Source organism: Eumetopias jubatus, unplaced genomic scaffold (assembly GCF_037043125.1).
Source record: "Eumetopias jubatus isolate StellerSeaLion01/CBP00866 unplaced genomic scaffold, mEumJub1_p1.0 scaffold_11, whole genome shotgun sequence".
Lineage (NCBI taxonomy): Eukaryota > Metazoa > Chordata > Mammalia > Carnivora > Otariidae > Eumetopias > Eumetopias jubatus.
Window position 1 is genome coordinate 87,745,623 of NW_028274817.1, and position 72,089 is coordinate 87,817,711.

A 72,089-nucleotide genomic window follows, 5' to 3' on the forward strand; every position below is an offset into this window, starting at 1 on the left:
TGAATATGTCTGTGAAGTCCATTTGGTCCAGTGTGTCGTCTAAAGTCTTTATTTCCTTGTTGATCTTTTGCTTAGATGATCTGTCCATTTCAGTCAGGGGGGTGTTAAAGTCCCCCACTATTTTTGTATTGTTGTCAATGTGTTTCTTTGCTTTTGTTATTAATTGCCTTATATAATTCGCTGCTCCCATGTTAAGGGCATAGATATTTACAATTGTTAGATCTTCTTGTTGGAAAGACCCTTTAAGTAGGATATAGGGTCCTTCTCCATCTCTTATTACAGTTTTTGTTTTAAAATCTAATTTTTCTGATATAAGAATTGCCACCCCAGCTTTCTTTTGGTGTCCATTAGCGTGGTAAATGGTTTTCCACTCCCTCAGTTTCAATCTGGGGGTGTCTTTGGGTATAAAATGAGTCTCTTGCAGACAGCATATTGATGGGTCTTGTTTTTTAATCCAATCTGATAGCCTGTGTCTTTTGATTGGGGCATTTAGCCCATTTACTTTCAGGGTAACTATTGAAAGATATGAATTTAGTGCCATTGTATTGCCTGTAGGTGACTGTTACTGTATATTGTCTGTGTTCCTTTCTGGTCTATGCTGCTTTTAGGCTCTCTCTTTGCTTAGAGGACCCCTTTCAATGTTTCTTGGAGGGCTGGTTTCGTGTTTGCAAATTCCTTTAGTTTTTGTTTGTCCTGGAAGCTTTTTACCTCTCCTTCAATTTTCAATGACAGCCTAGCTGGATATAGTATTCTTGGCTGCATATTTTTCTTGTTTAGTGCTCTGAAGATATCATGCCAGTCCTTTCTGGCCTGCCGGGTCTCTGTGGATAGGTCTGTTGCCAATCTAATGTTTCTACCATTGTAGGTTACTTATCTCTTCTCCCGAGCTGCTTTCAAGATTTTCTCTTTGTCTCTGAGACTCGTAAGTTTTACTATTAGATGTCGGGGTGTTAACCTATTTTTATTGATTTTGAGAGGGGTTCTCTGTGCCTCCTCGATTTTGATGCCTGTTTCCTTCCCCATATTAGGGAAGTTCTCTGCTATAATTTGCTCCAGTATACCTTCTGCCCCCTCTCTCTTTCTTCTTCTTCTGGGATCCCAATTATTCTAATGTTGTTTTGTCTTATCGTATCGCTTATCTCTCAAATTCTGCCCTCGTGATCCAGTAGTTGTTTATCTCTCTTTTTCTCAGCCTCTCTATTTTCCATCATTTGGTCTTCTATATCGCTGATTTTCTCTTGTGCCTCATTTATCCTAGCAGTTAGTGCCCCCATTTTTTATTGCACTTCAGTAGTAGCCTCTTTGATTTCGATTTGGTTAGATTTTAGTTCTTTTATTTCTTCAGGAAGGGTTTCTCTAATAACTTGCACACTTCTTTCAAGCCCAGCTAGTATCTTTAAAATCATGATTCTGAACTCTAGGTCCGACATTGTACTAATGTCTGTATTGAGTAGGTCCCTGGCAGATGGTACTACCTCTTGTTCTTTTTGCTGAGGTGATATTTTTCGTCTTGTCATTTTGTCCAGAGGAGAATAGATGAATGAGAGAACAAAATGCTAACAGGTTAACAACGCCCCCAGCAAATATACTCTAAACAAATCAGAAGAGATCTGAGACCAGGGGAAAAGAAAGGGAAAGAAAGAAAAAAGAAAGAGAAAAGAAAAAAAGAGAAAAAGATAAAAACAAACAAAAACAGAACAAAACAAGAAAAAAACAATATGATCAAGTATGATCAGGCTAGTGCATAGATCAGTACCACACACTAAATTTTGGGTGTATTTTGGTCTGTTAGAAGAAAGTGCCTCCTAAAATTTTAAAGAAAGAAAGACTTATATATGTACAAAATAAGGGTTGATACAATGAAGGGATGGAAGATGACTGTAAAGATGAAAATTATAAAAGATTTTATAAAAGGACTTGATAAGATAAGAAGTTGTTTGAAAAAAGAAAGAAGAAGATTTTTAAAAAGAAAAAGAAAAAAAAAAGGAGAGAATGTGATCAGGCAGGAGACTAGAATAAAGGCATACACTAGTGATTTAGGGTATATTTTGATATGTTAGAAGAAAGTGTATCTCAAAATTTTAAAGAGAGAACAACTTATATATATATGCCAAAAATAAGGGTATGTACTATGGAGGGATAGGATATGACTCTAAAAATGAAAGATAAAAAAATTTTTTTTTTCAAAAAGGGACTGATAAGATGTTGGTTGAAAAAGGGAAAAAGAAAAATTAAAAAGAAACAGTTAAAAGAAATTAACTTTGAAAAACTAATGAATCATGGTAAAAAAGCCATGAATTCTATGTGCAGTATTCGCATAGCGCTGGAGTTCTCCCGTTCTCCTTGATCGGTAAACTTAGTCTTGGCTTGCTGGCTGTTCGTGCTGATCTTCTGGGGGCGGGGCCTGTTGCCGTGGTTCCCAAATGTCTTTGCCAGAGGTGGAATTGCCCTGCCCTTGTGAGTCTGGGCTAAGTAATCTGCCCGGGTTTGCTCTCGGGAGCTTTTGTTCCCTGCAAGCTTTCTGTACAGCTTTGGAGAACGAGAGTGAAAACGGTGGCCTCCCAATCTCTGCCTGGAGGAGCCGAGAACTCGGGGCCCCGTTCCTCAGTGCGCCCCCAGAGAAAAGCAGTCACTCCCGTGTCCCCGGTCTCCGGCCGCACTCCGTGCTCACCCGGCCTGTGACCGAGCGTTTGTATCTCTGGCTCCCGACCCCGTGTGGAGTCTCCAAACCCAGCAGATCCCTGCGGTGCGCTCCCGCGCCGCTCCTCCCGGGGGAGGAAGGGGAATCTCCTCGCTCTGCCACTTGTTGGGTCCCTGCTGGAGGAGCAGTGGCCTGACTGGGCCGCGGATCACAGTTTATGGCAACCCCGAGCTGAGAGCCCGCGCCTCGGCTCCGTCTCTGCAGCCGGCTTCCCCGCTCCGATCCCTGGGAGCTCTGCCGCACTCAGGCACCCCTGGTCTTTCTGTGACCCCGAGGGTCCTAAGACCACACTGTCCTTCGAGGGTTCCACCCCCCGCTTAGCCACTGGAGCGACGTCCCTCAGCGGAGCCCACTTCTCAAAGTTCCGAATTTGTGCTCCGTGGCTTTATCACTTGCCAGAAGCGGCCGACGGAGGCCCCCTCCCCCGCCGTCTATCCTCCCGAATATCGCCTCGCATTCACTTCTCCGCACGTCCTACCTTCCAGTAAGTGGTCGCTTTTCTGTTCAGAAAGTTGTTGCTATTCTTTTCTTCGATCTCCTGTTGAGTTCGTAGGTGTTCAGAATGGTTTGATCCCTATTCAGCTGAATTCCTGAGACCAGACGAAATCCAGGTCTCCTACTCCTCTGCCATCTTGCTCCGCCCCTGTGCCAAGACACAGTCTTCTTGAAAGGCTTCTTGAAAGATTATCCCTTGTACATAGTAATAAACCACTGTTAAAAAGCTATTTAATTTTATCTTAAAGAAAAAGCTAACATTAATATAGTGCTTACTATGTGTCAGAGGCTTAAAATTTTGTTTAAAGTGTTACATAAACACTTCCAGGTAGATTCTGTTATTGTCCCATCTTGTAGAGGTCCAGAGGAGTTAAGCAATTTGCCCAAGATCACGTAGCTAGTAAGTGTCAGAGCTGGGATATAAACACAGTGTCCATGTTTCTAACCACTGTGAAATATGTTTCTTGATAAAATACATTGGGCTTAGAGGAATGCCAATAATTTACACCCTTCTTTCCCATCTGAGCTTACAGGACTCAAAAGATGAGATAAAAATACTAGCTTTGTTATTGTTAAAGCTGTTTGGAGGATGAAACTTAGGTGGGTTATCTGCCTGTCACAGGCCTCTCCCATGGAAACTCAAAGCTCTCTGCAGGCAGATGCCAGGGGGAGGAAGGAACAGAGTTGCACCTGCCCAGTTTTTTCTCCCAATCTCACCCACCAGATAACTCTGAGTACAGGCTGGGCAGGAACCGGGAGTGTGACCACAGGCAATCAGGAGAGATGGGAAATAAGTACCCTGCCTCCAGCCAAACTGTAGACAATTTGTTCGCATGTAAACTAAAATGTCCTTTAAAAACAGTGAGGCATGGCATTTGGGAAGATTTCTTTACTTAAAATTGAAGCAATACAGTGAAAAGAACCCCGGGTTAAGCATCAGGAAACCCGGTGGCCCAACCCAGCTCTACCTGTGTGACTGTGGGCATTACATTTCAATCCTCTGAGCCAGGAATTAATTACTCCATCCAAAATTCTGCCTATAAAATATACTTCATGAGAACAGTTTAAAACAAAACAAAGCAGGGGCACCGGGATGGCCAGTTAGGCGTCCGACTCTTGACTTAAGCTCAGACCATGATTTCAGGGTCGTGAGATTGAGCCCTACATCCAGCTCCCTGCTGGGCGGGAAGTCTGCTTGAGATTCTCTCTCTTCCTCTCCCTCTCCCCCTCCCCCCCACTCTCACACACACTCTTTCTCAAATAAATAAATAAATAAATCTTAAAAAAAGAAAACAACCCAAAAACAAAATGAAACTCTCCACTTACAAAAATATTAAGAAAATTCTTTCTTAAGTGATTTCCTTCCTCTGGATTTATTTCTCTAAGCTTACCAACCTATGCCATTAATTTCTATTATCATATATTTTAAATGGAATTCATGGGGTCTTGGGTGTTTTTTCTTTCCTACTCCACTTCCTTTCTTACACCCTGTTATTCTTATTCCCATGCTTTCTACTTGAAGAAAATGTTCATGTTGTCTCTTAGGTTTACCTCATATTTATATATTCCAACCTCCTTCAACCTATACATTTTCCAGTAAAGCAACAAGGGGATGAGGAGGGGAGGAGAAGGGAGGAGGAAAGGAAGGAAGGAAGGAAGGAAGGAAGGAAGGAAGGAAGGAAGGAAGAAAGGAAGGAAAAAAGAAGAAAATAAAGATACTTTGCATTCCTTTTTTAAAAATGCTTTTTGTTCATTTTTAAGTAAAAAGTAAATTGCACTCATCATTTGTATATATTTATTTATTTGTCTAATTATTTATTCAAAGCCTCTCTCTTATCATCTAAGCTATAAACTCCATGAGGGCAAAAATTACAATGGTTTGTTCAATTTTGCATACATATGCCTTGCCTGGTGCTGAGCATGAAAATGAGTAGTTAAAAAAAAGTTCAATAATCATTTTAAAGAAACCCAAACTGTATGGATTTCTCACTATAAAAAAGTGAAGATCTTCGAGCACCTGAGTGGCTCAGTTGGTTAAGCAACCAACTCTTGGTTTCAGCTCAGGTCATGATCTCATGGGTCATGGGAGTGAGCCCCATGTTGGCCTCTGCCCTCGGTGGGGAGTCTGCTTGAGATTCTCTCCCTATGCTCCTCCCCCACTTGCTCTCTCTCACTCTCTCTCTCAAATAAATAAATAGATCTTTAAAAAAAGAATTGGGGAATTTTTTTAAAAAGTGATCTTCATCACTTGTGAGAATATGATAATTTTTCTCACATTTTCTTCTAGGTGAATGTGCAATCTCTTCCCTCTGGCCCTAATGTAGCAAATTGATTTAATCGATTCAGTAAAATAACCAAACAGACCAAAACGTGCAAAACCATTGTTTAAATGCATTGATCATTAAATTGATTGATCAGAATAGCAACTCAGTTCATCAATAGTGCCACGGAACACAGCACAGGGCTTAATGAAAATGCTTTACCCAAGCCCAGCCACACAACCAGGTCTAGTTACACATTGCCAGTGGATCTGTCTATTGAGGGGCCTCCATAGACATTTGGAACAGAAGGAGCTATTTGGATCATCTTAACCTGGCAAAGATGAAAAAGGTGCATCTGGTTGGTGTCCAGCTTTTTCAAGCCTTTAAAGTTTATTCCTCTGAGATGTTCAGCATTTGTTATACTTGAGAAAATTACAAAAGGTAATAGAAAAGCTAAACTCTGTCATTGCTTCCTTTTGCTCTCCATATATGTGCAAACTTCCCAAGAAGCTCTTGCATCAAAGAAGGCTTGATACACATTTTGGCAATTAACAACAGTAAGGGAACCTCTTTCTCCCCTAATTTTTGCTGGGGGCAAACAGCAGTACTCCCCTCTGGAACTTCCCCTCTGGAACTTCCCTAAAACTGACAGTTGCTATGGGCTGGGATTTTCAGTCTTGGCAGTATTTCCACATTCGTTCTATTTATAGGGCTGTTATTTTTTTAGTTGTTGTTCTTGATGTTTAGGAGAGAAGTTAAGTCTCTAACTTACAAAGAAATTCTCCCCCCAAACTTCTAGCGAATCCTTTGCATCATTTCTTCCCTTGCTGATCCTTCTTTTTGAAGTGTAAGCAATGCCTTACATAATGCTGCAAACATTTCATCCAAGCTGAGGAACCCTTAGTTGAGGCCACATTTCCATACCTGTGAGGATATTTCATAGCAAACCAATGCATCTCAAAGACTTCTGTAGGCATCAATAAATCCCTTTTCTGGTTTTTCACCAACAGGGAAGAAAATGGGTATGTGAGGAGGTGATAACAACTATGGTGGAAAGAAGAGGCAGAATGTGTGTGTGTGTGTGTGTGTGTGTACGTGTGTACATGCTTGTATATAGTTGGGTAGTAGGTGTTCAATAGGAATCTGTTCTTTTTCTTATTACTACCATCCTCATTATTATTATTTTATTAGTCGCATGTGAAACAATGTCTTCTTTCTAAAAGGATACAGTAAAGCTGAAAGCCTTGGATCACGCATGTCAAGGGTAATATTGGCCCTAGGCTACAGTGATCGATAGGTTAACTCCTTAATCCACCTCTTTTTTCTATGTCAATAACTAAGAATCTGCCAATATAATGGGGAAAATATGCAAGCAAATATGGTAAGTATTCCTCCTGACAGCTGAGGACATCTGGGTGCTCCATCAAAATTCGACCTCAAACTCTTGGAGTTTGACCTGAAAACAGAAAAATGCAAAGTTTAGATTAGATGAATAATTGTATACTTGTTTCTAAAAAGTCCCAGGCTTAACAAACAATTGTTGCAAACATAGTCTAATCACCGGATTCTGCTTTATTTGTTCCTCATACAAGAGAAAGATGCTTTGAGCAATAGTTTTTTAAAAAATGTTTTCTCATCCAAAAAGAAAGCCCAGAAATGGCTTATTTATTAGCTTTCAACCTACAGTGAAATCACAACTGAGGGGAGGAAAAAAAGCCAACTTTCTCTTCCATTAAAATGAGATTAAAAATAGTTAAGTGATGAATACTAAACTTGTTTATTTTTTAATTTTTCTCTTCTATTTTTATAACTGACTCATACTTAGTTCATTCCTATTTTAATCCCTAATTAAGTGAAATAATGTAATTTTTCGGTCATAATATAAATAGGTAAAGCAAGAATATAGGTAATTCATCTTTCCATGATGAGCTCTGTTACCAGATTAGAGTGGGTTTAAAGATACGTGTATTAACACTCGAATAATAATAATAATAGGAAATATAATCTCTTCTATCTAATAGTGTTAACTATAATGGAAGCCAAACTGGATTTCACATATTCTAGTCCTCCACATTGCACACAGCAGCTGAGGTGGTTCTTTTAAAATTTATAGTAATAAAATTCCATCCTCAAGTTAGCTGATCTTGCCCTGCATTTTGTGAGTGTTCTTGGATATGGAAAGAAGTGTGCTGTTAAATACGGAAGTCCAGCATTGAGATAGAAATTATATTCTCAAATTTTCATTTATTTTGAGAGCTTTGATGGTGCTGGGCTGGGCTATACCAGATTACAACAAAATGTTTCATTTAACTGTCTTCTTTCATTTATTTTTTAAAGAGGTATTATCCCCAAATATGTTGAGATTAAACAACATATGTCTAAATCACACATGGGTCAAAGAAACCCCAAGAGAAATTTTAAAATATTTTGGACTAAATAAAAATGAAAACACAACTTATCAAAATTTGTGGGATGTGGCGAAAGCAATGCTTCTTTTTTAATATATGTATATATCTAAAAAATCTATAATCAGTAATCTAAGTTTCCACCTTAGAAAACTAGAGAAAGGAGAGCAAATTAAATCCAAAGTAAGCAGAAGAAAGGAAATAATAAAAATTAGAGCAGAAATTAATAAAAATGAAAACAAGAAATCAATAGAAAAAAAATCAGTGAAATCCCCAGTTTCTTCTTTGAAAGCGTAAATAAAATTGGTAAGCCTCTAGCCAGGATAATTAAGGAAATAAAAGGACACAAATTACTAAACATCAGAAATGAAAGCACAGACGTCACTACAGAGTCTATAGACATAATAAAGATAATAAAGAAATGTTATGCATAACTCTCTGCCCTCAAGTGTGATAACCTAGATGACATGGACGAATTCTTTGAAAGATACAATTTGCCAAACCTCACACAAGAGGAAACAAACAATCTGAATAGGCCTATTAGACAATTGAATCAGTAATTAATAACCTTCCAAATCAGAAAACACTAAACCTAGATGGATTCACTGGTGAATTTGACCAAACATCTAAGGAAGAAATAATACCAATTCTCCATAATTTCTTTCAGAAAATATAAGCAAAGGGATATATCCTAACTCATTCTATGAGAGCTAAAAGGAGAAATAAATAGTAATACAGTAATATCTGGAGACTTTAATACCTCACTCTCAACAATAGATAGATTGTCCAGGCAGATAATAAGGAAAAAACAGATTGGAAAAACATTATAGACCAAAAAGACCTAACAGATATATACAAAACATTTTAGCCAACAATAGCAGAATATACATTCTTCCCAAGTGCACATGGAACATTTTATAGGTTAGACCATATGTTAGACCACAAAATAAATCTTAGGAAATTCAAGATTGAAATCATACCTAGTATCTTTTCTGAGCAACATGGCATGGAACTAGAAATCAAAAATAAGAGGAAAACTGGAAAATTCACAAACACATGGAAATTAAACAACACTCTCCTGAATAACCAATGGATCAAAGAAGAAATTAAAGTGGAAATAAAAAAGTTTCTTGAGACAAATGAAAATGGAAACACAACAAACTAGAACTTGTGGGATTCAGCAAAAGCAGTTCTAAGAGGGAATTTCATAGCAATAAATGCTTACATTAAGAAGAAAGAAAGATCCCAAATAAGTAACCTAACTCTATGCCTTAAGGAACTAGAAAAAGAACAAACTGAGCCCAAAGTTAGCAGAAGAAAGGAAATAATAAAGATTAGGGCAGAAATAAAATGAAATAGAGAACAGGAAAACAATAGAAAGGAATAACCAAACTAAAAGTTGGTTCTTTGAAAAGAAAAACAAAATTGACAAACCTTTAGTTAAACTGAGTAAGTATAAAAGAGAAAGACCCAAATCAACAAAAGTATAAATGAAAAAGGACACATTACAACTGATACCACAGAAATTCAAAGGATCATAAGAGGCTGCTATGAACAATTATACACCAAAAACTGGACAACCTAAAAGAAATGAAAATACCCTTAAAAACGTACAACTTACCAAGACTGAATTAGGAAGAAATAGAAAAATCTGAATAGACCAATTACTAATAAGGAGATTGAATCAGTAATCAAAAACCTTCCAGTGAAGAAAATCCTAGGACCAGATGGTGTTACTGGTGAATTTTGCCAAACATCTAAGAAGAATTAACACCAATTCTTCTCAAATTCTTCCAAAACATCAAAGAGAAGAGAATACTCCTAAATTCATTTTATGAGGCCAGCATTATTCTGATACCAAAACCAGAAAAGGACACTACTAGGAAAGAAAACTACAGGCCAATATCACTGATGAATAGAGATGCAAAAATTCTCAATAAAATACTAGCAAATTAAATTTAGCAGCACATTGAAAAGATCACATACCATGATCAAGTGAAATTTATCCCTGGGATGCAAAGATGGTTCAACATATGGAAATCAGTCAAAATGATACATCAGATAAATAGAATGAAAGAAAAGAATTATATGATCATCTGAATAGATGCAGAAAAAAATATTTGACAAAATTCAACATCCATTCATGATAAAAATTCTTAGCAACTTAGGCATAGAAGGAACATATCTCAAAACATAAAGGCCATATATGACAAGTCCACAACTAACAACATACTCAATGGTGAAAGGTTGAAAGCTTTTCCTCTAACAAGAGGAACAAGAAAAGAGTACCCACTCTCACCACTGTTATTCAATATAGTACTAGGAGTCCTAGCTAGAACAATTAGGCAAGAGAAAGAAAAGATACTAGAATTAGAAATGAAAAAGTAAAATTGTCTTTTTGCAGATGATGTGATTTGACATATAGAAAATCCTATTAGAAAACCATTAGATCTGCTCAATGAATTCAATAAATTTGCAAGATACAAAATCAACGTACAAAAATCAGTTGCATTTCTATACATTACCAACATATTACCTGAAAAAGAAATAAAGTAATCAGTCCCATTTATAATAGCTTCAAAAACATAAAATACTTAGGAATAAATTTAACTAAGGAGGTAGAAGATCTCTACTCTGAAAACTTCAAGACACTGATGAAAGAAATTGAAGAAGACACAAGTAAATGGAAGAACATCCCGTGTTCATGAATTGGAAGAGTTAATATTGTTGAAATGTTAATGCTACCAAAGACCATCTATAGATTCAACGCAATCCCTATCCAGATTCCAATGGCAGTTTTTACAGAAGCAGAAAAAAATTCCTAAAATTTATATGGAATCACAAAAGACCTTGAATATTCAAAGAAATACTGAGAAAGAACTGAACAGTAGGCACCACACTCTCTGATTTCAAGTTATACTGTAAAGCTATAATCAAAACAGTATGGTACTGGCATAAAAACAGACAAATGGACAAATGGAACAGAATAGAGAGGTCAGAAATAAGCCCAAGAATATACGGTCAACTAATATCTGACAAGGGAGCCAAGAATGGAGAAAAGATATTCTTTTCAACAAAAGGCGCTGGGATAATTGGATATCCCATGTAAAAGAATGAAACTGGACCCATATCTGACACCACTCTCAAAAAATAGCACAGGGCGCCTGGGTGGCTCAGTTGGTTAAGCGACTGCCTTCAGCTCAGGTCATGATCCTGGAGTCCCAGGATCGAGTCCCGCATCGGGCTCCCTGTTCAGTGGGGAGTCTGCTTCTCCCTCTGACCCTCCCCCCTCTTGTACTCTCTCTCTTTCATTCTCTCTCTCAAATAAATAAATAAAATCTTAAAAAAAGACTTGTTAAAAAAAAAGCACAAAATGGATTAAGTACTTAAATGTAAGACCCCAAACCATGAAACTCCTAGAAGAAAACATAGGAAAAAAATCTCCTTGACATGGGTCTTAGTAATGATTTTTTGGGTATGACACCTAAAGCACAAGCAATGTAAGCAAAAATAAGTAGGTGGGACAACGTCAAACTAAAAACTTCTACACAGCAAAAGAAACCATCAACAAAATGAAAAAGCCTACAAAATGGGAGAAGTATTTGCAAACCATATATCTGATAAGGAGTTAATACCCAAAATATATAAGAACTCTAAGTCATTGTGGTTTTGATTTGCACGTCCCTGATGATTGGTTATGTTGAGCATCTTTTCATGTGTCTGTTAGCCATCTGTGGGTCTTCTTTGTAAAAATGTCTATTCAGGTCCTCTGACTATTTTTAATTGGATTTTTTGTTTTTCTGGTGTTGAGTTGCATAAGTTCTTTATATGTTTTGGATATTAACCCCCTATCAGATATATCATTTGCAAACATTGTTTCCCATTCAGTAGATTGTCTTTTTTGTTTTGTTGATGGTTTCCTTCACTGTGCAAAAGCTTTTTATTCTGATGTAGTTCCAATTAGTTATTTTTGCTTTTGTTTCCCTTGCCTTAGGAGACATATCTGGAAAAATGTTGCTATAGATGATGTCAAAGATATTGCCTGTGCTCTGCTCTAGGAAATTTATGGTTTCAGGTCTCACATTTAGATCTTTAACCCATTTTGAGCTTATTTTTGTGTATGGTGTAAGAAAGCAGTTCAGTATCATTCTTTTGAATGTAACTTTGCAGTTTTCCTAGCACCATTTATTGAGAAGACTCATTGACCATTTACAGATTCATTGACCATATATGCATGGGTTTATCCCTGGCCCTCTATTCTGTTCCACTGATCTGTGTGTCTAGTTTATACAACTATGGATGGACCTAGAGGCTAAGTGAAATAAGTACAGACAGAGAAAGACAAACATATACAGTTTCACTTATATGTGGAATGTAAGAAACAACAAACAAATAAACAAACAAAAAGCTGAATCAGAGCTATAAATACAGAAAACAAACTGGTGATTACCACAGGGGAGGGAGAGGAGAGATAGGCAAGATGGATGAATGGGGAGTGGGAGATACAGGCTTCTAGTTATGGGATAAATGAGTCATGGGAATAAAAGGTACAGCATAGGGAATATAGACAGTGGTACTATAACAGTGTTGCATGGTGACAGATGGTAGCTACACTTGTGGGGAGCACAGCATAATGTATAGAGTTGCTGAAACATTATGTTGTATATCTGAAACTAATGTGACATTGTCAACTCAAATTAAAAAAAGAACTCGTGCAACTTGATGGCAAATAAAATAACAACAACAACAACAAAAACCCAATTAAAAAATGGGCAAAGTACCTAAATAGACAGTTATCCGAAGAAGATACATGAAAGACCAACAGGTATATGAAAAGGTGCTCAACATCACTAGTCATTAGGGAAATGCAAATTAAAACCATTAGAATGGCCATCATCAAAAAGATAAGAGATAACAAATGCTGGCATGGATGTGGAGAAAAGGGAACCCTTGTGAACTGTTTGTGGGAATGCAAATTGGTGCAGCCACTGTGGAAAACAGTATGGGAGATCATCAAAAAATTAAAAATAGAGCTACCAAATGATTCAGCAATTCTACTTCTGGGAATATACCCAAAGGAAATAAAAACACTAACTCAAAAAGGTATCTGCACCCTTATGTTCATCACAGCATTATTTACAATAGCCAAGACATGGAAACAATCTAAGTGTCCATGGATGCATAAAGGGATAAAGAAGTTGTTTTATATATATATATAAAACATTCCTATATATATATGTGTGTATATATATATATATATATATATAGGAATATTATTCAGCCATAACAATGAGAAAATCCTACCATGTGCAACAACATGGATGATGGACCAACAACACTTACGCTAAGTGAAACAAGTTAGAGAAAGACAAATACTATATGATTTCACTTATATGTGGAAAAAACAAAAACCCAAATGCATAGAAAAAGAGATCAGAATTATAGTTACCAGAGGCAGAGGGGAAGTGGAGGAAGGTTGTCAAAAGGTACAAACTTCCAGTTATAAGATAAACAAGTACTAGGGATGTAACATACAACATCATGACTATAGCTAACCCTACTGTGTGATATATAGGACAGTTGTTACAAGAGTAAATCCTAAGAGTTCTCATCACAAGGAGAAAATATTTTCCTTTTTATTGTATCAATATTAGAAGATGGATGTTAGCTGAAGCTATGATGGTAATCATTTCACAATATATATAAATCAAACCATTATGTTGTATGTCTTAACCTTATGCAGTATTGTTTGCCAATTCTTTCTCAATAAAACTGGAAAGAAAAGATACTTGTAATAAAATGTTTATAACAAGCTACTTACAAACTTCATTCAGAACAGTGTTATATCAGTGAATGGAAGAGATACATATTCTGTAATGCATGTAGAGAGGTGTCTAAAAACACTTGTAATAGAGATGTTTCTAACAAGCTATTTGAAAGCCGCCTTCAGAACAGTGTTATTTCAGAGAATGGAACCCACACCCATTCTTTAATGTATGTAGTGAAGTGTAAAAAAACTATTTTATTGAAGATTTTTAAATGAACATACTTTCAAACTGTGTTCAGCATAGTGTTATTTCAGTGAATAGAAGTGATGCCCACTCAGTAATGCATGTAGTGAAGTGTTAAAGAACACTTGGAATAAAGATGTTTTTAAGAAGCTAAAATAAATAAATAAATAAATAAATAAATTCTGCTCTGCAAAAGACAACGCCAAGAAAACGAGAAGACAAGCCACGTAGTAGGAGAAAATATTTTTAGAAAGACACTTCTGATAAAGGACTGTTATCTAAAATATACAATGATCTCTTAAAACTCAACAATAAAAAAACCCAATTAAAAATGGGTAAAAGATTTTTATAGACACCATCAAAAAGAATATGCAGGTGGCAAACAAGTATATGAAAATATACTCCACATCATATATCATCAGGGAAATGTAAATTAAAGCCGGAGTGGAGATACTACTACATACCTCTAAGAATGTAAAAAATGGGGAACACTGGTAACACTAAATGCTGGTGAGGATGTGGAGCAGCAGGAACACTTACTCATTGCTGATGAGAATGCAAAGTGGTACAGCCACTTCAGAAGACAGTTTGGTAGTTTCTTTAAAGATTTTTTTTATTTATTTGACAGAGAGAGACACAGCGAGAGAGGGAACACAAGCAGGGGGAGTGGGAGAGGGAGAAGCAGGCTCCCAGCTGAGCAGGGAGCCCAATGTGGGGCTCGATCCCAGGACCCTGGGATCATGACCTGAGCTAAAGGCAGATGCTTAACCGACAGCCACCCAGGCACCCAGTTTGGTAGTTTCTTATAAAACTAAATATTCTCTTAACTATATGATCCAGCAACTGCACTCCTTGGTACCTACCCAAAGGAGTTGAAAACTTACGTCCTCACAAAAACCTGCACACAGTTGTTTATAGCAGCTTTATTCATAATTGCCAAAATTTAGAAGCAACCAAGATGTCCTTTTGTCCCAAGGAGTATATCTTTAGTATTTCAAACTTAATATGTGGTGATAGTACTCCTTGAGCACTAACCATATGCTTTAGAAAAGGATAATGAGTTAATGTGTTTAGTCTTTCAGACAAACTCAATGCAAAATTATGTAACTTAATAGTCTTTTAAACAAACCTAATATAAAATGCATTGCATCTTGCTATGGACTGAATTGTGTACCCCAAATTCCTGTGTTGAAGCCCTCAACCCTCAGTGGGATGGTACTGGAGGTGGAGACTTTGGAAGGTAATTAGGTTTAGATGAGATCATGAGGGTAGGCCCCCATGATGGGATTAGTGCCCTTATAAGAAGAAACATCAAAGAGTTTGTTTCCTCTCTCTCCACCACGTGAAGACAAGCCAGCAAGCCAGGCAAGAAGGTAGTCGTCTATAAGCCAGGTAAAGGGCCCTCACTAGCATCTGAGCATGCTGGCACCTTGATCTTAATCTCTCAACCTCCAGAACTGTGAAAAAATAAGTTTTTATCATTTAAGCCACTCCAGCAATTGTATTGCATTATGGCAGCCTGAGGACACTAAAACTCATCAACTCTCCTTGACTACTGAGCCTCCCAATGCATTTTGCACCTCCTGAACCCTTTACTTAAGGAGATTTCACCACACCACATACCCTAGATCAGTTCCTGGTTGTCTGGGACTATTTGCCATACTCTGAAGTTCTGTCTAACAAACTCAGATTTATTACATTTTATTTCATCCATTCATCCTGTTATTCATTCATTTTAGGCCATTTATTGAGGGCTTGCCATGGGCTGGGCCCCAAGGTAAGTGGTGGTAAACAGAGGTGAAACAAATTTATGTGCTTCCTGCCTTTATGGAGCTCTCAGCCCCATCAGGAGACAGTAAATTAATAAACAGATATGTAATCATAAATCATGAAATAGGAAGAAGGAAACCAAGAAGGCCTCACTGTGCACTATGCAAACAGCCAGAGGAAAGCGTAACAGCTAGAAGGACAGTGGGAAAACTACTAAAATTAGAATAAGGCATGTAGTTCAGTTAATAGTATTGTACCAATGTGAATTTCTTGTTTTTTTTTTTTTAAAAAGATTTTCTTTATTTATTTGACAGAGAGAGACACAGCGAGAGAGGGAACACAAGCAGGGGGAGTGGGAGAGGGAGAAGCAGGCTTCCGGCAGAGCAGGGAGCCCGACGCGGGGCTCGATCCCAGGACCCTGGGATCATGACCTGAGCCGAAGGCAGATGCTTAATGACTGAGCCACCCAGTCGCCCCGAATTTCTTGGTTTTAATAAGTATGCTATGGTTATATAAGATGCTAACATCAGGGAAACCTGAGTGAAGGATGTAAGGGAATTCTTTTGTGCTATTTACACAAGTTTTCCATAAGCCTACAAAACAAATGTTATTTGGGCTGCTGTGTGGAGAATGGGTTGCAGGGAAAGCAAAAGTGAGAGAAGATAGACCAGTTAATAGAATATCATAATAGTAGTGATGACGAATGGCGGTGGTGGCTTTGACTACAGCAGAGGGGAATTTAAGGGGAAAAAAAGAAGTCAACCACATCAACCACACCTCATTTTTCTATGGCAGACTTCTAGTCTGGAGCAGGTATAAAGTGAGAGAGAAATACAGTTTAATGCTAAATCAAGTTTGGAGTTTTGACTCAAACTAGACTGAACAATCTAATTTCTTTCTTTTATGAAGAAAAATGTTAATTAATTAATTTGAGGGAGAGAGAGAGCATGAGCAGGGGCAGGGGGAAGGGGTAGAGGGAGAGAATCTCCTTTTGACTCCTCGCTGAGCACAGAGCCTGACGGGGCTCGATCACACAACCCTGAGGTCATGATCTGAACGGAAACCAAGGGTCAGACGTTTAACTGACTGAGCCACCCAGGTGCCCCTGAACAATCTAATTTCTGAATGAAGACTGTCCCATAAAGTATCTTGAGGTCTGTCCAGTCATGGTCAAGAGTCTTGGACTGCTGGGAGTTTTCAGGCTTAGGAAGTAGGGACAAGGCTGTCAAGGCAATTACATAAAAGTTTTAAATGGAGTGTATTATACATATAAAGGATATATTTAATGTACATATGTAGCTAAATGATAATTACAAAGTAAAATTCTGTTTACACACTACCTAGCTTAGGAGAACCTTGGCCCTCAAACCTTGCTATCTATCAGAATTAACTGGAGAGCTAATAGAGAAGAAAGAGGTTCAAGTTCATGGAAGTAGGATAAGACTCAGACTTTTACCAAGTTTTCCTCCTGATTTTGACACAGATCAAAATTTAAGAACTGCTGAACTAGAACATTACTGATATCTTTGAAGGCTTCTGTATACCTCTCCCTAGTCACACCCCACTCTTTCCAGAATAATCCTCATTATTCATTACAGTTTTTCATTTGTACCCATTCAAGTATCCCTAAAAAATATTTTGCTTAGTTTTGCCCATTTTCAAGGCTTATATAATTATTAACACAGTATATGTTTTTTTCTGTGACTTGTTTTTTATTTGTCACATTATATTCTTGAAATGCATCCATTTTGATACATGATACCATTCATTCATTTGTGGTCATTGGTGCATAGTATTCCATTGTATAAACATGTCACAATTAATTATCCATTGTACTGGTGTTGAATATTTAAATTGTGTTAAGTAACTACATATTGAGAACTTCCCTGGTTGCTTGGGAAGTGTTAGGACCTAATGAAGGGTAACATTTCTGCCCTCCATTACTCCCTTGCTGTCCTCTCCTCATCAACAGTTTTGGCCCCCAACTGCCACCAAGGAATGACAGGGAGCCCCTTTCACCCAAGGGCTAATGGAAGTTGAGTGGAGAACCTGAACTATCATCCCCACCCAACAGTAATAAGGTGACACTCTCACTCACTGGAATGGTGTCAGAAAATACATGTTTGTTTTCATTTGAGCACTTCCCTCTGATACTTAATTATGTATTTATCTCTTTTCTCTGTCCCCAACACTAGAATGTAAGCTCTATGAAAGTTAAGAACTTTATATTGTTTATTGCTGAATCCTTAGATCCTATAACTTGCCTGGCAAAAGTCACCCTACCTCTATATTTATTGAATGAATGAATGAATGAATGAACCGATGAATGAATAAGATGATATTTAATTTTTATTGGGTGTCTATAAGCCACTCATTATGCATAGAATATTATTCAAAAGGTCTTTAAATGCAAATGTAAGTTTTGCAAGTTATGGAATTGCCCAGATTTGGTATAATACAAATAGGAAACAGCTTTTCTTCTACTTTACTCTTCATTCTCCTCCCACCTGTGGCTCCTTTAAGGAAGGAATGGAGAAAAGAGAGCTTGAAGTTGGTGTTATGTTTCTCTTGACTGTTGAATACCCTCTTATCTTGGTAGGCATCCAAACCCTAAGTCTTCTATGAAGTGCATTGGTGGAAGCTACCTCACTATACCTCCCTTCAGATGTAAGCAATAAGCTTTCTGGCAGACCTCTTTTAATAATATCCCTTTATTTCCTGCTTCTAGGGGACTTCCCATAATCTCTATTCTTGTGGGGTCTTTTTGCCCCAGCAGGTAGCCTTTTTGGGTGGAGTCCTTTCAAGGATCCCCTTCGTGGCCAGGACTTGACCTTGCTCACCAAGAGGTGGCAGTATGGTTTGATCCAATACTGACTTTTCCCTCCATGCTGTGCCATCATGAGCTACTCTACCAGCATCAGTACTCCTATGTACCCTAAACTTCAGAGGACACATACGAAGTGTATCAGTTATCTGTTGTTGCATACACACTTAGTAGGTTAAAACAACAACCACTTTATTTTGCTCAGATTTCTGTGGGTCAGTAATTTGGGATGGGCTCAGATGGATGATTTTCTGCTGGTTCACCTTGTGGTAACACATATAGCTGCAGTCATCTGGTGGCTTGATTGGGGCTGGAGGGTCTAAGGTAACCTCACTCACATGTCCAGCAGTTGGTGTTGGGTGCTGGCTGAGTCACATATCTCCAAGTGATCTCTCAGCCTCCAGCAGGCTATCCTAGGCTTCCTTACATGATGAAGCATTCCAAGAAGGAAAGCCCCAAAGCACAAGCACTTTCTAAGCCTCTGCTTCTGTCATACTTGCTGATTTCCCATGGCTGAAAGCAAGTCACATGATCAAGCCCCAAGTTAATGTGGGAGGTGTCTACAAAACACATTTGGAGGTTGTTATTGTAGTAACATGGGGTTTACCTGAAATTGGTGGTGTCTGGAGCTGACAGTTGATTGTACACATTTCTTCACAACTTTACATCAGTGACTTCAGGCTTGATGGGAATATTTACGCCACAGAAATCAGCAAATGCTACAAATCAGGGCTTCCTCCACCTCCACCCCCTTTCCAGAGAGCAGGATGTTAAACACTTACTAGTGTGCCCCTGACTAAAACATTCAAGAAATAGCATTAGGCATATCTCTGAGAATCTTTGGCTCTTCTCTTAGGAAGCAGTCCCTCATCAAGTGCTTAAGATTTCAAATTTGACTAGGCAGGAGAAAACCCCTATCCTTCCCTAGAGGAGGGGGAAAATGCCACATTCATCTTTTCTGTAAATTCCCTTCAAAGATCACATTAGTGACTATCTAGCCTCCTCATATATATGCTAGAGATTGGTAATAGGGTGAGTAATTGAAGGACCAGTTAGTCTACATCTTAGCAAATCTCAGGGGACTATGCCTAGTAGAGGACTTGTGCTTGGCTTTGAACAAAATCATTCCATATCCTTTTATGTATCTTGTTACACAAACTTTTCCTGAGCTGGATACGTATATACGATTTATCTCTATATAAATAATCCATGCTGAAGGATATGCAGTCCTTCCATCCTTGAGACCCTAAATCTTATCCTTGAAACAAGCCAGAGCATCAGAGAGTCATAAATCTACATGTTGGCACTATGCCATTGACCTACACAGATGCATACGTTATTTAAAAAAATTAAAACCAAGAGTTAACCATTCTATTTCCTCTCAGAACACATTGAAGAATGTTGCTCACTGCTTCACCTGGGGCATCTTGCCTGGTTACCCACAGGAAACGATGCCCCTGGTGCTCAGTGCCCCTGGTTTCTGCTGAGCACTGGGAAGGATTTATGTCACAAACATTGTAAGATTTGTAACAGGTCAAGTTTTTCATTTTGTTCTGGTCAGTAAAAAGTACAGAAATGCTTTCCCTTCTCTAGCAATTGTTCAGGTCATGATGGTTTGCATCTCCTATGTCAACTGATCCTTCCAGACTTATGCTTCTTTCCTTTCCTACTTTCCCCTCCTTAACTTCAATTTCTTCACTTATTTTATTTTTTATCTTGTTTTATCACTCTGACTTTATAAATGATAATTTTTTTTGCAATAAAAAAGATATAAATAAATAAATCATAAAAAGACTATTTTCCTCAGAATGTGGTCCATGGATCATCAGCATCAGCATCATCTGGGAGTGTGTTAGAAACACAGACTCTCAGGCCTCACTCCAGATCTACTGAATTAAAATCTACATTTAACAAAATCCCCTGGTGATTCACATACACATTAAAGTTTGAAAACTGCTGTGCTAATGCACTACCTCTATCTGTTACTTTGGAATCCTCAAGAATAAACTGCAGTATCTTCACATCTATGGGTGCATATTTCATACCCATGAATTTCTGTTTGCCTCTTCATTCTCAGGGCTTTCTATCTTCATAGTGTAAAGGCCCTGCCAAGACCACACTCCTGGGGTGCCGTGGTGAATCAGTCAGTTAAGCATCTTGGTTTTGGCTTAGGTCATAATCTCATGGGTCATGAGCTTGAGCCCCGCATGGGGCTCCAAGCTTAGCGGGGAGTCTCCTTAATGATTCTCTCCCTCTGCTGTCCCCCCCCACTCACACTCTCTCTCCCTTTCTCAAATGAATATATATATATGTATATATATATGTGTATATATATATATATATATATATATATATATATATATATTAAAGGACCACATTTCTAGGAGTTCTGAAGAGAATTCTGGGAATGTTCTACAATCTGTTGGGTAGGTGGCACAGGTTGCTTTGCTATTAAAAGTGTGCTGCTTTGGCTGTAAAACTTTTTGTTAACAACTATCAAATAGACTGTCCCTCAAGCCACACACATTTAAAATGGTAAATAATAATAGAGGACAAGAGAAATTACAAAGTACAGCCACAGAGCAAATGATCAATTTTAAAATGCGAAGCAATGAGGTAGAAAGATGCAGGAAAACTGTTCCAGATAAGAAAGACTATAAAATAGAAAAGTTCTCACAGTAGGAACCTGATGTGAATTGACATCACATTTATTCCTGAATCCTCACTCCATGAATTATAATTTCTAAATGATGTGTCTGAATGATGTGATGTTGTTTGTGATGATAAGTGGTGGGAATATCAATCCTATAACTTTTGGAAGATCCAATTATGGGGGGATAGGAAACAATAGTAAATTTCTTACTACCAATCCCCATTGTTTTCATACTATTTAAAGCAATTCCTCCTTTAAAAATGCAGGTCCAACATTAATTTCAGTGTCATCTTTCTTTGAACCTCTGTTCCTGTCTTATGGGGGCACGTTGTTTTTTCTCATCTTTGGAACTACATTAAATACCTATAGGACTGAAGGATGAATAAAAGCTTCCTCCCCTCTTCTAAATTTTAGGCAGAGATCTCTAGTAGACCCTTCTTCTGTGAAGCACACTTCTGGCCAAAACACTGGAAGAATGACCCTGAGACTCAGAATTCTGTCCCTGTGAGCAGCATCTTGGTGTACCTATGGTGAAGGGGTCACACATTCATGAAACCAACAAATAACTCTAATATATAAAATTAAAAACTGGGCTCAGCTCCCAGGTTTAAATTGACCTTATCTTTCTTGTCTTTCATAAATATTTGTTAAGTGTCTACTATGGGCCAGGTACTACATCAAGTGCTGGAGATGGAAGGGCAAATAAAACAGTCCCTGGCCAAATACTCAGATTCTCAACTGCTATTTTAGGGGATTTTTATAATGAAGAACAAAAGACCAAGTAATGTTTTCTGGGAGTGAATGAGTTTTTGAAGAAAGTCCTTCATTCCAAACAGGATCTAATTTTTCTCCAGAGCTTTGAGGAGGATTCCAAAGCTTAAGGAGATGGTCTTTGTCAAGATGCTGACATGCTCAGTTAGAAGGTCATCCATGCCTGCCTAACCAGATGGAAAACTAACAGTGAGAACATGAATCTCTTCAAAAAGGATGTGGAATAACATCTAGAGTAAGAGAACAGTCCATGGCAAGAGAATATTACTCTTAGACTCTTACAAATAGTATTGATTTTAGCATTCCTTTACATATGGAAAGCCCTAGCCTAAGGTTCTTATCTAAGAAGCCTGACATACAGGCCCATTACATTGACCTAAACCACAGTTAAGCCGAGACAGAGGTGTCATAGAGTCCTGTATTATGAGTCAATGTGCAACTGGAAGGGGAATTGTGAAGTGATTATATGTCTTATCCTTTCAGAAAAAACTCTAGAAATGTAGGGAGCTGAGGGCTAGGCTGATGACAGTTCAGTAAAGATTTTCACCTGAGGCCACAAGGGTCTCCAAGGAAGAACGGACTAGAGAGCCAGAGACATCCAGAGTTACTAAGATTCAAAATGTTAGGAGGGATGTATAAGGCTGGCACAATCAAAAGAGGCCAGAGACCAATCATGGGAGTTGGGGTACAGTGCTAGGAATCTAAAGCAGCAGTGTGGGGGCTGAGGATGAGGATCTAAGATGATGATTGGAAATAGCTCCTGGAGGTTGTGACTGGCTTTGATGATCTTCAGGAATCTGAAATTAGAGGGTCAGCAACATAATTGGACCAGATGCTTATTGGGAAATGTGACTGTGATATGGATGAATTGTGTCCCCCACAAATTCATGTTGCCGCTCCAAGCCCCAATGTGACTGTATTTAGAGTAAGGAAGTAATTAAGGTTAAATAAGGTCCTAAGGGTGGGGCCCTGATCTAGTGGGATTAGTGTTCTTATAAACAGAGACGCCAGAGAGCTCACTCTTCCTCTTTGCCATGTGAAAACACAGCAAGATAGCAGCCATCTGCAAGTCAGGAAGAGAGCCCTCACTATTAACTGAGTCAAAGGGCACCTTGATCTTGGACTTCTGGCCCCTAGAACCATGAGAAATATGTGTCTGTTGTTTAAGTCACCCAGTTTGTTGTTTTTTGTCATTGCAACCTGAGTTGACTAATAAAGACCCCATTATAAATACAATCAAAATACCTATTTATAACCAACAAAAACATAAAGCGTGTAGTAGTAGAGGAAGATGAGAGATGGAATAGAATGGAAAATCCAGAAATAGATCCTATCACAGATAACATAAAAGAGGCATCCAGAATACTGCAGTTTAGATAAGTGGTTGGCAATTTAGAAAAATAATAACTTAGAAGTGCATTTCCCAGAATTCACCAAAATAAATTATAAACATATTGGCAAGTTGAAGTTTAGATCTGAATATTTCTCAGGTTTCAGGAGAAGAGTTAACTTTAAAAACTTTAAAGCATTAGAAGGAAGCACAAAAGGAAAGATAGATTCAAGCACATAAACACCAACACCATCATTTTGAAAAACAAAATTAAACAGCAAGCCACGTACTGAGAAGAATGTTTCAGGTAATGACTTTCAGAGACATTAGTTTTAAAACAAAAAGTAGAAATTGGCCAGAATACAAAACATGCAGATATCAACAGAAAATTGGGAAAAAGAAAATTCACTGCTTTTCGGGGCACCTGGGTGGCTCAGTTGGTTAAACGTCTGACTCTTGATTTCAGCTCAGGTCACAATCTCAGGGTCATTAGATGGAGCTCTGTGTAGGGCTCCATGCTGGGTGAGTCTACTTGAGATTCTCTCTCCCTTTGCCCCTATTCCTCTCTAAACATAAATAAAGAAATAAAATCTTATAAAAATTCACTACTTTAGAAAATACGGATAAGATGAAATGTTCAAACTTGGTTGCAATTAAAGATATGCAAATAAAATTCAAATAGAATATTCATACAAAAACCTGCACGCAATATTTACAGTCGCTTCATTCATAACTGCCAAAATGTGAAAGCAACCAAAATGTCCTTCAGTAGGTGAATGCATAAAATAAACGATGGTGCATCCAGGCAATAGAATATCATTCAGTGCTAAAAAGAAATGAGCAGTCAAGCCATGAGAAGACATGGAGGAAACTTAAACACATGTTACTAATGAAGTCAATCTGTAAAGGCTACATACTGTATGATTCCAACTATATGACTTTCTGGAAAAGGCAAAACTATGGAGACAGTAAAAGATCAGTGGTTGCCAGGGATTGGAGAGAGTGGGAGGGATGAATAGGTAGAATACAGAGGATTTTTAGGACAGTGAAACTACTCTTTATGATTATCTAGTGGTGAATACATGTCATTATACATTTGTCCAAATCCACAGAATGTACAATATCAAGAGTGACCCCCAATGTAAACTATGGACTCGGGGCGATAATGACATGTCAATGTAGATTTATCAATTGTGACAAATGTACCACTCCGATGTGGGATGTTGATAGTGGGGGAAGCCATGTGTGGTGGGGGCAGCAGGTATATAGAAAATTGTCCTCTTCACTTTACAATGAACCTACAACTGTTCTAAAAAAAAAATAAAGCCTTTTAAAAATCTTTTAAAATCAAATAGGAGATACCATAGAATACTAAATGATACCATGTTTTATCTACTAAATAGGCCCAAAGCATTATGATTAAGATAATCAAGTACTGAAGGAGGGCTGAGAAGAATGTGGCAGCTCTGGAATGTACTTGAACCTGGAGGCTTGTCATTTGATTACAGTACTTTTAGAAAGCAATTTGACAAGACAGGTCAATTGCCATACAAGTGCTCATATTCTATTAGGAATTTATCCTAAGAAAATGATTGAAAAAGAAAGTAAGTGCTATGTAGGTGAAGGAACTTTTGACACAATTTGTCTAATGTTGAAAAATAGGGAGCAATCTAGCCGTTTAATGGTAGAGGCACACTTAAAGAAATTATGGTATAGCCACTTTATTGAATATTATCTAGCACTAAGAATTATAATACTGAAAAAGAGATATTTACATGACAAGATACGTAGAAGATGAGTAAAAGGTCCCCACTTTCACATACACTTTTATTGCAACTATGTAAAAATGTTCGACAACTACAAACAGAGACTCGAAATGAGTACACCGAATTGAAAAGCATTACTGTGGCAGGGTGGTGAGATTTTAGATGTTTTTTCTTCGTCATTTTGCCAAATTTTCTGCAGTGCTTTTATATTGTCTTTAAGTGAAAAGGAGAAAACAAGACACAATCTGCTTCGTTGATGTAATATTGTAAGTATTCTATTCTATAAAAAGAAGAAACCACCAGGAAATGAAGAAAGGAAAAAATAGTTGCAGTAAGAAATTCTTATTGAGAAAAACAACCAAGGGGGACATAAATATTTAGATACTGCAGAATATGCATGAAAACATATTTCAGTGTATAGGTCCATAATTTGTATCCACAGAACAAAATGGTACTAACTTTATTCCTTTCTAATAAAAAAGAATCCTTTAGTGTTTTCTTTCTTTTACCTCTGAGTTTGGAATGAGCTAAATTCTGGATTAAATGAAATAGTGCAACGCTTAGCACATAGTAGGCAGCCAATAAATGTCAATTTCCTTCCTTCCTATGAAATATAAGATACTCTAATATAAGAGTAGTTTTATAGCCCTACAGAAACAACAGTTCAGGAATCAAAGCCAACCTCATCTCACATTCACTACTAGGGCAAACTCTTTTAGTTTTCATATTTCAAAAAGGAAAAAAACCCACCCAAACTCTAATAATGGAAATGGTTTTCTTGCACTTTAGTCTTTAGAGAATGAGACATACTACAATTTTTAAGAGACTATCAGGTGTTTTAGTAATGATCCTGAGAGCCTGAATATTCAGTCCAATGTTATACCTTCTCTCCACTGGGTAGATCATCTGAGAAAGAACAAGCATAATTCAGCGTTACTATTTTATTTTTCTTAGTGGAAATAGTGGGGATTGGATATTGTTGCTAGAATATCCGGAATTTTTTAATAGACATTACAGGAAACCTGGGGCTTTCTGGGCAGCATTTATGAATTTTAAGGGGACAGAAATAATCCATTTTTCTGGGAAACACTCACTTAGGTGGGATGGACTCTTCTTAATGATGTGTTAATGAGGTGGCTGCAAAGGCCTGATGCTGATGGCCCAAGTGAGAGGGGCTGTGGCCTCCCAGTGCTCCGCCCCCCACTTCGCCTTTTATTCAGGAGACCGCTCCTGCCTGTTGCCTGCCTCGTACTTTCTCCCCTCCCTCTCCCTTTGGCGCCTGACCTCTGCCTGTATGTACACAGCCTGACAGATACACAAGACTCCTCCCTGTTCCAGGGACCAATCAACCCAAGCTGGGATGTGGTCTCTTACCTGGTCTTAGCATTTGTTCCTCCTCATCTAAATTTCCCTCCATGTGTTTTGTGCATTTAAAGTATTTGTGATCTCTAATGACAAAAACTAGAGACTAGTTTGCTTTTGGAAACCACGTGTTCTCACTTACTAAAGGATTAATTTGGTTATTGGGAACTGGACCTTCTTTCTGTTTTCTAATCACCCTGCATCCTGCCCCAGGGTTAATATTTGAGCATAGAGAGCAACCCTTCCATCTGCTCTGCTCTCAGATGTTGCACACGCTGAGAAAGTAGTATTTGGGGAGTAACTTTTTGTTTGCTAACTTTTTACTTAGATATAATTTCAAATTCCAAGAATAGTGTAAGGGTCTCTCCTATATTCTTTACACAGATTCACCGATTGTTTACATTCTGCCCCATCTGTTTTACTCTCTCCCTTTTCCTATGTGCATGTGCATATATATATATATACACATATAAAATATGTATATATGTATATGTATATACGCATACATATACATATATATACATTTTTTTTTTCTGGACAGAATACTCTCAAATGAAAGTAAGCTGGCAACATCAAGCCCCTTTACCAAATACTTCAGTGTACATTTCCTAAGATCAGGGACATTCTCTTTAAAAACCACATTACCACAATCAAAATCCCCCTTCTCCTCCCCTTCCTCCTTCCTCTCCTCCTGCCTCTTTTCTCCATCCCGCCCACTCTTTGGCTCTATCATTATGGGCTTATAAATTTTTATTTATCTCCTGTTACAATAAAATACAGCTATTTTCGTATTCATGCTCAAATTGCCAAATTGCTTGATCCTGCAATATATTTAAACCAAACTGATAGTATTGACCGTAAACCTACTGAGTAAAGTTTAAGATTTTTTTACAGCTCTTTTCATCTTCAGAATATATGCCACTAAAACTATAGAGTATTGGACTCAGAGAACCATGTTCAAATGTTGCTTAAATAATTTATAATTCTTTTTTTCTCTGTGTGGATATATTATCAATTTGATATACAGCAAGGTTCATCTGTCTCTGCTTATGGTCAATATTAGGATTTTCTTTTTTTGCTTTTTTTGATGTAATTTTATTTTTGAATATGTAAAATATTAATATATTTCAAAAATGAGAACTACACAGAAAGGTATTCTTGGAGAAGTCTCGGTTCCATCTTGATAACATTTATCTCCATTCATACCTCCATAGTAGCAATTTTTATGTTCTGACTGGCCTTGTTAGGTTTCTTTTTTTTTTTTTTGCAAATATTAAGCACCTATATATAACTATATACATATAGTTTATAGGTTTATGTATATGTCTACATATACATATAGGGTTACATCTATTTTATATATTGATATATATATACAATATATACAATGTAAATAATGTGCATGTGCATAGACACACACCTATTGTTATATATATGTGTATGGGAGGAGGTTATTTCCCCCCTTGTTTTTTAAGATTTATTTATTTGAGAGAGAGAGAGAGAGAAGGAGAGAGAAACCCAAGCAGACTCCTCACTGAACATGGAGCCTGATGTGGGGCTCCATCTCACGACCTTGAGATCAGACCTGAGCTGAAAGCAAGAGTCCCATGCTTAAGTGACTACGCCACCCAGGTGCCTCTTTCCCCTTCTTTCATGCACAAAATGTAGCAAACCATACACTGTTCTATACCTTGATTTTTTTTTTTTTTTTACTTAATACATGCTGGAAAGTACTCAATTTCAATTCACAGAGTTTGTCATTCTTTCTTTATGGCTGTATAGTACCCCATTACATGGTTAGTTTATTTATTTATTTTTATTTATTTATTTTTTATTATGTTATGTTAGTCACCACACAGTACATCATTAGTTTTTGATGTAGTGTTCCATGATTCATTGTTTGCGTATAACACCCAGTGCTCCATGCAGAACATGCCCTCCTTAATACCCATCACTGGGCTAACCCATCTCCCCACCCCCCTCCCCTCTAGAACCCTCAGTTTGTTTCCCAGAGTCCATAGTCTCTCATGGTTCGTCTCTCCCTCTGATTTCCCCCCCTTCATTTTTCCCTTCCTTCTCCTAATGTCCTCCATGCTGTTCCTTAGGTTCCACAAATAAGTGAAACCATATGATAATTGACTTTCTCTGCTTGACTTACTTCACTTAGCATAATCCCCTCCAGTTCCATCCACGTCGATGCAAATGTTGGGTATTCATCCTTTCTGATGGCTGAGTAATATTCCATTGTATATATGGACCACATCTTCTTGATCCATTCATCTGTTGAAGGGCATCTCGGCTCTTTCCACAGTTTGGCTATTGTGGACATTGCTGCTATGAATATTAGGGTGCATGTTCCCCTTCTTTTCACTACAACTGTATCTTTGGGGTAAATACCCAGTGTTTATTCAACAAGTATACATTAACAGAGATGCCTTCTTTTCAGCCTATTGTTGTTTTCAATAATATATGACTAATAAACTTATGTATATATATATTGTTTTAGTCTTGTGGAGGCATATCTTCAGTACTGCTGAGTAAAAGAGTGTGGACATATTTAATTTCATTAGATATTGCCAAAATCCCACCAAAGTGTTTGTTCCATTTTGCACTTCCTGCCATCAGCAATGAGCGCATATGCTTCTGCACAGCCTTGCAACAGAGTTTTGTCAAGCATTTTATTTTTGCCAATTTAATAAGCATAGAGTATCTTTAAGGCATAGTAATTTATATTTCTGAATGATTTTAAGCATATTTTCATATGTCTAAGGGCCATTTTACTTTTCTCCCTGCAATTATTCTGTTACATCTTTTTCTCATTTTTCTGTTGGGCTTTTGGTATTTTTCTCTCAATTTTTAAAAAGTTTATATATTCATTTATTTTCCTATTTTTATTTTATTGTGGCAAGAATACTTAACATGAGATCTCACCTCTTAACAAAATTTTAAGTGTACCAAATATTGTTGACTATAGGCATGATGTTGTACAGGAGATCTTTAGAACTTACTCATCTTGCTTAACTGGAATTTTATATCCACTGCTTACTAACTCCTTATTTACCTCTTTCCCCAGCCTCTGGCAACCACCATTTTATTCTTTGATTTTATGAATTTGACTATTTTAGGTACCTCAAATAAATGGAATCAGGCAGTTTTTCTGTGACTGGCTTATTTCACTTAGCATGATCTCAAGTTTCATCCGTGTTGTCACATATTGTGTAATTTCCTTATTTTTAAAGGCTGAATAAAATTCCATAGTCTGTATATACCATATTTTTTAATCCATTTATCTGTTGATTGACGTCTAGGTTGTTTCCACATCTTGGTTATTGTAAACAATGTTTTAATGAGTAGAGGAATGCTGATATCTCTTTGAGATCCTGATGTCATTTCTTTTGGATAAATACCCAGAAAAGGGATTGCTGGATCATATGATAGCTCTATTTTTAATTTTTTGAGGAAACTTCATGTTATTTTCCAAAAAGGCTGTGCTATTTTGCATTTCCACTGAGAGTGTGCAAGGGTTTCAATTTCTCTGCATACTTGACAACACTTGTTGCCTTTTGGTTTTTTTTTAATAATAGGTTATTAACTCCTTATCAGATACATGGTTTATAAGTAGTTTCTTACTTTTCACTCTTGTAAGTATTTACTTACTTTTCACTCTGTTGATTGTTTCCTTTCCTGTGAAGAAGCTTTTTAGTTTGATGGGGTTTTTTGTTTGTTTGTTCGTTTTGTTTGTTTGGTTGGTTTTTCGCCTGTGGTCTTGGTGTATACATGAAATCATTGCCAAGGCCAATGTCATGAAACTTTTCACCTATGTTTCCTTCTAGAAGTTATAGGGTTTTGGGGTCTTACATTTAAGCCTGTAATCTAATTGAGTTGATTTTTGTGTATGGTGTAAGATAAAGGTTTAATTTCATTATTTTGCATGTGGATATCTCGCTTTCCCAGCTCCATTTGTTGAAGAGGCTATTTTTTCTTCATTGTGTATTCTTGGCTCTCTTGTCAAAGAAGAGTTGACTGTATATGTGGGAATTTATTTCTGGGCTCCTTATTCTGTTCATTGGTTGATATGTCTGTCTTTATGCCAGTCTCATACATACAGTTTTGATTATTATAGCTTGGTAATATATTTTAAAATCAGGAAACTTGACGCCTCCATCTTTGTCCATCCTTCTCAAGATTGATTTGACTAATTATGGTCTTTGTGGTTCCATACATCTTCTAGAAATGTTTTCCATTTCTGTAAAAAGCAATGCCATTAGAATTTTGATAGGGGTTGCATTAAATCTATAGATTACTTTATGTGATATGGAAATTTTAACAATATTAATTCTTTTATTCCATGATCATAGAATGTCATTTTGTTTGTTTTTGTATTGTTTAATTGCTTGCATCAATGTTTTATAGTTTTTAGTATATAAGTGTTTGACCTCCTTAAAGTTTATTTCCACATACTTTATGCTTTTTGGTGCTATCATAAATGGATTGTTTCCTAATTTCTTTTCCAGATAATTCATTGTTGGTGTGTAGAAATGCAACTGATCTTTGAATGTTGATTTTGTATCCTGAAACTTTGCTAGAATTCATTTGCTAGATATAACAGTTTTTTTAACAGAGTCTTTAGGGTTTTCTATATATAAGATCATGCCATCTGCCAACAGGGGCAATTTTGTTTCTTCCTTTCTGATTTGGATGCCTTTTATTTCCTTTTCTTGCCTAATTGCTCTGACTAGAAATTCCAGTACTTGTTGAATAGAAGTGGAGAGAATGTGCATCCCTGCTGTCCTCTGAATTTTTGACAGCTCTTTATATAGCAAGGAAATTAGCCCTTCACCCATGATAAAAGATGCAAATATTTTTTGTTTCACTTTGTCATTTTCTTTACTTATGTTTTTTAAGAAAATTTTATTTTCATTTTTATGTAGTAGACTTTATGAATCTTTTCTTTTCATTGCTTCTTGATTTTAAGTCATATGGCAAAAAGCTTTCTCCACTTCTGTATTATGAAGGAATTCACCCATACTTTATTTTAGCACTTAAATCATTCATGTGTTTTTGTTTAAAAAATACATTTTCAATTTTATCTTCAAAATTTCTATCTAAATGAACATTCCTTTAATAGTTACCTGATTTCCTGTTTGAGTTCCCCAGAAGCAGACCCTAAGTTGAGGATTCATGTACATGTGATTTATGTAATAAGTGCTCCCAGAAGAAACTAGGAAGTAAGTGGGGGAAGCAGGACAGAGAAGGGGAAGAAGCCAAGGCAGAGTGCAATTTCAGGCCAGGTCCCGAGGATGGTAGGTCCGACCTGATCCCTCAAGGGAACTCTGCAGTAAGTTATGCCTCTAGGGTGTCCTCACTTGAGGCAAGGAAGTTGAGCTTTCTTATTGCCACATCCACCAGGCACTGGCTTAAAGCCGGCGCAGGAAAGAGAGCAGTCATCAGAAGAGTCTCAGATGTAGCCTTTGGAAGCAAACACACACCAAAACCAGGAGAGGGATGTGTAGAAACAGTAAGAGAAATCTGAAAGGATCTGAGTGAGTACCAGCAATGCTTTCGCCACAGCTGGCAAAACCTAAAAAGCAGAAGGGGCCTGGCTGGTGGTGATAGGGAAGGAGGAAAAAAAAAAAAAACCCAAGGAAAGAATCACTTCTTGTTTCTGCAATTCTGTTATTGTTACATTTTCAGAGCCTTCTCCAAGAACCTGTCTCCATATTCCTCCACTCACTGACCATCTGGAAATCTGAGAGCAGTCTGCTGACCCTGACTGGGGGCCCCTTCCAGCCACAGGATCCTATGAACACACATCTACATCTTCAGTTAGATGGACCCATTAAGTCTCCTATCTAATCATTGGAGGACCTCCAAATGGGAGCTCCTCCAGCGCCCTCTCCTCTTATATTTTGTCATTCCAATCCTTTTTAGTGGTTAAGAGACCAAGCTGGGAAGTCAAATCTTGGAAAGCCAATTCAGCCGCTTATTAGATACATGACTTTAAATAAGTTTCTATGTGCCCTCAATGCCAGTTTATTCATATGAAAAAGAGAGATAACACCTACATTGCAGAGTTAGTGTAATAATTGCATAAAATAAATATATAAAACCCTTGTTATGGTGTCTGACACACATTATTATTATCATTCATTATTCTCATTCACCTGGATATTTCTCACACTGATGACTTCCCTTCAATCCTTTCTCAAAGACCCTCATTCTACTGTAAATAATCTCCCTTATATCCTCAACCACCTCGCAGAGCACTATCTTCTGGATCTCTCCAGAGCACAACATCTCTCCTGAAACTCCCAGCTTCTTCTATAGAAAAGGCTGATTCTTCTACACCCACTTATTGCATGCTCTCTACTTAATCATGTCTCCTAGCATCCCAAAACAGCTGGAATATTATTACTCCTCCATCCTGGGGCAAGAAAGCCTCCTTCATTAAGATTTATGCCAACTGTATAAACTTCTTTATATCCCTCTCCTCTTTGTTTTATCTTTGAACCTCTCACTTGTTCCTCCGTGTTCATTAAAAGCCTGGATACTTGCTCCCTGTTTTCTTCTCCTTCCCATGTCCTATCTTCATGCTGAGCAGTTTCTCTGTCCATGAGAAGCCATCCAGCATCCTGGCCTTGTGGCTGTTTTTTTTTTTTTTTTTTTAAACATCTTCAACACCAACAGTCTTCACCTGTCACTACCCCAGTGATCCACTTTGATTGTCATACCCTAGACTTGATATCACTTGGGACAGCTCTGCCTCCAAACTCATATTCTACTGTACCATTATGGATCTTATCTTTTTATCCTTCCAGCCTTTTCTCTTCCTTCAGTTCTTTAACCTCACACGCAGAGACATCAAAGTCATTTTATTCCTAGTCCATCAGCTCTGTTTGGCTTTACTTTCTCATCTATCCAAACGTGACTCCACTGCACTCAACCACTGTATCCTTGGAGTCAAAACCAAGCCCATCATCTCTCCTATAGTCTTCAACTTTAGATCAACCCTGCCATCTTCCTTTGCTGATCCCACATCTGGGCTGCTGAATGCTACTGCAGAAAAATCACATCCTTGGATGGATTAAGACCCCCACGGAATTATGGTCTCTAGTCTTTCCTAAACCCTCAACACCACTTATTAGTTTGTTACCTTATTTCTGACCAGTTTCTCCTATTTCTCTGACTGGTTGCTCCACTAACCTCAAGTAATCTATCATTTCAGTGCAGATGACCTTACCTCCAATTTCACCCAGCATATCAAGGCCATCAGGTATTGAACTTCTGTAATTTCCCCCCATACTTGTGAGTCATTTTTATCTGCACCTACTTTCAGGTTTGGTCATTAATGCTAAAGAAGGTGAAAGTAGGCTGTGGAGGCTGTCCTTTATCCTGATAAAGGCAATTCCCTCCATATCCCCCTCATCTCCAACAGATTCTTTTTTTTTATTATGTTCAGTTAGCCACCATATAGTACAACATTAGTTTTTGCTGTAGTGTTCAAAGACTCATTAGTTGAGTATAACACCCAGCGCTCATCAAAATGCATGCCCTCCTTAATACTCATCATCTGATTACTCCAGCCCCCCCACCTCCCCTCCCCTCTGAAACCCTCAGTTTGTTTCCCGGAGTCCATAGTCTCTCATGGTTTGTCTCCGTCTCTGATTCCACCGCCCCCTTCAGTTTTCCCTCCTTTCCCCTATGGTCCTCTGCACTATTCCTTATGTTCCACATATGAGTGAAACCATATGATAATTATCTTTCTCTGCTTGACTTATTTCACTTAGCATAATCTCCTCCAGTTCCATCCATGTCGATGCAAATGGTGGGTATTCATCCTTTCTGATGGCTGAGTCATATTCCAGTGTATATATGGACCACATCTTCTTTATCCATTTATCTTTGAAGGGCATCTCAGCTCCTTCCACAGTTTGGCTATTGTGGACATCGCTGCTATGAACATTGGGGTGCATGTGCCCCTTCTTTTCACTACATCCAACAGATTCAAGGCATTATTCTGCTCATTACTTCCTCTTTCTTCTCTATTTTCAACTTATCTCCATTCTGAGGTACTTCTCTGTGGCTTCTAAATCTTCCAATATCACTATATCCTCCTCTTTCACTAACCTTATCTTTCCCCTTCTTTTCACGGCCAAGATGCTCCAAAATAATATTGTATACTTCTGCTGCCCCCTCTTTCTCACTTTCTGTATATGCTCCAACCTGCCTTAGCCAGGTTTCAGCCTTCACATTTCATACAAACTGATCTTCCTAAGGTCACTAGTGGCCTTATGACTGCCAAATCCATTGACTGTTTTTCAAAATTATGTCATAAACTCTGCAACACAAAACACTACTTGTATTAAATCTCTCTCTTCCCTTGGCTTCTATTACTGTATTACTTCTGTGTGACTCTTCTCTTGTTCACTTAGTTTCCATTGTCCTTCTTTTATTAAATTACTTTCACAGGCTTTCCCTCCCTTACACTTTCTTAATATTGGTGAAGCCAAGGATTTTTGTCTCTTCTCTCTCTACAAGCTCTTCCCAAAAGATCTCATCACAGCTAGGGCTTCAGCTACTAATTCATGTATACTCATATCCCAAATATGCATCTCCTTTGAGGCCTCTTTCCTAAGCTCTAGAACATATATCTAATTCCTTATAGATGATCACTCTAAACTCATCATGCTCAAAATAGAACTCATGCTTATCTTTCAATCTGCTTTTCTACAGATTCAATGCAATCCCTAACAAAATTCCAGTGTCTTTTTTTTTTGTGGAAATGGAAAAGTCAATATTCAAATATATATAATATTGCAAGGGGCCCCAAATAGTCAAAACAATCTAGAAAATGAACAAAGTTGGAAGACTCACATTTCCCAATTTCAAACATTACTACAAAGCTATAACAATCAAAACAGTGTGATACATATAAACCAATGGAATAGAATTGAGAGTACAGAAATAAATCCATACATTTATGGCCAATTGATTTTCAAAAAGGGCTCCAAGACCATTCAATGATAGTTCTTTCAAGTGTTAAACAAAATTACCAAATGACTCAGTGATTCTTCCCCTAGGTGTATGCCCAAAAGAATTGAAAACAAGTACGTGAAAATACATGTACACACATGTTTATAGTATCACTATTCACAATAGCCAAAAGATGGAAACAAAAATCCATTAAAGAATGAATAACCAAATTGTGATATATACATGTAATGGAATATTAGCTATTAAAAGGAATGAAATACTGATACATGTTACAATGTGGATGAATTTCAAAAATATTATGTTAAGTGAAAAAAAGCCAGACATAAAAGTTCACATACTGTATGATTCCATTTATATGAAATATCCCAAACAGGTAAATCCATACAGACAAAACACACAGATTGGTGGTTTCAAGGGGCTGGGGGACAAGGGAATGGAGATAAACTACTTAATGGGCATAGGTTTTCAGTTTGGAGTGATGGAAATGTTTTGGATTTAGATAGAGGTGGTGATTGCCCAGTGTTGTAAGTGTATTAAGTGCTACCGAATTGCTCACTTTAAAATGGTTAACTTTGAAATACGTGCATTTCACCTCAGTAAATTTTTAAAAGCCTGCCTTTCCTCCTATACTTCTCCCCCTAAGCTTAATTCACTCATTCATCCAAGTCAGAAATCTGGAAATAATTCTGAATGTTTCATTTTCCTCATTGCAAACATCCTATTAATGGCACAGTCCATTTGGCTCTATATTCATTGAATTTCTTGAAATTTTTTCCTATACTCCATCTACTAAGAGTACTTTAGTTTAGGCCATATACTAATGTAATAGTGCCCCAACTGGATTTGTTTCCTTCAAACTTCCACTCTTTAAACCCCACTCCCCATCATACAGCAGCAAGAATTATGTAGAAAAATTTTTCTCAAATCTTTGAGTGCATCCTAATTATATAGAGTGTTTGTTAAAACATAGATTGCTGGGTCCTATGCTCAGAGTTTCTGATTTGGTAGGTCTGATTCAGTGGAGTCCTAGAATGTGCATTTCTAATAAATGCTTATGTGATGCTTATATTTCTGACCCAAAGGACTACACTTTGAGAAACACTAATATATGGCTTTATTGATTGATTACTTCCCAGTTTAAAATCCTCTTGTCCTTATCTTAAGACACCCCAGCGTCTGGCCCCTGTACATCTCTCCAATTTCAATTTTGTCTATGGCCCATCTGTACCATACCTATGTTAATAGACAACTTCAGCATCTTTTCTTCCATGAAGTTATATCATTTAGGGCTCCTTGTAGGCAACTGCAACTGACTTGGGTTTATTTAGGAAAAAAGGAAATTTATTAGAAGTGCATCACAGATATAATAGCAAGGTGAGCGGGGAATGGGCTAGATGGGTGATGTGTATTAAAAAGGGCACTTGTTATGATGAGCACTGGGTGTTGTATGTGAGTGATGAATCACTGAATTCTACTCCTGAGACCAATATTGCACTATATGTTAAATAACTAGAATTTAAATAAAAATATGAAGGAAAAAAAGAAATTAATGAAATATAAAATATAAAGAAAATCAATGAAATCAAAGCCTGGTTGTTTGGAAAGAATGAGCTTTAATAAAGTTAATAAAATTAACAGATTTTAGAAGACTGACCACAAAAAAAGAAGACTCAAGTTACTAGAATCTGAAATGAAAAAAGGAACATTACTACTGATTTACAAGCATAAAAAGTGTTATAAATACAAAGAACAATTGTATGAAAATAAATTAGACAACACAACTTAAATGAAATGGATAAATTCCCCCCAAATCATAAACTACCAAATGTGACTAAAGAAAAAACAGACAATCTGAGTAGAGTTATAACAATTAGAAGATCAAATTAGTCATCAAAAAACTACCTACAAAGAAAAGGCCAAGCCCAGACGGCTTCACTGGTGAATTCTACGAAACAGTTAAAGCGAATTAATAACAATTCTTTACAAGTCTTCCAAAAAATAAAAAGAAGAAGAGGGAGAAGGAGGAGGAGGCAGAACACTTCCTTTTTTTTTTTAAAGATTTTATTTATTTATCTATTTATTTATTTCACAGAGAGAATGACAGTGAGAGAGGGAACACAAGCAGGAGGAGTGGGGAAGGGAGAAGCAGACTTCCCGCTGAGCAGGGAGCCCGATGTGGGGCTCAATCTCAGAACCTTGGGATCATGACCTGAGCTGAAGGCAGAGGATTTAACGACGGAGCCACCCAGGCGCCCCTGGGAAGAACACTTCCTAACTCATTCTATGAGGCCAGTGTTACCTTGGTACCAAAACCAGAATATATCACAAGAAAGCTGCAGGCCAATATATCTTATGAATATAGATGCAGAACCACACAACAAAAGAGCAGCAAACCAAACTCAACTACATATAAGAAGGATTATGCAACATAACTAAATGGGATACCAAAGTGCAGAGTTGATTTGAAATCCAAAAAATCAATCAATATCATATGTCATATCAATAGAAAAACAAAGAGCAAATGATCATCTCAATAGAAGCAGAAAAAGCATTTGATAAAACTTAACACTCATTAGAAATAGAAGGGAACTTACTCTGACAAAGGGCATCTATGAAAAAAAAAAACCTAAAAACAATGAGATACCACTTCACATCTACTGGAATGGCTATTATCAAAAAAGTCAAAAAATAGCCAGTGTTGACAAGAAAGTGGATGAATTGGGCCCTTCATACAGTAATGGCTCAGAATGTAAAATGATGCAGCAACTCTGAAAAACAGTCCAGCAGTTCCTCAAACAGTTGAATATGCATTTACCATACCTAGAAATTCCACTCCTAAGTACATACCCAAGAGAAGTAAAAACATACATCCACACGAAAACTTGTACACGAGCATTATTTATAATGTCCACTAGGAGGAAACCATCTAAAAGTCCATCAACAGAAAAATGGACCAACACAACATGGTATGATATATTATGGTGATACTGTGAAATATTATTTGGTTATAAAAAGGAATAAAGTACTGATACATGATACACAAGATGGATAAACCTTGGAAACTTTATGCTAAGTGAATGAAGGCAGTCCCAAAAGACAACATATATGTGTCTATTTAAATGAAATATCTAGAAAGGCAAATCTATAAATATAGAAGGTAGATTAGTAGTTGCTTAAGGTTAGGGGAGATGGTGGGGGGAGAAGGCAATAGCTAAAGGGTATAGAGTTTCTTTTTGAGGTGACAAAAATGTTCTAAAATTGTGGTGAAATTTGCACATATCTGTGCATGTACTAAAAACCAATGAATTGTAACTTTATTTTTTTTAATTTTAAAAAATATTTATTTATTTGAGAGAATGAGAGAGAGAGAGCACACAAGCAGAGGGAGAAGCAGGCTCCCCGCTAAGCAGGGGGCCTGATGCAGGACTCAATCCCAGGACCCTGAGACCATGACCCAAGCCAAAGGCAGATGCTTAACCAACTGAGCCAACCAGGCACCCAAATTATAACTTTAAATGGGTGAATTATATGGTACATGAATTATATTTCAATAAAGCTCTTATTAATAGGTACATCAAAAACAGCTGCTCTTTCAAAAAACAATGAGAAAAGAAACTGCCAACAGTTTTTTTTTTTTTTTTCGAAAATGGATGTACCATTTTATACTCCTACCAACACTGTATGAGAGTCCTAGTTATTTGACAAACTTGACAACGCTTGGTATGGTCAGTTTTTTTGGTAACCATTAATTTTAGTGGTATCTCATTGGGTTTAAATTTCATTTTCCTAATGACTAAAGATATTTGAGAGTTCTTTATATATTCTGTATACAAGTACTTTTTCAGATTTGTAATATTTCCTCCCAGTTGTTGGTTTGTCTTTTCATTTTCTTAGTGTTGTCTTTAGAAGTGTAGCAGAAGTTTTGCAGTGCCTGGGTAGCTCAGTCAGTTAAGCATCTGCCTTTGGCTCAGGTCATTGTCCCAGAGTCCCAGGATCCAGTGAGCCCCACGAGCCTCACATCGGGTTCCCTGCTCAGCAGGGAGTTTGCTTCTCCCTCTCACTCTGCCCCTCCCTCTGCTCCTTCTCTCTCTCACTCACTCAGTCTCTCTCAAATAAATAAAATCTTAACAAAAAGAAGTGTAGCAGAAGTTTTTACTTTGATGAAGTCCAGATTTATCAAAAAATTTTTAGTGAATAGTGCTTTTGGTGTTGAATCTAAGACATCTTTTTCTAACACAAGGTCATGAAGATCTCATTTTTTAGGGTTTCTATAGTTTTAGGATTTATGTTTAGGTTTATGATCCACTTTGAAGCAATTTTTGTATATACTGCAAGCTATGGATAAAAGTTCCCTTTTTCAAAATATGAATGTGCACTACTTGGTGAGAAAGCTATCTTTTGTCCATCGTGTGGCCTTTACATCTTAGTAAAAGTCAGTTGTCCATATATGTGTGGGCCTCTTTCCAGACTGGATATTTTGTTCTTTTGATCTATTTGTATATTTTTATACCAATATCACACTGTATTGGTTACTGTAGTTTTATAATACATTTTAAATTAAAGTAGTGTATGTTTTTTAACTTTGGTTTTCTTTTTCTTTTTTTTTTTAAAGATTTCATTTATTTATTTGTCAGAGAGAGAGCGAGAGAGCACAAGCAGGGGCAGTGACAGGCAGAGGGAGAAGCAGGCTCCCCACAGAGCAGGGACCCCGATGCGGGACTCGATCCCAGGAACCTGGGATCATGACCCAAGCCGGAGGCAGACACTTAACTGACTGAGCCACCCAGACATCCCTGGTTTTCTTTTTCAAAATTGTTTTAGCTATTCTAGGTCCTTTATATAGCCATAAAATTTTATCTTTTTTTAAGTTTTTATTTAAATTCCAATTAGTTAACATACAGAATAATATTAGTTTCTGGTGTACAATAGAGTGATTCAATACTTTCATACATCACCCAGTGCTCATCACGACAAGTGTCCTCCTCAATCTCCATCCCCTATTTCACCCATCCCCCCCACCCACCTCCCCTCTGGGAACCATCAGTTTGTTCTGTATAATCAAGAGTCTGTTTCTTGGTTTGCCTCTCTCTCTTTTTTTTTTTCATTTGCTCATTTGTTTCATTTCTTAAATTCCACATATGAGTGAAAGCATGTGGTATATGTCTTTCTCTGACGGACTTATTTCACTCAGCATAGTACTCTCTAGTTTCATCATGATGTTGCAAATGGCAAGATGTCATTCTCTTTCATGGCTGAATGATATTCCATTGTGTATATACATATACCACTCTTCTTTATCCATTCATGAATACTTGGGCTATTTCCATAATTTGGCTATTGTAGATAATGCTGCTATAAACATCAGGGTGCATGTATACCTTCAAATCAGTATTTTTGTATCCTTTGGGTAAATGCCTAGTAGTGCAGTTGCTGGATCATAGGGGTAATTCTATATTTAACTTTCTGAGGAATAACCATACTGTTTTTCAGAGTGGATGCACCAGTTTGCATTCCCACCAACAGTGCAAGAGGGTTCCCCTTGCTCCGCATCCTTACCAACATCTGTTTTTTCTTGTGTTGTTGATTTTACCCATTCTGACAGGTGTGAGGTGAAATCTCATTGTAGTTTTGATTTCTATTTCCCTGATGATCAGTGGTCTTTTTATGTGTCTGTTGGGCATCTGGATGTCTTCTTTGGAAAAATGTCTATTCATGTCTTCTGCCCATTTTTTAATTGGATTATTCATTTTTGGGGTGTAAGTTTTATAAGTCCTTTATATATTTTGGATACTAACCCTTTATCAGCTATGCCATTTGCAAATATCTTCTCCCATTCTGTAGGTTGCCTTTTAGTTTTGCTGATTGTTTCCTTTGCTGTGCAGAAGTTTTTATTTTGATGAAGTTCCAATAGTTTACTTTTGCTTTTGTTTCCCTTGCCTCAGGAGACATATCTAGAAAGACATTGCTATGGCCAATGTCAAAGAGGTTACTGCCTGTGTTTTCCTCTAGGATTTTTATGGTTTCAGGTCTCACATGTAGGTCTTTCATCTATTTTGAATTTGTTTTTGTGTATGGTGTAAGAAAGTGGTCCAACTTCATTCTTTTGCATTTTGCTGTCCAATTTTCCCAACACCATTTGTTGAAAAGACTCTCTTATTCCCATTGGATATTCTTTCCTGCTTTCTTGAAGATTAATTGACCATATAGTTGTGGGTTCATTTCTGGGCTTTCTATTCTGTTCTATGGATCTATATGTCTATTTTTGTGCCAGTACCATAATGTTTTGATTACCTACAGCTTTGTAATATAACCTGAAGTCTGGAATTGTCATGCCTCCAGCTTTGCTTTTCTTTTACAAGGTTGTTTTGGTTATTCAGGGTCTTTTGTGATTCCATAGAAATTTTAGGATTGTTTGTTCTAGCTCTGTGAAAAATGCTGTTGGTAGTTTGATAGGGATCACATTCAATGTGTAGATTTCTTTGGTTGTATACACATTCTAACAATATTTGTTCTTCTAATTCATGAGCATGGAATGTCTTTCCATTTCTTTGTGTCATCTTCCAATTTTTCATCAGTGTGTTAATATTTTCAGAGTATGGGTCTTTCACCTCTTTGGTTAGATTTATTCCTAGGTATCTTATTGTTTTTGGTGTAATTATAAATGGGATTGATTCCTTCATTTCTCTTTCTGCTGCTTCATTATTGGTGTATACAAATAAAATGGATTTCTGTATGTTGATTTTGTATCCTGCAACTTTACTGAATTCATGTATCAGTTCTTGCATGTTTTCTTTTTTTTAATTAACATATAATGCATTATTTGTTTCAGGGGTACGGGTCTGTGATTCATCAGTCTTACACAATTCACAGTGCTTACCATAGCACATACCCTCCCCGATGTCCGTCACCCAGCCACCCCATCCCTCCCACCCGCCTCCACTCCAGCAACCCTCAGTTTTTCTATATAGAGTATCATGTCATCTGCAAATCATGAAAGTTTTACTTCTTCCTTGTTGATTTGGAAGCCTTTTATTTCTTTTTGTTGTCTGATTGCTGTGGCTAGGACTTACAATACTATGATAAATAACAGTGGTGTGGTAAAAGTGGACATCCCTGTCTTGTTCTTGACCATAGAGGAAAAGCTCTTGGTTTCACCATTGAGTATGATGCTAGCTGTGAGTTTTACATGGCCTTTTTTATGTTGAAGTATGTTCCCTCTAAACCTACTTTGTTGAAGGTTTTTTTTTTTTTTATCATGAATGATGTCTTTTGTCAAATGCTTTTTCGGCATCTACTGAAATGATCGTATGGTTCTTACCCTTTCTTTTGTTAATGTGGTGTATCACATGGATTGATTTGCGAATATTGAACCACACTTGCAACCCAGGAATACATCTCTGATCATGGTGTATGATTTTTTTAATGTATTGTTGGATTTGGGTTGCTAGTATTTTATTGATAATTTTTGCATCCATGTTTACCAGGGATATTGGCCTGTAGTTCTCCTGTTTATCTGGTTTTGGTATCAGGGTAGTGCTGGCCTCATAGAATGAATTTGGAATTTTCCTTCTTCTCTTATTTTTTTAGAATAATTTGAGAAGTATAGGTATTAACTCTTCTTTAAATGTTTGGTAGAATTTGCCTAGGAAAGCATTGGGCCCTAGACTTTTGTTTGTTGGAGTTTTTTTTATTACTATTTCAATTTCTTTTGCTAGTCATCAGTCTGTTAAAGTTTTCTATTTCTTCCTGTTTCAGTTTTGGTAATTTATATGTTTCTAGGAATTTATCCATTTTTTTTCTAGGTTGTCTAATTTGTTGGCATATGGTTTTTCATAATATTCTCTTTTTTAAAAGATTTTATTTCTTTGAGAGAGAGAGCATGAGTTGGGGGGGGTAGTTGGGGCAGAGGGAGAGGGAGAAGCAGACTTCCTGCTGAGCAGGGAGCCTGACTTGGAGCTCCAACCCAGGTCCCTGGGTTCATGACCTTAGCTGAAGGCAGTCACTTAATAGACTGAGCCACCCATGTACCCCCATAATATTCTCTTATACTTGTTTGTATTTCTGTGGTGTTGGTTGTGATTTTTCCTTTCCTCTCTCATTTGTAATTTTATTTATCTGGGTCATTTCTCTTTTCTTTTTGATAAATCTAGCCAGAGGCTTGTCAATTTTATTAAGTTTTTCAAAGAACCAGCTCCTGGTTTCAATGATCTGTTCTATTTTTTTTTTTTTTTAGTTTCTATATCATTTATTTCTGCTCTAATCTTTATTATTTCCTTCCTTCAGCTGGCTTTAAGCTTCGTTTATTGTTCTTTTTCTAGCTCCCTTAGGTGTAAGGTTAGGTTGTTTATTTGAGATTTTTCTTGCTTCTTGAGGCAGGCCTGTATTACTATACACATCCGTCTCAGGACCACTTTCGCTGCATTCCAAAGGTTTTGGACCATTACATTTTCATTTTCATTTGTTTCCGTGTATTTTTTTTAAATTTCTTCTTTGATTTCTGGTTGACCCATTCACTGTTTAGTAGCATGTTGTTTAACCTCCATGTGTTTGTGGCCTTTCCAGATTTTTTCTTGTGGTTGATTTCTAAAGTTTTGTGGTCAGAAAAGGTGTACGGTATGACTTTAATCTTTTTGTATTTGTTGAGGCCTGTTTTATGACCTAATATGTGATCTACTGTGGAGAATGTCCATGTGCACTTGAGAAAAATGTATATTCTGCTGTTTTCAGATGGAATGTTCTGAATATATCTGTTAAGTCCATCTGGTCCAGTGTGTCATTCAAAGCCATTGTTTCCTTGTTGATTTCCTGTTTAGATGATCTGTCCATTGCTGTAAGTGGGGTGTTAAAGTTCCCTACTATTATTTTATTATTAACAATTAGTTCCTTTATGTTTGTTATTAGTTTTATATATTAGAGTGCTCCCATGTTGGGTGCATAAATATTTACAATTGTTAGATATTGTTGGATTGTCCCCTTTATGATGATATAGTACCCTTTTTTGTTGCTTGTTGCAGTTTTAGATTTTTGTTTGTTTGTTTTTCTCTTTTTTTAGTTTTATTTATTTTTTTATTATGTTATGTTAATCACCATACATCATTAGTTTTTGATGTAGTGTTCCATGATTCATTGTTTGCATATAACACCCAGTGCTCCATTCAGTACGTGCCCTCCTTAATACCCATCACCAGGCTAACCCATCCCCCCAACCCCCTCCCCTCTAGAACCCTCAGTTTGTTTCTCAGAGTCCATAGTCTCTCATGGTTCGTCTCCCCCTCCGATTTCCCCCCCTTCATTTTTCCCTTCCTGCTATCTTCTTTTTTTTTTTTTTTTAACATATAATGTATTATTTGTTTTAGAGGTACAGGTCTGTGATTCCACAGTCTTACACAATTCACAGCGCTCACCGTAACGCATACCCTCCCCAATGTCTATCACCCAGCCACCCCATCCCTCCCACCCCCCACCACTCCAGTAACCCTCAGTTTGTTTCCTGAGATTAAGAATTCTTCATATCAGTGAGGTCATATGATACTTGTCTTTCTCTGATTGACTTATTTCACTCAGCATAATACCGTCCAGTTCCATCCACGTCATTGCAAATGGCAAGATTTCATTCCTTTTGATGTCCACAATAGCCAAACTATGGAAAGAGCCAAGATGTTTGTTTGTTTTTAAAAGATTTTTATTTTTAAGTAATCTCTACACCCACTGTGGGGCTCAAACTCACAACTCCGAGGTCAAGAGTCACATGCTCCACTGACTGAGCCAGCCGGGTGCCCCCAGTTTTAGTTTTAATGTCTAGTTTGTTCAATACAAGTATTGCTACTCTGGCTTTCTTTTGACATCCATTTGCATGATAAACGTTTCTCCATCCCCTCACTTTCAATCTGCGGTGTCTTTAGGTCTAAAATGAGTCTTTTGTAGGCAACATAAGGGTTAGTCTTATGTTTTGTCCATTCTGACATCCTATATCTTTTGATTGGAGTATTTATTCCATTTACATTCAAAGTAATTATTGCTAGATATGTATTTATTGCCATTTTATTACTTGTTTTGTTGTTGTTTCTGGAGATTTTCTCTGATTCTTTCTTGTCTTTGTGACTTTTGGTTTCTCCTTTGCACTCAGAGTCTCTTTTAATATTTCTTGCAGGGCTGGTTTAATGATCACAAACTTCTTTAGATTTTGTTTGCCTGGGAAACTCTTTATCTTTCCTTCTATTCTGAATGATAGCCTTGCTGTATAGAGTATTCTTGGCTGCAGATTTTTCCCATTCAGCACTTTGAATATATCATGCTACTACCTTCTGGCTTGCCAAGTTTCTGTTGAGAAATCTCCAGCTAGCCGTATGGGTCTTCCCTTGTAAGTTAAGGACTTCTTTTGTCTTGCTGCTTTTAAGATTTTTTCCTTTATCACCATATATTGCAACTTTAATTACAATATGTCTTGGTGTTGGCCTGCTTTTGTTGACTTTAATGGGATTTCTCTATGCCTCCTGGATCTGGGTGTCTGTTTTCTTTCCCAGATGAGGAAATTTTTTGACTATTATTTCTTCAAATAAACCTTCTGCCCCCTTTTCTCTCTCTTCCTTTTCTGGGATTCCTGTAATATGAATGTTATTACATTTGATGGAGTCACTGAGTTCCTTGTCTATTCTAGTGTTGCATAATTCTTGTTTCTGTCTTTTTTTTTCAGCTTCATTATTTTCCATTACTTTGTCTTCTAGATCACTAATTCATTCCTCTGCTTCTTCCAGCCTGCTGTTCATTGCATCAAGCCTATTTCCAATCTCATTTATTGCATCCTTCATCTCTGATTGATTCATTTTTAACTCTCTTATCTCTGTGGTAAGGGTCTCATTGATGTCTTCTTTTTTTTCTCAAGCCCAGTGTGTACCCTTATGATTGTTGCTTTCAGTTCTCCACCAGGCATGTTACTTATATCTGTTTTGCTTAAATCTCTGGCTGTGGCCTTATCTTGTTCTTTCATTTGGAACAAATCCTCTGTCTTCATGTTTTGTATAAGTCTCTGCCTTCTCTGTGTTAGAAAAGTCAGTTATGTCTCCTGCTCTTGAAAGTAATGTCCTTATGAAGAAGTCATGGAGTGCCCAGAGTCTGGTGCTTCAGGGAGTGTCCCTGGTGTGTGCTGTATGTGCTCTGCTGTTGTGTTTTGGCTGCTCTATCCTTCAGGCCAGTTGTCTGCAGAGGCTCTCCTTGCCTGCAGTGAGCAGTGTTTGGTCCCTGGCCTGAATGTGGTGAGTTCTAACTAGATGTGCTCTGGTCTGCTTATGAATGGAGACCTGATACCACCTCCACCAGAAGTAAGGCTGTGCAGAACTCCCTGGTCGGATGACATGGTGTGGGCATTTGTGCTAGTCTTCTGGGGGAGGGGCCTACAGCACTAGGACTAAGGCAAGCATTACTAAGGGCAGTCCCACCAGAGCACAGGGGTTGAGGCTCAGTGTAAGCAAATTAGGCAGCCAGGGCCGGCACTGTGCTACTTCCCATAGGTGGCTCTGCATTTATGTTGAAGAATTGGGGAGGGAAATGGCAACAATGAGCTCCTTTGTTCTGGGAGAGGGGTCTCCATGAACGCTGTCTCCCAGGGATGTGCTGGGAGAAGATCAAATAATCTCCCCTCGTGTGCCACAGGTGCTCTTCAGTCGATGTTTTTATGCTGTCTGGTCCTGGGTTGTTTGCCTGCCTTTTCTCCAGGAGAAGTAACAGTGCCCTCTGGCATAGCCATGCCCACTGACCTTTAAAACTCCAGGCTTTAAGTCCAAGTGGTTGCAAGAACTCAAGAAATTCAGCCCCTCTTATTTTCCCAATGAATGCCTTTGGGGAAACATTCTCCTTGTGCATTCCCTTGTGTGCTCCTTTCTCTCTTATCCTTCTCTGGGACCACAGCTCCTTCACCTCCACAGCGCCTATGATCCATTACTCCCCTAAGCCCCATCTCCACGCTTCCTACCTTCTTTGATGTGGCTTCTTCTCTACCTTTAATTGTGCAGTTTGTTCTGTCCATCTTTACTTCTATTTCTGGGGTACTTAGGATGATTTTATAGTTATCTAGTTGTGTTCATGGGATGAGGTGAGCCTAGGGTCCTTCTACTCTGCTGCCGTCTTCTTATTCCCACATGAATTTTAGAACCAGCTTGGCAATTTCTACAAAAATGCCTCCTGAGATTTTGAATGTGATTGCATTGAATCTATACATAAATTAGAGGTCATTCTAATAACATTGAGTCTTCTGATCCATGAATACATTATATCTTTTGATTTATTAAGCCTTCTTTAATTTCTCTTAGTAAAGCTTTATACATTTCAGTGTACAAGCCTTGCATCTATTTTGTCACTTTTATTTTTAGAGATTTTAGTTGTTTATTTGGCAGAGAGAGAGAGAGAGAGAGAGAGAGAGTGCACAAGCAGGGGGAGCGGCAGGCAGAGGGAGAAGCAGACTCCCTACTGAGCAGGGAGCCCAATGTGGGACTCAATCCCAGGACCCTGGGATCATGACCTGAGTTGAAGGCAGATGCTTAACTGATTGAGCTACCCAGGTGTCCCTATTTTGTCACTTTTATCCCTAAGTATTTTCTATATCCTATTGTGAATGGTATTGTTTTTAAGTTTCAATTTCTTTTTTAAAAGATTTTATTTATTTATTTACTTATTTATTTAGAGATGGAGTGTACAAGTGGGGGGAGGGGCAGAGAGAGAGAGAGAGAGAGAGAGACCTCAAGCAGATTCTGTGTTGAGAGCCTGACATGGGACCCGATCCCACAACCCTGAGATAACAACCTGAGCTGAAATCAAGGTCAGATACTTAACCAACTGAGCTACCCAGGTGCCCCTTAAGTTTCAATTTCTGATTTTTGTTGCTAGTGTATAGAAATGCAATTGATTTTTGTATATTAATATTAAATCCTGCCACCTTGCTAAAGTTATTTATTCATTCTTGCAGCTTTTTTACTTCATAGGATTTTATTCATAGATGATCATATTGTTTGCAAATATAATTTAACTTTTCAATATGGATGTTCTGTTTTAAGGTGAATACCATAGTTAGAATTGTTGTGTTCCCCTGATGAAATGACCCACGTATCATTATTAGCTTACTGTATTTATCCCTGGTAATATTTTCTCTGAAATCTACTTTGTCTGAAATCAATATATTCATTTCAGCTTCATTTTGATTAGTGTTATCATAGTATATCCTTTTACATTTTTTAATTTTTAAGCTATTTGTAGGTAGAACATAGTTGGATCTTGATTTTTTAAATCAAACCTGACCATTTATGATTTTTTAATTGGAGTGTTTAGGTCATTAATATATTTCATTTGATTATTGATATGTTGTATTTAAGTCAAACATCTTGCTATTTGTTTTATTCTATCTGTTCTTTGTTCATTTATTTTTTTTGCCTTCATTTGGGTTGAGTATTTTTATGATTCTATTTTATCTCCTTTGTTGAATTCTTGACTATAATGTTTTGTTTTGTTATTTTAGTGGCTGCTGTAGGTTTTATAATGTACATCCTTATGTTATACCAGTCTATCTTCAAGTGATATTATAATACTTCACATGTAGTATAACAACCTTTCTGTTACATCTGTTACATGTTTCTTTATCCCTTCCAGTCTTTGGTGCTTTTTTTGGCGTCTATTTTATTTTTACATATGTTATAAACCCTACAATATATTATCATTATTTTTGCTTTAAACCAAGTTTGGGTAAACTACAGCCCGTGAGTCAAGTCCAGACCACCATCTGTTTTTGTAAATAAAGTTTTATTGGAAAATAGTTACATTTACTCATTTGCATATTGTTTATGGCTGCTTTCATGCAACAACAGCAAAATTGAGTAGTTGTGACAGAGATCATATAACCTATGAAGTGTAAAATACCTTGAACCTGGCTCTTTACAGAAAAAGTTTTCCAATTCCTGCTTTAGATAATCAATAATGTCTTAAAGGGATTTAAATAATGAGAACTTATTTTTAATATTCATCTAATAATAGTGATAACTAATTTTAATATTATATAATATATATTATATAAAATATATAATATATAAACTATATCTAAAAATAAATATAAATGGATATAAATTATATATTATATATAAATATATTATAAATATGTATTATTAAAATTATTATTATTAATATTATAATAATAACTAATTTTTATCAATTGTTTTAAGCAATTTAATTATGATGTGTCTTGATGTAGTTTTCTCCTTATTATTTGAGCTAGGAATTTGTTGAATTTTTAAAATATGCTCATTTACAGTTTGCATCAAAAGGTTTTTGCTATGATTTCTTCAGGTACTTTTTTCTTCTCCTTTCCCCCAATTCCTCTCCTTTGAGAACTCCAATTTCACATACATTAGGCTTCTAGAAATTGTTGCACAACTCATTAATGCTTTAGTGTTTTTTCCCCATCTTCTTGGATGGTTTTTATTGCTATGTGTTCAAGTTCAAAAATATTTTCTTCTGCAATGTCTAATCCATCATTCATTCTATACAGTGAATATCTTCCCTCAGAAATTATAGTATTTTTAATCTCTAGAAGTTCAATTTATTTCTTTGTTTTATCTTCCATTTCGACATGTTCAATCCGCCATCTAGTTGCCTGAACATATGTTAACAAGTTCAATGTCTTTGTCTACTAATCCGTATTTCTGGACTTCTCTTGATTGATTTTTATTCTCACTGTGAATGGTATTTTCCTGTTTCTTTGAATACCTGATAATATTTGTTTGGAGTAAGGATTCTGGAAGGTGCCCACACCCATGATGACTGGAAAGAGGATAGTGTATCTATTAGCTATGCCACAATAATGTGTAACAAACACCCTATACTTAGTGCTTAAAATAGCCAGCCTTTATTCTCATGGATTTCTGGATTAGTTAAGTTAACTTTGCTGTTGAAGGCTGAGCTCCACTTGGTTGTTCTTCTTCATATTCTCATGGCTAGGGCAGCTCTACTTCTAACTGCAGATCTGTACGTCAACTGGGGTGGCTCTTCTCCATGTGTGTTCATTCTGGGGCCTAGGCTAAAGGGGCAGCAGCTACTAGGGGAAGCTTTTCTCATGGTAATGACAGTGGTCCATGATGGCAAGTGGAAACTGAGAAGTCAGGCTCTTGGTCAAAAATCTACATGTCTGGTCATTCTGGCAATTACAAAGGCTTTACCTAGCAGGCTCCACTGGGGAAAGCTGCCATCTCCACACCAGACTTGGTGCACACATAATGAATTGTAGTCTCTAAAGGGACTTGCAATCAAGAACTCAGGCCTCCCAACCATCCATATTCTTATGCATATCTACATTCCTAGCCAAGGCACCTCCATTCAGAAGCCTCTTTATCAGGATCTTTGGCCAATGTATATCTGTCACCTTTACTGAAAATATCTTATCAGGGATTCTTAAAAACATTTTATCCACTCTAACTCAATATTCAGTACTTTCCATTCTTAACCTTTCCTTCTTTTTCTTCCTTCTACCTCCAGGTCCATAACAGAAGGAGCTTTTTGGGGGGGGGGTCCCTCAACAGTGAGACAATTCCTCCCATCCAATGATATATCTGACCTTCACCTGGTGCTCTTCCACAGTTGAAAATGAAACACTGGGGAAGCTAACACTTTCTCCTGTTTGGTCTCTTGCTTATAATATCACAGTAAGTGATTAAATGCTTGACCGTTATTTCATTTAGGTTTATTATCTTAACGGACTACCTGGAAGCTCAGATCTTTCTAGCTCAGCTCAGCTCTTGACAAAAACATGCAAAACCTCTTAAGACCTGGGCTCAGAATTGACCCAGCATCACTTCTGCCCACATTGGCCAAAGCAAGACATGACTGAGTCTAGAATTAAAGGCCATGGAAAGGGTGAGGATAGGAAGGGTGAAGAATTGATGCCAATGATTCAGTCTACCATAGGTGGAATAAGGGCAAACTTCCTGCCCACAGGTGGTTAGACAACCTCGTGGCTCAGCCTAACATCCTCGATTCAGGTGGCTATTGATGCTTCTGGGCCATATGTACAGATGAGTTGTTGTCCTGGAGAGCTGCTCATGAGTGACAGAACCCTGATCACCAAGCTTATATTAGGTCACTTACCTAAACATTCAACAAGTATTTTTTGAGCACCTACTTTGTGCCAGAAACTGTCACTGGGAATGACACAAAAACCATGAGAAACATAGTTGCCACCTTGATGGAACTTAAACAAAATTTAAATGTAAAAAACCAAAATACAATAATTTCAAGTGCTATAAAGGTAACAATGTACTGAATCAAAAACTAAATGAAAAGCTTCATTAGATTAGGTGGTTGAGAACAGCACAATCTAGATGAGTTATTTTAAGCATGGCCAGAACTCCTCCAGAGAGGCCGATGAGGGGACAAACTGCATGCACATGGTTGGTATTTGCAAATTCTAAGTTTGTCCAATACATTCATATATAGTCATAATAAAAAATTTGAGGTAAAAAAAAATTCTAAGATGGATGTCAAGAACAGATTCTCCATCATGGGAAGAAGCAGACCTCTGAACAGGATGCAGGGCTTCACTTTGTTTTAAGGGAAAATTTCACCTTTTCTTAGTTTTAGTAGCTGCATTAGGACTACTTATCCTGGGGTGCCTAGGTGGCTCAGTCGATTAAGCATCTGCCCTCAGCTCAGGTCATGATCTTAGAGTCCTGGGATCGAGCCTTGCATTGGGCTTCCTGTTCAGTGGGGAGTCTGCTTCTCCCTCTCTCTCTCCCTCTGCCCCCCCTTCCCGTTCATGTTTCTCTCTCTCTCACATGAATAAATAAAATCTTTTTAAAAAAGAACTGCTTATCCTAATATATGTAGGAGACCCTTCTTCTCTTGGAGAAAAGTCTCTAGGGGGAACCAAACAATGAATTATGTTTCTGGAGAAGAATGCCCCTTGTCTTTGAGTAAGGGGGATCCAAATTTTTTTAATTTTTAAAAAATTTTTATTTATTTACTTGAGAGAGAGCGAGAGAGACAGAGCTGGAGACAGAGAGAGAGAGAGAGAGAGAGAGCATGAGCGGGGAGGAGAGGAAGGAGCAGGCAGCCCAACATGGGGGCTTGATCCCAGGACCCTGGGATCATGACCTGAGCTGAAGGCAGACGCTTAACCAACCGAGCCACCCAGGTGCCCCCTTTTAAAAAAAAAATTTATTTATTTATTTGAGAGAGAGAGAGACAGAGATAGTGACAGAGATAGTGAAAGAGAGCATGAGCAGGGAGGAGAGGGAGACCAACTTTTTTAAAATGAAAATTTGGGCTTCGTATTTACTGGGCAATCAAAGCACATTTCAATGGCTGACAAGGGCAACCATAATGAGAAGAAGAGAGTAGGGGATATGGGGAGAGATAAAGGATGTGTGGGTGGGACGTAAAAAATTCTGGGAAGAGGCTAAGAAGAAGATCCTGAGCAGGGAGAGTAGTTAAAATATGGGGCCCCTGCCTGGGAGATGCAGAGAGAAAGCTGGCTGAAAGGATGACATCCCAGGACCCATTTTGGATCTGAGACTTTGCTATCTAACTGCCTAGGTTTTGAGAAGGAAAATATGTGCAGAGAACTCTTGGACTTTCCAGATTTGTAGCTGAAACTGGTGCCGTGTAAATATTACACCTGGCTCAGGTCAGTGAAGAAATCACAAATTCAGAGTCATTTACTAGTCTGTAAATATCCTTTGAGAATCTAGATCAATGGTTTCAATTCTGTTAAAAATTTTTTGATTCACTTTCTGCTATATGTCAAGCAGCAGAGCCCTTTCTGTAGAAATCACGTGGAGATTTGGTTGTCTGCCTCACAAAGCTCTAAGATTTTTTTAAAAAATCACTTATTTTGCAAAACTTCACTGGGCCTTCACTTCCTCATTTGTAAAATGAATGGGGCAGGGCAGGTGTATGTGGAGGGTTGTGTTACCTGTGCTTTGAGGGGGATGGACAGAATGACCATCAAACCCAATGTTCTTATACTGTAGCAAGTTTGCTGCAGATCAGATGGAAGCAAGTTGTGTAGCTTCCATTTCCATCATGATTAGTTTGAATAAAACTAGATATTTTTATGAATGATATTATTGTGCTTTCTTCCCCTTTAAGGACAAGGTATAATTTTTAAAACCCGAGTCAGTGGTGAAGTGTTCCCTGTTCTCTTTCTATCTATGCCCAGCTCCATTAGTCCAGGCTGCCCCAGTCTCTCAGCTCAGCTGAATGGTTATCTCTTATTCTCTGTTCTCCTTCCCCTTTGTCTGCGATCAAATCAGGGATCCTTCCGTTCTACAGCCTGATCCTTGCTGCTGTTTTTCATATTACATGCTCATTATTTCAGCTGTATTTTCAGTGCTCTCTCATTACCCCTCTTATGTGTCCACCCACATCTCCACCTACAGTGTCTATAATGTGCTTTCTATCTACTGTAGCTTAATAAAAGGGAAATTATGCTAATTTTATTCAAACTTTAGAAAAGTAAAACCTGTACCATTATTATTCTGCCCCTCTTTCCCTTTTATTTATTCATTTCAAAAGAAAAAGTGTCTAATCATCTGAGAAAATTGTACTTGCACAATGTTAACCACTTTCCTATTTAATTAAGTCGATTTTTCCAATTGAGTTTGGATGAATTAAGAAAGCCAGTCTTCTGAGTAGCCAGGTTCTGATGCAATTAGGGGCTCGGTCCAAGGCAACTTCAGTGTCAGCTAATAATTTTGGTGCCTGGGAGGTAGCCTGGAAGGTCTGCTGCATTTGCTGTATTGGGGGTGAGGGGCACAATTTCTGGAGACAAAAGTCCAAGGCTTTATACATAATCAAGATCTTAGAGTCAAGCAGGCTGCTTCCACATTAAATACAGCCTTCAATAGGCAAGGGATCTTTGCTTGCAAATGCCTACAGGTATAAAGTTTATCTTAATGTCTAGAAGAAGAATTTCTTTGTAAGCCTAGACCAGCTTTGTTGAAAAGATCCTTGGATAAGGACACAGAGGGAGGATTGAGTTTCCAAGGCCCAGAGTCCTCTGAGGAGGAGAAGCTAAGCACTGTTTGGGCAAAGGTTGGGGAAGGAGAGAAATAGCCGGTGGCTGAAATCTCAAAAAAGAGGCTTAGAGTGGAGGAAATCTGTTTGGGAGTATTCACATGAAATACTGTATGTTGTCCAACCTAATTCTTCCCTGTGGCCCCACAAAATCTCCCATAAAACCTAGAATATATTTGGTATGATTGGCTTTCTTGTGGAGCTCGGTTAAGGGGCCAAGACTGCATCAAGTTCAGCTCAGAGAAAAATCATACTCAAGACTCCTGGATGAAAGCTGCATCTGGCATCTGGATTTTACAAAGATTTATTTTTCCTTCCCAGGAAATGTGTTTTATCATTGTCAAGGAACTTTTTAAGAGTCTTGATGTGTGGATAATGTTATGTTGGGAGCTGCATAATTGAGTCAGATTAACATAGAGTGTGTCTACATGTTGCCAGAACAAACAAGTGATTGTGTTCCACTCTGAGAAAAAGTTAATCACATCAACTACGTACGTTATCACATAATTGAAAATACATGCATATCTGACTGAAGTTTTTACATTTTCACAAATTACATAAAATTTTTATGTCCTGCTCCATCAATCACCTTTGTTTTTCTAAACACATTTAAATCTCAGACTATCTAATCCGAACCTTTTATTTTCTAGACAAAAAAAAATAAAAGGTTGAGAGATTTGCCCAAAAGCAAGCGGCTAGCTATTGGTGAAGCAGGGTTAGACTTTGAGATCCTTTGACTCAGATATCCTCTTAATTTGTGTAAATATATGCGGTCAGCAATTGGGTAGAAAACAAATTTACAAATGGGATTTAAATGAACTGAGCTTTATAAACCAGGAGAAAAGAGAGAGAGAGAGAGAGAGATAAAAGGGTAGGAGGAAGAAAGAAAGATTTTAAAGATTTTGCATATTTCTACCCCCATTTCAGTCAGAGAGTAGGCCATGGAATGAGCATAAAATGCGGGGTTAGAAATTGTTTTCTCTCTGCCTGTCTCAGATGCTGCTTACATCTCATGATGGAAGCATCTTAGCCCACTGAGTATCACCATATCTTTAAAGATATATATTTTTATAAATAGCAGGATCACTAAAATCACAGCAGCACTTCATTTGATTTTAAAATGTAAAAACAATGACAAACACTAATTGTTGGAGGAAAAGCTGTCTGTGTTGTCGAACTTGGTGAGTCCGTCCCATTGCAGCTTCTTTCTAGAAAGTGAATGAAGGAATGAATTACTTTTTTATAGATACAAACTATCAAATACCCTGAAGAGTTTAGAAAGTAATACAACATACATCCAAATACCTGGCACTCAGAATTCAGATTTAGCAGTTATTTTGTCATATTGGCTACAGAACTTTTTTTTTAAAGATAAGGTTAAGGAGACTATTAGCGTTCCATCACTAAAACTTTCTTCCTATCTCCCCCACTCTCTGGAGGTAATTACTATCCTTGAATTGGTATATAACATTTCCATGATGTTTCAGGCTTTCACTATTTATCTACATATCCATAAACCAGAATTGATGTTTATATTTGAAACATATGGTTATGGATTGATTTATGTTTCCCCAAAATTCATATGTTGAAGTCCCAGCCCCCAGTCCCTCGGAATGTGACCTTACTTGGAAATAGTGTTGTTGAGGATGTAATTAGTTAAGATGAGGTCGTATTGAAGAAGGATGAGTCCCGGATCCGGTATGACTGGTATCCTTAAAAAAATAGAAATTTGGAAACAGACACACATTTTCCAGCTTTACTGAAATACAATTAACACATAATATTGTGTAAGTTTAAGGTGTGCAATGTGAAGATTTCATATTCCTATATATTGCAAAATGTTTATCACAGTAAGGATAGTTAATACATCCTTTCCCTCACATAATTACCATTTTGTTGTTGTTTTTATGATGAGAACATCTAAGTAAGATTCACTCTCTTAGCTTTTTTCTTTCTTTCTTTCTTTCTTTCTTTCTTTCTTTCTTTCTTTCTTTCTTTCTTTCTTTTTCTTTCTTTCTTTCTTTCTTTCTTTCTTTCTTTCTTTCTTTCTTTCTTTCTTTCTTTCTTTCTTTCTTTCTTTCTTTCTTTCTTTCTTTCTTTCTTTCTTTCTTTTTCTTTCTTTCTGGTTTCAGGAGAATTTAGTGATTCATCACTTCCATGTAACACCCAGTGCTCATTCCAACAAGTGCCCTCCTTAATGCTCATCACCCATTTAGCCATCCCCTCCAGCAATCCTCAGTTTGTTCTCTATAGTCAAGAGTCTCTTATGGTTCACCTCCCTCTCTGTTTTTGTCTTATTTTATTTTTCCTTCCTTTCCCCTATGTCCATCTGTTTTGTTTCTTAAATTCTACATATGAGTGAAATCATATGATATTTGTCTTTCTCTGGCTGACTTATTTCACCTAGCATAATCCACTCCAGTTCCATCCACGTTGTTGCAAATGGCAAGATTTCATTCTTTTTGATGGCCAAGTAATATTCCATTGTGTATATATACCACCTCTTCTTTAGCCATTCATCAGTCGATGGACATTTGGGCTCTTTCCATAATTTGGTTATTGTTGATAGTGCTGCTATAAACATCGGGGTGCATGTGCCCCTTCAAGTCAGCATTTTTGTATCCTTTGGATAAATATGTAGTAATGCGATTGCTGGGTCAGGGTATAGTTCTATTTTTAACTTTTTGAGGAACCTCTGTACTGTTTTCCAGAGTGGCTACACCAGTTTGCATTCCCATCAACAGTGCAAAAGGATTCCCCTTTCTCCGAAACCTTGCCAACATCTGTTGTTTCCTGAGTTGTTAATTTTAGCCATTCCGACAGGTGTGAAGTGGTATCTCACTGTGGTTTTGATTTGTATTTCCCTGATGATGAGTGATGTCGAGCATTTTTCATCTGTCTGTTAGCCACCTGGTTATCGTCTTTGGAAAAGTATCTATTCATGTCTTCTGCCCATTTCTTAACTGGATTGTTTGTTTTTTGGGTGTTGGGTTGGATAAGTTCTTTATAGATTTTGGATACTAGCCCTTTATCTGATATGTCATTTGCAAATATCTTCTCCTATTCTGAAGGTTGCCTTTTGGTTTTGTTGATTGTTTCCTTTGCTGTGGAAAGCTTTTATCTTGATGAAGTCCCAATAGTTCTTTTTTGCTTTTGTTTCCCTTGCCTCCAGAAATGTATCTAGTAAAAATTGCTGCCTGTTTTCTCCTCTAAGATTTTAATGGTTTCCTGTCTTACATTTAGGTTTTTCATCCATTTTGAATTTATTTTTGTGGATGGTATAAGAAAGTGGTCCAGTTTCATTCTTCCACATGTCACTGTCCAGTTTTCCCACCATTTGTTGAAGAGACTTTTTCCCATTGGATATTTTTTCCTGCTTTATCAAAGATTAGTTGACCATACAATTGTGGGTCCATTTCTGGGTTCTCTATTCTGTTCCATTGATTTGTGTGTCTGTTTTTGGGCCAGTACCATAATATCTTGATGACTACAGCTTTGTAATACATCTTGAAGTCCAGAATTGTGATGCCTTTTGCTCTGCTTTTCTTTTTCAACATTTCTATGGCTATTCATGGTCTTTTCTGATTCTGTACAAATTTTAGACTTGTATGCTCTAGCTCTGTGAATAATGCTGGTGTTATTTGATAGGGATTGCAATGAATATGTAGATTGCTTTGGGTAGTATAGACATTTTAAAAAAATATTTGTTCTTCCAATCCATAAGCATGGAATGTTTTTCCATTTCTTTGTGTCTTCTTCGACTTCTTTCATAAATGTTCTATAGTTTTCAGGGTACAGATTTTTACCTCTTTGGTTAGTTTTATTCCTAGGTGTCTTATGGTTTTGGGTGCAGTTGTAAATGGGATTGATTTATTAATTTCTTTTTCTGCTACTTCATTACTAGTGTATAGAAATGCAACAGATTTCTGCACATTGATTTTATGTCCTGTGACATTGCTGAATTCATGTATCAGTTCTAGCAATTTTTTGGTGGAGTCTTTCGGGTTTTCTACATAGAGTATCATGTTGTCTTTGAAGAGTGGAAGTTTGACTTCTTCCTTGCCAGTCTGGATGTCTTTTATTTCGTTTCGTTGTCTGATTGCTGAGGTTAGGACTTTCAGTACTATACTGAGCAGTAGTGGTGAGAGTGGACATCCCTGTCATTTCCTGACCTTAGGGGCAAAGCTCTCAATTTTTCCCCATTGAGGATGATATTAGTTGTGGGTCTTTCATATATGGCCTTTATGATGTTGAGGTATGTTCCTTCTATCCCTGCTTTCTTCAGGGTTTTTATCAAGAAAGGATGCTATGTTATGTCAAATGCTCTTTCTGCCTCTATTGAGAGGATCATATGGTTTTCATCCTTTCTTTTACTAATGTGGTGTATCACATTGATTGATTTGTAGATATTGAAGCACCCCTGAAGCCCAGGAATAAATCCCACTTGATCGTGGTGAATAATCCTTTTGGTGTAGTGTTAGATTCAATTAGCTAGTATCTTGTTGAGAATTTTGGTATCCATGTTCATCAGGGATATTGGTCTGTAATTCTCCTTTTTAGTGGAGTCTTTGGTTTTGGAATCAAGGTAATGCTGGCCTCATAGAATGAGTTTGGAAGTTTTCCTGCCATTTCTATTTTTTGGAACAGCTTCAGAAGCATAAGTATTAATTCTTCTTTAAATGTTTGGTAGAATTTCCCTGGGAAGCCATCTGGCCCTGGACTCTTGTTTGTTGGGAATTTTTTTATTACTGATTCAATTTCTTTGTTGGTTATGGGTCTGTTCAAATTTTCTATTTCTTCCTGTTTCAGTTTTGGTAGTTTATGTGTTTCTAGGAATTTATCCATTTCTTCCAGATTGTCCAATTTTGGGGCATATAATTGCTTGTAATATTCTTTTACAAGATTCTTTTGTATTTCTGTGGTGTTGGTTGTGATCTCTTTTTCATTCATAATTTTATTTATTTGGGTCCTTTCTCTTTTCTTTTTGATAAGTCTGGCTAGGGGTTTATCAATTTTGTTATTTCTTTCAAAGAAATAGCTCCTAGTTTTCATTGATCTGTTCTACTGTTTTTTGACTTCTATTATTTATTTCTGCTCTAATCTTAATTATTTCCCTTCTTCTGCTAGTTGTAGGCTTTATTTACTGTTGTTTTCCTAGCTCCTTTAGGTGTAAGGTTAGGTTGTATATTTGAGACTTTTCTTGCTACTTGAGGAAGGTCTGTATTGCTATATTCTTCACCTTTATGACCACCTTTGCTGCATCCAAGAAAACAAGAGAAAAGGAAAAGGAACAAAAAAGCAAACAAAACACCAAACAAAAAAACTGTAAGCCTAATTCCAAAGAAAAAGAAAGAAAGAAGGAAAAAAGAAAAGAAAAAAAAGAAGTCTGTTCAAAAAACAAGAAAAGGAAACAAACCAACAAATGAACAAAAAACTGTAAGCCCAATTTCAAAGAAAAAAGAATAAATACATATATATATAAGATTAAGTAAGTAAATAAGTAAGTAAGTAAGTAAATAAGTAAATAGAAAGTCTGATCCTATTTCCATCAGAACTGACGCTGACGCTTTGGAGCACTCTGTGATCAGTAGACTTGGTACATGCAGGGGGCCTGTGTTGGTCTTCTGAGGGAGAGACCCACTGTGCTGGCTCACAATCAGACCTGCCCTGGTAAAGATGCCTCTGCTGGGCACCGAAAGGCAGGGTTTGGTGTAAATGACTCCAGCCTCCACTGGTGACTCTGTGTTTCTCTTTGAAGTCCCAACATGTTGGCGGGAGTGGTGGTGGAAGATGGCGTCACCCTACCCTCTTGTCCCCAGGGAGGGGAACTCACGGCTGCCGCTGTTCAGGAGGCCCTCACAGAAAAGTGAAAAATCTCCTCTTCTGTATCCCAGGGTTTTGTCAGCTCTTTGCCCTCAACCTGTCTGTGCCCGGCTGTGGGCATGCCTGGTGCCACATTTCCCCTGTATTTTACCCCTGGCTGATGGCTGGGATTCAAAACTCCAAATTGTAAAGGACCCAGCAAGGCACAGAACAACCCCCCCTCTCCTCCCCTGGAGGAGAGCCTTTCAGGGCTGTGTCCAGCATCATTCTGTCCCAGAAAAGCAGTTGTACATCTGCATAGGTGCCTGGATTCTATGCTGAAGCACAGCAAAAAGCTGCTACCAGGTTATCTGCCCTCTGTACATACCTCTGTCCCCTGTTATTGAACAGTTGCTCAATGGTGCCTGGTGGGTCTTTTATCCTTGGAGAGGCAAAATACCCTCTTCCAAAAGTACTCGAAGAAGGGGAGCAATCCAAGGGATCCCCACACCATGGCATCTTGCTTGAACCGTACATGCTGCTCTCTCTCCTGCTCTCTTCCTCTCTCCCTGACTTCGCTCCATGAAAAGGGCTCCCTCCTGTTTGCAGCACGGCAGCTTTTCTCTCCCCGAATTCATGGCTCCAGACCTCATATCTGCCACATTCTCTCCCTCCAATTGTGCAGATTGTCTTCTTAATCCTCAGATTGATTTCCTAGTTGTTCAAAATGATTTGATGTTGATCTGGCTGTGTTTGAGGGACAAGGCAAAGTCAGTGTCCCCTTACTACTCCGCCATCTTAACTCTTCCCCAAAAGCCTTGTAACAACTTTCAAGTATACAATACAGTTTTGTTAACTGTAGTCACCGTGCTTACAGTACATCCCCAGAACTCTTAGAACTAGAAGTTGGTACCCTTTGATCAACATCTCTTCATTTCCCCCATTCTGCCTCCCCCCAGCTCCTAGCAAACACTGTTTTATTCTCTGGTTCTATGAGTTTGGCTTTGTGATTCCACATGTAAGTGAGATCTTACAGTATTTGTCCTTCTCTGTCTGACTTACTTCACTTCGCATAATGCCCTCACAGTTCACTCGTGTTGTTGAAAATGATGGGATTTTTATGGCTGAATAATAGTCCATTAAATATATTTTTTATATGTACAATATACATATTTTTATCTATTCATCCATCAATTGACACTTAGGTTATTTTCATATCTTGGCTATTGTGAATTATGCTGCAATGAGCATAAGAATACTGATATTTCTCTGAGATACTGATTTCATTTTCTTTGGATATATACTCAGAAAGGGAATTTCTGTATTGTTTGGTAGTTCTGTAATTAATTTTTTTTTTTAGGAAACTCTATACTGTTCTACTTAATGGCTGTACAGGTTTACATTTCTACAAACAGTGTAGAAGGGTTCCCTGTTTTCCACACCCTGCCAATGTTCATTATATCTTGTTGTTTTTATAATGGTCATCCTGACAGGTATGAGGTGATATCTCATTGTGGTTTTGATTTGCATTTCTCTGATGATTAGTGATGTTGAGCAACCTTTCATACATCTGTTGGGTATTTGTATGTCTACTTTGGAAAAATGTCTACTTAGGTCCTTTGCCCACTTTTAAATTGAATTGTCTGTTATTGTTTGTTTTTGATCTTAACTTTTATGAATTCCTTATATATTTTGGATATGAACTCCTTTCAGGTATATAGTTTCCAAGTATTTTCTCCTATTCTGTAGGTTGCCTTTTCACTATGGATTATTTCTTTTTTTGTGCAGAAACTTTTTAGTTTGGTATCTTCCCACTGGTTTGTTTTTGCTTTTGTTGCTTGTGCTTTTGATGTCATACCCAAAAATCATTGTCAAAACCAATGTCAAGGGGCCTTTTCCATATGTTTTCTGACTGAGTTTTACAGTTTCAGGTCTTATGTTTAAGTCTTCATCCATTTCAGGTGGATTTTGTGTTTGGCATAAAATAAAGGTCCAATCTCATTCGTTTGAGTGTGGATATCCAGTTTTCCCAACACCGTTTATTGAATAGACTGTTCCTTCCTCACTGTGTAGTTGGTACCCTTGTCAAAGATCTGTTGACTGTATATATACTGGTTTATTTCTGGGCTCTTTATTCTGTTCTATTGGTCTATGTGTCTGTTTTTATGCCAGTAGCCTACTGTTTTGATTACTATAGCTTTGTAATATAGTTTGAAATAAGGAAGTGTGATGCCTCTAGCTTTGTTCTTTTGTCTCAAGACTGCTTTGGCTATTTGAGGTCTGTTGTGGTTCCATATGAATTTTAAGATAACTTTTCTATTTCTGTGGAAAATGCCACTGGAATTTTGTTAGAGATTACATTGAATCTGTAGATCACTTTGGGCAGTATGGCTGTTTTAACAATATTAATTTTTCTAGTCTTTGAACATGAGATATCTTTCCATTTATTTGTGTCTTCTATTTCTTTCATTGAAGTCTTATAGTTTTCTGTATAAAAATCTTTCACCTCCTTGGTTAAATTTATTGCCAAGTATTTTATTCTTTTCAATGCAATTGTAAATGGGATTGCTTTCTTAATTTCTTTTCAGGTAGCTTATTGTTAGTGTATAGAAACACAACTGATTTTTTATGTTAATTTTGGTATCCTGCAACTTTACTAAATTCATTTATTAGTTCTAACATTTTTTGGTGTGGTTTTGAGTGTTTTCTATATATAAGATCATATTATCTACTAACAGACAATTTAACTTCTTCCTTTCTGATTTTGATGCCATTTATTTCTTTTTCTTGCCTAATTGCTCTGGCTAAGACTTCTAGTACTGTGTTGAATAGAAGTGGTGAGAGTGAGAAACCTTGTCTTATTTCTGATTTTAGAGGAAAAGCTTTCAGTCTTTTATTATTGAATATGATGGTAGCTGTGGGCTTGCCATACATGGCCTTTATTTATTGAGGCTACTTCCTCCAGCAATGAGGATTCATTCAAATTTAGAGGTTCAATGTCCCCAGTTTCATCGGGTCTTCCCATACATCCCCATTCCAATTTTCAGGATCTCATTCCTTTTCAATCAATGTGCTTACTTTAATGGTAGATACCCTGGGAGTTTGTGAATTCAGTTCATGTTGTAATTTTGCAACTCACAGAGTAGGCTAGCAGGCTGGAGACCCAGGGAAGTTGCAGTTGGAGTTCAAAGGCAGTCTGCTGGCAGAATTCCTTTTTGCTCAGGAGAATCTTTGTTCTAATAAGGTCTTCAATTGATTGGGTGAGGTCCACCCACCTATGGAGAGTAATCTGTTTTACTCAAAGTCCATCAATTTAAATGTTAAGCTCATTCAAAAAACACTTTTACAGAAACATGCAGAATAATGCTTGACTAAATATCTGGGCATGATGGTTCAGCCATATAACTAATGGCTGAGCCATTAGCTTACCATATAGTTAGCCATATAATTAACCATGACATTGTTTTTTTTAGTTTGCAATAGACTTGCATTAGTTTTGGTTTATCTGTGTTCTCTTTTAGTTCTCTGAGCATCTTTAGATCAATTATTTTGAATTCTTTATTGGGCAATTCCTGGATCTCCATTTCCTTGTGATCAGTTACTGGAAGTTTATTATGTTTCTCTGGTGGTGTCATGTTTCCCTGATTCTTCATGATCCTTATAGTTTTGCACAGATATCTACACATTTGAAGAAGCAGTCACTTCCTCCAGATTTTATGGACTGACTTCATTAAGGGAAGACTTTAACATGTGGGTGGGGCATGCAGAAGTATTCTGTGATCCTGGTTCTGGTGGTATAGGGCACCAAGTGCAGGGGCATGTGGCAGCACCAGATCTGGGGGGATGTGGTGGCTCATCAACTCAGGCCATTGACAACTGCATGGTCCTTGTCAAACCCTACAGGTGATCCACAGAGGTTACAAGATCCACTGGGGTCCTCAGCAACACCTCCAGGTCCAGTAGCTAGGGACCAGGGCAAGCAGTGGTAGTAGTCAGAGTTGGTGGTATGCACATACTTGGCCGCAGATGCCTATAAGTTGCAGGGTCCAATTGCAAACACATGTGTAGTGAGGGGTGCCAGGGGAGACAGCAAGGCACAGGGCCAACTAGAGGTACATTGATGCTGCAGAGGCCCTGGTTGTTGGTGTGCACTAATGTGGCTGCTGGGTCTTGCCATGCTAGCACAGCAATGGAGGCTGGTGATGAGGTTCATGCCAGGGGCATGCAGATGCATAGTTGGAAGGTCTAGCTATAGGTGACACAATGGTACAACCCAGTGACGGAAAATAAGGCCTGGTTTGACTCCATAAGCAGCTGTGGGGACCCTGGTTGTTGGCATGCTCTCCCCTGGCTGCAGGTCTCCCTCTGAGTGTGCTCGAAGTAGTGGAGGCTGGTCATGGTGTCAGGCCAGCAGCATGGGGGTATACAACTGAAGGGTCTAGCCCTGAGCACACATACAGCAGTGTGGGTCAGCCACAAGGGTCTAGGCTCATGTCTTGCTTGCTCTTATGCAGCTGCAGAAGTCTGGACTGACTACTAGTGCAGTTCCTGCACTGTGGCAGGTTCAGGGGATGGGGGAGATGGAGTGAGGAGGGACTCAGGCAGCTGGCATCAGGGAATGCAAATACTTGTGGTGCAAAAGCCAGTGTAATCTGCAGGGGGGTCTGTGGCAACAGACTTGTCTCTTCCATTTTCTGGAAAAGATTATGTATAATTGGTGTTAACTCTTTTCTTAAGTTTGTATTCAAATTCCAGTTAGTTAACATACAGTGTAGTATTTCTTTCAGGTGTACAATATAATGATTCAACACTTCCAAACAACACCCGGTGCTCATCACAAGTGCACTCCTTAATCCCTATTACCTGTTTCACCCATCCCCCCACCCATCTTCTCTCTGGTGTTAATTCTTTAAATGTTTGGTAGAATTCTTCAGTGAAAACATTTGAGCCAAGATACTTCTTTTTGGGGGGAGTTTTAAAATTACAAATTCAATATCTTTAATTGTTACAGGACAGTTCAGATGATCTATTTCGTATTGGTTGAGTTTAGATAACTTGTGGGTTTTGAGAAATTGGTCCATTTCATCTAAGTTTTTGAATTTATGTCATAAAGTTGTTTGTAATACAGGCGTACCTTGCTTTATTGTGCTTCACTTTCCTGTGCTTCACAGATACTGCATTCTTACAAATTGAAGGCTTGTGGCTATCCTGTGTTGAGCAAGTATATTGGCAGCATTTGCTCACTTCGTGTTTCTGTGTCACATTTTGATAATTCTTGCAATATTTCAAACTTTTTCATTATCATTATATTTGTTATGGTGACCCTGTGATCAATGATCTGTGATGTTACTATTGTAATTGTTCTGGGATGCCATGAACCACACACATATAAGATGACAAATTTAATAAATAAATGTGTATGTTCTGACTGCTCCACTGACCAGCCATTCTGCATCTGTCTCTCTCTCCTCAGGCATCCCTATTCTTTGAAACACAATGATATTGAAATCAGGCCAGTTAATAACCCTATAATGGCCTCTAAGTGTTCAAGTGAAAGGAGGAGTTGCATGTCTCACTTCAAATGAAAAGCTAGAAATGATTCAGCATAGTGAGAAAGACATGTTGAAACCTGAGATAGGCCAAAAGCTGGTCTCTGGTGCCAAATAGCCAAGTTTTGAGTGCAAAGGAAATGTTCTTGAAGGCAATTAAAAGTGCTCCTCCAGTGAACACAAATGATAAGAAAGTGAAACAGTTTTCTTGCTGATACGGAGAAAGTTTTAGTGATCTAGATAGATCAAATTAGCCATGACATTCTGTCAAGCCAAAACCAATTTCAGAGCAAGGTTCTAACTCTCTTCAATTCCATGAAAGCTAAGAGAGATGAAGAAGCTGCAGAAGAAAAGTTTGAAGCTAGCAGAGGTTGGTTCATGAGATTTAAGGAAAGAAGCCATCTCCATAACATAAAATACAAGATGAAGCAGCAAGTGCCAATGTAGAAGCTGCGCAAGGTGTACAGAAGATCTAGCTAAGATAATTAATGAAAGGGGCTACACTAAACAACAGGTTTTTAATGTCGATGAAATAGCCTTACATAGGAAGATGATGTCATCTAGGACTTTCATAGTTAGAGAAGAGGAGTCGATTCCTGGCTTCAGAGCTTCAGAGGCCAGGCTGACTCTCTTGTTAGGAGCTAATGCAGTTGATGACTTTAAGTCAAAGCCAATGCTCATTTACCATTCCAAAAATCTTATGGCCCTTAGGAATTATGCTAAATCAACTCTGCCTATGCTCTATAAATGGAACAACAAAGCCTGGATGACAGCACATCTGTTTACAACATGGTTTACTAAATATTTTAAGCTCACTTTTGGGACCTACTCAGAAAAAAAGATACCTTTGAAAATATTACTGTTCATTGACAATGCACCTGGTTACCCAAGAGCTCTGATGGAGATATAAAACAAGATTAATGTTGCTTTCATGAATGCTAACACAAAATCCATTCTGCAGCCCATGGATCAAGGAGTAATTTTGACTTTCAAACCGTATTATTTAAGAAATACATTGCATAAGGCTATAGCTGCCATGGATAGTGATTCCCCTGGGTAAAGTAAATTGAAAAACTTCTGGAAAGGATTCACCATTCTAGATGGCATTAAGAACACTTGTGATTCATGGGAAGTGGTCAAAATATCAACATGAACACGAATTTGGAAGAAGTTGATTCCAACCCTCATGGATGAGTTGAAGGGGCTGAAGACTTTAGCAGAGGAAGTCACTGCAGACATGGTGGAAACAGCAACAGAACTAGAATTCGAAGTGAAGTCTAAAGAGGGGACTGAATTTGCAATGTCATGGATGACATTTAATGGATGAGGAGTTGTTTCTTATGGATGAGCAAAGAAACTGGTTTCTTGAGATAGAAACTACTCCTAGTGAAGATGCTGCAAAGATTGTTAAAATGACAACAAAGGATTTAGAATATCATGTAAACTTAGTTGATAAAGCGGTGTCAGGATTTGAGAGGATTGAGTCCAATTTTGAAAGAAGTTCTACTATGGGTAAAATACTAACAAACACCATTGCACGCTACAGAGAAATCATTTGTGAGAGGAAAAGTCAATTGATGTGGCAAACTTTATTATTGTCTTATTTTAAGAAATTGCCACAGCTGGGGGTGGAGCAAGATGGCGGAGGAGTAGGAGACCTAGATTTCGTCTGGTCTCAGGAATTCAGCTGAATAGGGATCAAACCATTCTGAACACCTACGAACTCAACAGGAGATCGAAGAGGAGAGTAGCAACAACTATCTGAACAGAGAAGCGACCACTTTCTGGAAGGTAGGACGTGCGGAGAAGTGAATCCGAGGCGATATTCGGGAGGATAGACGGCGGGGGAGGGGCCTCCGTCGGCCGCTTCTGGCAAGTGATAGAGCCGCGGAGCACAAAATCGGAACTGTTAGAAGTCGTCTCCGCTGAGGGACGTCGCTGCAGTGGGTAAGCAGGGGGTGGAATCCTCCCGGGACAGTGTGGTCTCAGGACCCTCGGGGTCACAGAAAGACCTGGGGTGCCTGAGTGCGCCAGAGCTCCCAGGTATCGGAGCGGGGAAGCTGGATGCAGAGACGGAGGTGAGGCGTGGGCTCTCAGCTCGGGGTTGCCATAAACTGTGATCCGCGGCCCAGTCGGGCCACTGTGCCTCCAGCAGGGACCCAACAGGCGGCAGATCCGGGGAGACTCCCCTTCCTCCTGCAGGAGGAGCGGCGCGGGACCGCACCGCAGGGATCTGCTGGGTTTGGAGACTCCACACGGGGTCGGGTGCCAGAGATAGCAACGCTCGGTCACAGGCCGGGGAGCACGGAGAGCGGCCGGAGACCGGCGACAAAGGAGTGACTGCTTTTCTCTGTGGGCGCACTGAGGAGCGGGGCCCCGAGTTCTCAGCTCCTCCGGGTGGAGATTGGGAGGCCACCATTTTTGCCCTGGTCCTCCAAGGCTGTACGGAGAGCTTGCAGGGAACAAAAGCTCCTGAGATCAAACCCGAGCAGCTTGCTTAGCCGGGACCAACAAGGGCGGGGCAATTCCGCCTCCGGCAAAGATGTTTGGAAACCACGGCAACAGGCCCCTCCCCCAGAAGATCAGCACGAACAGCCAGCAAGCCAAGACCAAGTTTACCGATCAAGGAGAACGGGAGAACTCCAGCGCTACGGGAATACTGCACATAGAATTCATGGCTTTTTTTTTACCATGATTCATTAGTTCATCAAAGTTAATTTTTGTTAACTGTTTTTTTTTTCTTTTTCCCTTTTTCAACCAACATCTTATCAATCTCTTTTTTAAAAAAAAATTTTTTTTTTATTATTCATTTTTAGAGTCATATTTTATCCCTTCATAGTAGTTACCCTTATTTTTGGCATATATATATAAGTTGTTCTCTCTTTAAAATTTTGAGATACACTTTCTTCTAACAGATCAAAATATACCCTAAATCACTAGTGTATGGCTCTGTTCTAGTCTCCTGCCTGATCACATTCTCTCCCTTTTTTCTTTTTTCTTTTTAAATCTTCTTTCTTTTTTCAAACAACTTCTTATCTTATCAAGTCCTTTTATAAAATCTTTTATAATTTTCATCTTTACAGTCATCTTCTATCCCTTCATTGTATCAACCCTTATTTTGTACATATATGTCTTTCTTCCTTTAAAATTTTAGGAGGCACTTTTTTCTAACAGACCAAAATACGCCCAAAATCTAGTGTGTGGCACTGATCTATGCACTAGCCTGATCATATTTGATCACATTCTGCTTTTTTTGTATTGTTCTGTTTTTGTTTTTATCTTTTTTTTTCTTTTTTTCTCTTTCTTTTTTCTTTCTTTCCCTTTCTTTTCCCGTGGTTTCAGGTCTTTTCGGATTTGTATACAGTATATTTGCTGGGGACGTTGTAAACCTGTTAGCATTTTGTTCTCTCATTCATCTATTCTCCTCTGGACAAAATGACAAGATGAAAAAAATCACCTCAGCAAAAAGAACAAGAGGTAGTACCGTCAGCCAGGGACCTACTCAATACGGACATTAGTACGATGTCGGACCTAGAGGTCAGAATCATGACTTTAAAGACACTAGCTGGGCTTGAAAAAAGCGTGGAAGTTATTAGAGAAACCCTTTCTGGAGAAATAAAAGAACTAAAATCTAACCAAGTCAAAATCAAAAAGGCTATTGATGAGCTGCAATCAAAAATGGGGGCACTAACTGCTAGGATAAATGAGGCAGAAGAGAGAATCAGTGATATAGAAGACCAAATGATGGAAAATAAAGAGGCTGAGAAAAAGAGGGAGAAACAACTACAGGATCACGACGGCAGAATTCGAGAGATAAGTGATACGATAAGACGAAACAACATTAGAATAATTGGGATCCCAGAAGAAGAAGAAAGAGAGAGAGGGGCAGAAGGTATATTGGAGCAAATAATAGCAGAGAACTTCCCTAATGTGAGGAAGGAAACAGGCATCAAAATCCAGGAGGCACAGAGAACCCCTCTTAAAATCAATAAAAATAGGTTAACACCCCGACATCTAATAGTAAAACTTACGAGTCTCAGAGACAAAGAGAAAATCCTGAAAGCAGCTCGGGAGAAGAGATATGTAACCTACAATGGTAAAAATATTAGATTGGCAACAGACCTATCCACAGAGACCTGGCAGGCCAGAAAGGACTGGCAAGATATCTTCAGAGCACTAAACGAGAAAAATATGCAGCCAAGAATACTATATCCAGCTAGGCTGTCATTGAAAATAGAAGGAGAGATAAAAAGTTTCCAGAACAAACAAAAACTAAAGGAATTTGCAAACACGAAACCAGCCCTCCAAGAAATATTGAAAGGGGTCCTCTAAGCAAAGAGAGAGCCTAAAAACAGCAAAGATCAGAAAGGAACACAGACAACATACAGTAACAGTCACCTTACAGGCAATACAATGGCACTAAATTCATACCTTTCAATAGTTACCCTGAATGTAAATGGGCTAAATGCCCCAATCAAAAGACACAGGCTATCAGATTGGATGAAAAAACAAGACCCATCAATATGCTGTCTGCAAGAGACTCATTTTAGACCCAGAGACACCCCCAGATTGAAAGTGAGGGGGCTGGAAAACCATTTACCATGCTAATGGACACCAAAAGAAAGCTGGGGTGGCAATCCTTATATCAGACAAATTAGATTTTAAAACAAAGACTGTAATAAGAGATGAGGAAGGACACTATATCCTACTTCCTACTTAAAGGGTCTATCCAACAAGAAGATCTAACAATTGTAAATATCTATGCCCCGAACATGGGAGCAGCCAATTATATAAGGCAATTAATAACAAAAGCAAAGAAACACATTGACAACAATACAATAATAGTGGGGGACTTTAACACCCCCCTGACTGAAATGGACAAATCATTTAAGCAAAAGATCAACAAGGAAATAAAGACTTTAAATGACACACTGGACCAAATGGACTTCACAGACATATTCAGAACATTCCATCCCAAAGCAACGGAATACACATTCTTCTCTAGTGCCCATGGAACATTCTCCAGAATTGATCACATCCTAGGTCACAAATCAGGTCTCAACCGGTACCAAAAGATTGGGATCATTCCCTGCATATTTTCAGACCACAATGCTTTGAAACTAGAACTCAATCACAAGAGGAAAGTCGGAAAGAACTCAAATACATGGAGGCTAAAGAGCATCCTACTAAAGAATGAATGGGTCAACCAGGAAATTAAAGGAGAATTAAAAAAATTCATGGAAACCAATGAAAATGAAAACACAACTGTCCAAAATCTTTGGGATACAGCAAAGGCAGTCCTGAGAGGAAAGTATATAGCAATATAAGCCTTTCTCAAGAAACAAGAAAGGTCTCAAATACACAACCTAACCCTACACCTAAAGGAGCTGGAGAAAGAACAGCAAATAAAGCCTAAACCCAGCAGGAGAAGAGAAATAATAAAGATCAGAGCAGAAATCAATGAAATAGAAACCAAAAGAACAGTAGAACAGATCAACGAAACTAGGAGCTGGTTCTTTGAAAGAATTAACAAGACTGATAAACTCCTGGCCAGACTGATCAAAAAGAAAAGAGAAATGACCCAAATCAACAAAATCATGAATGAAAGAGGAGAGATCACAACCAACACCAAAGAAATACAAACAATTATAAGAACATATTATGAGCAACTCTTTGCCAGCAAATTAGATAACCTGGAAGAAATGGGTGCATTCCTAGAGATGTATCAACTACCAAAACTGAACCAGGAAGAAATAGAAAACCTGAACAGACCTATAACCACTAAGGAAGTTGAAGCAGTCATCAAAAACCTCCCAAGAAACAAAAGCCCAGGGCCAGATGGCTTCCCAGGGGAATTCTATCAGACATTTAAAGAAGAATTAATACCTATTCTCCTGAAACTGTTCCAAAAAATAGAAATGGAAGGGAAACTTCCAAAATCATTTTATGAGGCCACCATTACCTTGATCCCAAAACCAGACAAAGACCCCATCAAAAAGGAGAATTGCAGACCAATATCCTTGATGAACATGGATGCAAAAATTCTCACCAAAATACTAGCCAATAGGATCCAACAGTACATTAAAAGGATTATTCACCACGACCAAGTGGGATTTATCCCTGGGCTGCAAGGCTGGTTCAACATCCGCAAATCAATCAACGTGATACAATACATTAACAAAAGAAAGAACAAGAATCATATGATCCTCTCAATAGATGCAGAAAAAGCCTTTGACAAAGTACAGCATCCTTTCTTGATCAAAACTCTTCAGAGTATAGGGATAGAGGGTACCTACCTCAATATCATAAAAGCCATCTACGAAGAACCTACAGCGAATATCATGCTCA